Here is a 64503-nt window from a genome sequence, read left to right on the forward strand (position 1 = left end):
TCTCTGACTATGAGGGTTCCAACCGGCTCACCCCTCTATGTCCACTTCCACATCTCTAAAATGGGATTAAAAATAGTATCCAGGTGTTCCCATCGTGGCGCAGCAGAAACAAATCCGACTAGGAACCATGAGGTTGCGGGTTCGATCCCTGGCCTGGCTCAGTGGGTTAAGGATCTGGTATTGCCGTGAGCTGTGGTGTAGGTCGCAGACACGGCTCAGATCTGGCATTGCTATGGCTGTGGTGCACGCCGGCAACTGCAGCTCCGATTCGACCCCTAGCCTGGGAACATCCATATGCCATGGGTGTGGCCCTAAAAAGACCAAAAAAAAAAAAAATAGTATCTAACTCAGTTGTGTGAGGAAGAAACGAATTAATTCATGCATAGCACCTAGAACAGGGCAAGCACAAATTAGGTGCTCAGCAAACATTACCTTATGTATCTCAATATATGTAAAGAAAATCAAAGCCAACTCGTTCTCATTTTGGAATCTGTCATCTCCTGAAACTAGAGTGGCCACATAACCCCTTCCTGAAGATGCTTGTCCTGAATACAGAGGAGACAAAACAAAAAAAGACCCTGACCACTGATGTTCCACAAGGCAGCAGCCAAGCAGACAATGGTGATGAAAATCCTCTCACCCAGCGTTTGAAGGAAAGAAAACTCAGAAAAGGACTGAGGATTGAAAAAAAGAAAACCTAGAGAGGACAAAATAGATGATAAAGGAATACGGGGTTGGTTGGTTGGTTGGTTGAATACAGTGCAGCTCTTCCTTCCAGGAACTGGAGAACCTCAGGGCATTTTCAGGAAACCATAGTAGAGTGAGAAATAACTGGGAGAAAGACAACAGCTGTTTTTAAAAGAGATTGTTGATGTCATCTCATCACTGTTCAGCACAGCAAGCACTTATTTCCAAGTGCAAAGCTTCCGAGTTTTAATTTTCTAATTAAGAAGCAAAAATATTACTGCCACTATGCTTGGTATTTAAATTGGAAATGAATGTGCATAAAATTAATATTTTGAAGAATCACTTTGCTTCTCTGCTCTGGCTTTTCTAACTTTTCTATGCAGCTTTTAAACTCATTCAGAAAACAAAAGCACTTTAATTTTAAACAGCCCCATTGATTTATCAAATAGAATGGAATAAATCTAGAATTACTTAATAACTTAAACTGAAAGAACTAAAAATCAATTGGCTTTTTGGGGCTTTCCAATTTTTTACAAAAATATCTTGAAGAGATGGTACTCAAAGATATTAAGCAGTATAATAACATTCCCTGGAGTTCCCGTTGTGACTAAGAGGGAACAAATCTGACTAACATCCATGAGGACGCAGGTTCGATCCCTGGCCTCACTCGGTGGGTTAAGGATCCGGCATTGTTGTGAGCTGTGGTGTAGGCCACAGACGTGGCTTGGATTTGGCATTGCTATGGCTGTGGCGTAGGCCAGCAGCTATAGCTCTGATTAAGAACTCTAGCCTGGGGACCTCCATATGTGGAGGGTGCAGCCCTAAAAAGCAATAAATAAATAAATAAATAAATAAATAAATAAATAAATAAATAAATTCCCCAAGAGATCATGACAAATATGCTTTTATCCAGATGTTAAATTGTACCAAAATGCCCTAGCAGAGTTTTTAACTGAGGAAACGTTTCCTCGCGTACTCAGTACAAATAGGAGATGATAAATAGTCACAGGAGTGAAAGCGCTTATTAACTCAGGTCCCTTTTAAACCTTTTTCAATTGCTACTACATTTAATTCCCAACAACCAAAATAATCCTTAGGGACACATTTTCATTTATAAAACATTTACAAAACAAAGTCCTCCATAATCATAAAATCACTTGGTCTTTTGGAGTTTGCAAAAAGCAATTTGATTTCCATTTATTACGTAAAAATAGTAAGTTTTAAAAGAGCGCATCTATAATAGGATTTTGGTTCCATAAGCAAATATGAAAAAAAGTCCATTAAGTGAAACGTGGACTATTAACATTACATAAACAGGAATGATTTCATTAATGCAATGATCTTTGTATCTTATGTTTTGGGAGACATTTATTACTAAAGGAAATGTTTTTTAAATTTTTTATTAAAGTATAGTTGATTTACAATGGGCCTTCAATTTCTACTGAACAGCCAAGTGACTCAGTCATACATGCACATTCTTTTTTTTCTTTTTTCCAAACTATCTTCCATCAGGTTCCACCCCAAGAGACTGGATATCCTTCCCTGTGCTGCACAGTAGGAGCCCATTGCTTATCCGTTCTAAATGGAATAGTCTTCAAACACCAATCCCAAACTGTAAAATAAACTTTTACTGTAGATTAGGGTTAGACGTAGAAAAAGTTGTGAAAATGGTAGTTTTCATATAACTGACAACCCAGTTTCCACTATTATATTGTATTATGTACTGTCTTATATAAAACATGTACTACGTTGTAGTCCATATCTTAATACGTTTCAGCTAATGAATCAATACTGACACATCATTATGCCCTGAAGTCCGCATTTTATTTGGACTTCGTTAGCGCTTAGCCATGGTCCTTTTTCTGTTCCAGGTCCCATCCAGGACACTGCATGAAGTTAGCTGGCATGTGCCCTTCGACTCCTCTTGGCTAGTACGAAAAAAGTTTCTCAGACTTTTTCTTGCTTTGGATGACCGTTACAGTTGGGGGGCTCATTGGTCAGGTATTTTGTACGACTTCCCTAAACACGGGTTTATCTGATGTTTTTCCGTAATTACACTGGGCTGTAGGTTTTGAGGAGGAGACCCACCGAGGGAGAGTGCCCCTCCCATCACATCACATCAAGGACACATATCACCAACATGATGTCACCTCCAGTGCTCGCTGTGGTCACCTGGCTGAGGTCACGTCTTCAGGTGCCTCCGCTGTGAAATTATTCTTTTCCCCTTTCCATGCTGTGTTCTGTGGAAAGAAGCCACTATGCCCAGTCCACACTTAAGGGACAGGAAGCCATGCTCCACCTCCTGGAAGGTGAAGCATCTACATAAATTACTTGAATTTTTCTACAGAAGAGACTTGTCTCTTCTCCCCATTTATCTATTTATTCAGTCCTTTCTTTATACCAGACTCATGGATTTATTTTCTTCTTTAGGTTGTATTGATTTTGTTGCTATAATGGCCCCGCTTTGGCCAACGTGGGCTCCTCCATGTTGCTCCTGTGTCCCTTTGGCATCATCAGGTTTTTTCAGATGCTTCCTCTTCTGGCACTACCAGGTGCTCCAGGCTCACCCTGTAGATTCCTTGCCCAGGAATAGAATCAACCCGTCCTCCAAACAGTCCTGGATCCTTTTATAGGAGAATGGGACTAAAAAGCAAGATCTGGGCACCAATGGCGCGCATTTCCCCTGGCATGTCCCTGCTTCTGAGCCTTCTCAGCACACAAAGCAATGTAATATGTGTGCGTCTGCTAACCTGTGTGCGTATGCATATCACTTCTATGTGTGTCGTCTATAGCAACATTAGCTAAACACGACTTCACACTGATGTCTCAGATTGTGATCTACTGCCACTTGGTTCATTACAGCCTTCTTCCTTGCTTATCTGTAAGCTCCCTCTGCAACAGTGAGACATCTGCTCCCACCAGACACATATCTCATTGTTCAGGACAGGACACATGGAGTGGTTTCAGAGCTGCACTGCATAAGGAACGACCCAAGGACAGTGCTGTGAACAGACTGTCTGCCTCTCGTCCTACCATCGCTATTTATTTCCACAGTTATCCAGGTCAGCACCTTATTCTCCCACCCCCTTAGTAAGGTTATTTTACACTTTTGTGAAGCCATCTTTCACAAGCGAATTCCACCTGGGGCTCCCCAAACTCCTAGATGATTTTTTGAAGTTGCAGATTTTAAAGGTTCACTCTTTGTGCTATAAAGTTCCATTTTAACAAGTGCAGTGTCATGGACCCACCATTAAAAAGTGCAGGGAGTTTCACCGCCAAAAAAAATCCCTTGTGCTTTACCCAGTCAACCTTCTAAGCCCATGAAAATCATCTGCCAAATGCAGATACCAATCTGTTTACCAGCTTTATACGTTTGCCTCTTCCAGAACACCACATAAATTGAATCATACAATATGTAGGCTTTTAAGACTGCCTTCTTCCACGTATCAGTATCCATCCAAGATTCATGCCGATCTTTGCACGGCTCAATAGCTCATTCCTTTCATCGCTAAACAACATCCCACCAAGTTAAGTTAGCACAGTATGTTTATCGATTCACCTCCTGAAGCATATCTTGATTGCTTCCACTTGGGGTGATCATGACTAAAATTGCTACAGATATTTGCATGCAGCTTTTTTTGTGGATACAATTTTTCAAATCAGTTGAAAAAATACTCAGAAGCACAATTTTTGGATCATGTGATAAGACTATGTTTAGCATTATAAGAAGCTGCCAAACTCTCTGCCAAAGTGGCTGTACCATTTTGCAACTCCATCGACAATGAGAGTTCCTATTGTTCTGCATTCTCACCAGAAACTGGCATAATCTTTTTTTTATTCTTTAATTTTAGAATTCTAAGAAGTTTTTGTCACGTTGCATTGTCATGGCATGTCGCTAACAATAACTGATGTTGAGAATCTTCATAGGCTCAGTTACTACCTGTATGTCATTTTTGGAGAAGTATCCTGTTCAGATCTTTTGCCTGTTTTATAATAGAGTCTCTTGAGTTTTAAGAGTTCTATGTATATACTGGACACAAGTCCTTTATCAGGAAGGTGGCTTGCAAATATTTTTCTCCCAGTCTATGGCTTGTTCTTTCATTACAAAGCAAAAGTCTTTCAAAGGGCAAACATTTTTAATTTTAAGGAAGTGCAATTATTAATTTTTTTCTTTCATGGATTGTGCTAAGTATTGTATCTATAAAATCGTTACCAAGCCTGAAGTCATCCAAATTTTAACATGTTTTCTTCCAGAAGTTTTATGACTTTGCACATTTATATCTACTTTGAGTTCATTTTTGTGTAAGATGTGGAGGTCTGTTTCTAGGCTCCCTCTTTTTTTTTTTTTTTTTTTTTTTTTTTGCACATAAAAGTCCACCATTTGTTGAAAAGATTATCCTTTCTCCTTTGAAATGCTTTTATGTCTTTATTAAAAATTAGTGCGCTATAATTGTGCCAGACAACTTCTAAGTTCTCTATTCTCTTCCTTTGATAAATGTGTCCACTCTTTCGCTGGCTTTCTTTTCCTATTTTTAAAGTTTCATTGAAGTAGAGTTGATTTACAAGGCTGTGATCATTTCTGCTGTACTACCAAGTGATTCAGTTATACATGTACCCACATCCACTCTTTTTCAGGTTTTTTCCCATATAAAGGATCACAGAATATTGGGTAGAGCTCTCTGTGCTATACAGCAGGTCCCTGTTGGCCAATCACTCCATATATGATTGTTGTCTTAATTATTGTTGCTTCATATTCCTTCATTCCTTATATTGACAGTTTGGATTGTCTCTCTTTTTTCTTGGTTAGCTTGGCTAGAGACTTGTCAGATTCCCTGATATTTTCAAAGAACCAGGATTTGGTTTTGTTGATTTCATCTTTTGTTTATTTACCTGTATTAAATTTTGTTGATTTCTGCTCTAATTTGTATGATTTTCTTTCTTCTGCCTGCTTTAGCTCTAAATTGCTCTTCTTATTCTGGTTTCCCAAGGTGAAAATTTAGATTATTTATTTTAGACCCTTTTTTTTTTTTTTTTTTTGTCTTTTTATGGCTGCACCTGAGGCATATGGAGGTTCCCAGGTTAGGGGTTGAATCAGAGCTGCAGCTGCCGGCCTCCACCACAGCCACAGCAACACCAGATCCGAATCATCTGTGCAACCTACACCACAGCTCACAGCAACGTCAGATTTTTAACCCACTGAGTGAGGTCAGGGATTGAACCTGCGTCCTCATGGATACAAGTCAGATTCGTTTCTGCTGAGCCATGACAGAAATCTCAGCCCTTCTTATTTTCTAATATTTGTATTTTAATGCTATAGATTTCCCTCTACCAATTTATTTAGCCATAGACATGGCTCAGATTTGGCGTCGCTGTGGCTGTGGCCTAGGCCAGCAGCTGTAGCTCCTATTAGACCCCTAGCTTGGGAACCTCCATATGCCACGAGTGCAGCCCTAAAAGCAAAAAACAAACAAACAAACAAGCATATTTTATGGCCCAGAATGGGATTTACCTTGGTGGATGTTCCATATGAGCTTGAGATGAATCCGCATTCTTCTGCAGGTATCACCTACATCCAGCTGATGGATGGCGCTATCGAGTTCCCGAGGCCCTTAGCGAGTTTCTGAGAGCTTGGTCTGTCGAATCACTGACAGAGGAGTGTTGAAGTTGCAGCCATGACAGTGGGCTTGTCTGTTCTCCTTTTAGTTCTACCACTTTTATCCGATGTGTTCGGATGCTCTGTTGTCAGGTGCATGCACATTTAGGATTATTATGCGCTCTTGGAGAATCTTCCCCTCATCATTGTATAATGTCATTTTTCATCCTTGTGGCGTTTCTTGTTCTGTAGTATATGCTTTGTCTGAAATTAATACAGACGATCATCGCTGTGTGGATTATTTTAGCTGGTATAACTAGCTGACTCTCAATATTTAAAGTGGGTTTCTTGGAGAGAATATGTAGTTATGTCTTATATTTTTATCCAATCTGACAAAATCTGTCTTCTAACTGGTGTATTTATACTAATCTCACTTCAAATGATTATTGGTATAAATGAACCAAGTCTTTGTAATGGCTTTTTTATTTGATTCATTTTTTTCCTTCTCTTTTCTTTCTTCTTTTTCTCTTCTCTTGTTTTAGTGGAACATTCTATACTATTTCGTTTTTTATCTCCGCTCTTGGTATATCACTTAACCTTCCATTTTAAACTTTTTAGTGGTTGTTCTAAGGTTTACAATATGCTTCTTTTTTTTTTTTTTTTTTTTGTCTCTTTTTAGGGCCGCACCCGCAGCATATGGATGTTCCCAGGACAGGGTTAAATTGGAGCCGTAGCTGCTGGCCTCCACCACAGCCACAGCAACACAGAATCCAAGCTTCATCTGTGCCCTACACCACAGCTTATAGCAACAGTGGATCCTTAACCCACTGAGCAAGGCCAGGGATCAAATCCACATCCTTGTGGATACTGGTCAGGTTCTTAACCTGCTGCACCACAGCGGGAACTCCTATAATATGCATTTTTAAGTAATCTACTTCCACCTTCAAATAACATCATTCCATTGCACATGTAGTGCTGTGTTAAATTTAAATACATAATGAAGACCAGACTTGAGAATTTCCTGAGCAGACAAAATCACTGAAGCCACATAAGCAAAACTAAATCTAGCTTATCTCACAAACGTAAGCAAAATTTAACTTTTTCTTGTAAATGTCTCTGATAATCATAAAATACACAAGACATCTTTCTAAACATGGTATAAGAGAATCACTTTTAATCAATCTTCTGGAAACCCCATTGTAATAATCAATCGTCGTAAATGTTGAACTTTCTCATTTGCATATTCATAAGCCATCCTGTAAGCTCATGACCCTGAGCTTCATATCAGTTTTGAATTTGAAAGTTCCTAATTTGCAAACTGTTCCTTTATGCACAATAAACTCTCAAAAATACTGTTTTGCTGATCTGGTGGTTTTAATTTTGCTGTTTCTGGATTTTTTTTTTTTTTTTTTTGTCTTTTTGTCTTTTCTAGGGCCGTTCCCACAGCATATGGAGGTTCCCAGGCTAGGGATCAAATCCAAGCTGTAGCCACCAGCCTACACCAGAGCCACAGCAACTCCGGGATCCAAGCCTCGTCTGCAACCTACACCACAGCTCACGGCAACACCAGATCCTTAACCCACTGAGCAAGGGCAGGGATCGAACCTGCAACCTCATGGTTCCTAGTCGGATTCGTTAACCACTGTGCCACCAAGGGAACTCCTGCTGTTTCTGGATTTTTGACAGCAGGTATCTTAAAACAGAGCATCCCAGCACCACTTTCTGCGTTTTATGGTAGTGCATTCACTCATTTAACTTATCCATGTGCTGTACTCACCCATTAGATTTTAATATTATGGGTATCTATATCTGTCAAAACACATCCACAGCATACCGTAGGTAGATAATTTATTTATATAAATCATACTACAATCAAGCTAACTAAGTAAAACAAAATAATTCACCAATTTAACAAAATAAAGAAGAAACATCATATATTCTCTGAGGCAATAAATGCCCCCCCCAAAAAAACCCCAAAAGTTTTAATAAAATTCAATACCAGAATATAAGGTCAATATGCAAAAATCAATTCTCTATCTATATATCAGCAAAAATAACTGGAAAGTAAAGTCCACAGAAGCAAAACCAGGTGCAGTAGCATCGAATCTCACACAAACACACCCACACACACACACACAAATAATCACAAATAAATTTCATGAAATATGTGCAAGAGCTCAACAGCAAAAACTACAAAATATTGCTGAGTAAAATCCATGAAGGGAAATTTAACTGAAATATATGTCAATTTTGAAAAAGAAACTGATTTTGGAAGGTTTGTACCCCTAGATTTCAAGACATCACTACAGCGCCAGGAATCAAGATGCTGGGTTGGCACAGGTATAACCAGATCAGAGAGAAGGAAGAGTGTCCTAAAGTGGCCTCACATGTAATGGATCGGATGGTTTTCAATCTACGCTCCAAGAATTTATAGGAAAACAGACATCTTTGCAAGAAGGGATGCACCAATGTTTGCACGGCCACATGAGAACTGGAAACTTGACTTCTACCTCATGCCACGCCAGGATCAATATAAGATGTATCCCAGACCCAAATGTGGAAGCTAAAACCAAGAAGCTTCTAGAAGAATACACAAGAACAATGACACCAGTACAACACCATAAATCAACTATACCCTAATGAAATTTTTTTAAAAAAAGAATACAGAAGAATAACTTCATGGCCTCCAAGCGGGCAAAGATTTCTTATAAAAGACTCAAAACTCACGAATCATAAAAGAAAAGTGATACAGTGGACTTCATCAAAATTAAAAAATGTCTCCTTGTCAAAAGGCATCATGAAAGTGGAAAAGTTCTGGCTGAAACCACATACCAGACCCTAAGTCCTTGTGTTTTGAAATGAAAGTCTTTTCCTTTAGCCTCCCAGGCCTTGCCTCTGTCTCAAAAGGCTGACTCGAGCGTTAATGCTTAGGAAATACTGTGACAGCAGAAAACTAGTTAAAACAGTTTCCGTGATGTTATGCCTCGGCCCTCGAACTTCCTCTAAGTGGCTTTTCACAAATGATCTCTTCCTTGCTTCATTGCTTTCTTTTACTGATGTTTACTTTCTAGCTAGAGTCCGATTGCACCTAGTGCTTTCTCTGGTAATTGGAACACCCCCCGAACACCCCTCCCCCGTAAGCAATCTTCTTTCCAGAGAGAAGATGGAGGAATGATATAACCCCGAAGACTAACCGAAAACCATCACCAGACCGACTGACGCCAGACGTGACGACTCTGAAATAACAGATGGAGGGAGAATAATAGAGACACCTTAATCAGTAGCCCTGTCTTCCGAGCTAAACCTCTAAGACCCCTTGCTGTCCCTTCTCAAGACAAGGACACAGTTTTTAGGCATGAGTCTGCTGTGGCCTCCTTTGCCTGGCAAAGCAGTAAAGCTGTTCTTTCGGCTTCACCCAAAACTGTCTCCGAGACTTCATTGGTGCCGGTGTACAGAGGCTGAGTTCCGGCTACATGGACATGTATTTCTTCTCCTTTCAGACAAGGCAGCATGGTGACAGCCAGGAGGGATCAGGGCTGGTGGATCCGGCCGACGCTGGGCCTGGCTCCCAGCCCCGTATCCGTCCTGCCGCGTATCAGCCCGGTAGCCGAGCAAGTTACTTCCCTCCCTGCGTGTCAACGTCTCCATCTACAAAGTGAGTGACGTGCTTGTCATGAGGACAGCCCAGGGCTTAGACACTCTCCAGACACGTAACAAATGCCACATCCACCTTGGCTGAAATTGCCTGCATCATGTCGTGTCATTTGTGGGTGGCTTGGCACCGCCCTGAGATGCTGCGGGTTGATTCTACAATTTGGGTTTGAGGCAACCTTACCTCCTTCCATACCTTATTGGTGGCGCTGGTCAATAGCAACCTCCTTTGTCATTGTACAACTATAAATGCAATAAATTCATTGAGTAATTTAAAAAAATAGCAACCTCCTTTGCTACTTTTAGTCTATTACTGAAAATGTTGCTTTGATGTTTCCATTTTTTTTTTTTTTTTTTTTGTCTTTTTGCCATTTCTTGGGCCGCTCCCAAGACATATGGAGGTTCCCAGGCTAGGGGTCCAATTGGAGCTGCAGCTGCCAGCCTACACCAGAGCCACAGCAACACAGGATCCAAGCCACATCTGCAACCTACACCACAGCTCCCGGCAACGCCAGATCCCCAACCCACTGAGCAAGACCACAGATCGAACCCGAAACCTCATGGTTTCTAGTTGGATTCGTTAACCACTGAGCCACGACAGGAACTCCTCCATTTTTTTTTTTTTTTTGTCTTTTTGCCTTTTCTTGGGCCGCTCCCGCGGCATATGGAGGTTCCCAGGCTAGGGGTCTAATCGGAGCTGTAGCTGCCGGCCTATGTCAGAGCCACAGCAACGCGGGATCTGAGCCGCGTTTGCAACCTACACCACAGCTCATGGCAACGCCGGATCCTTAACCCACTGAGCCAGGGCAGGGACCCGAACCCGCAACCTCATGGTCCCCAGTCGGATTCGTGAACCACTGCGCCACGACGGGAACTCCTCCATTTTTAATTCTTGCCTTGAATCATCTGGATGTTGCTAATTCCTTCCCCTCCCAAAGATCATTTCTAGGGATGACTCCCTGAAAATCCTCCCTGGAAGTGGAGAACTTGCCCATGGGCCACCATTTCACAGGGACTCCCAGGCCCCAGGGCAGGGGAGCTGGTGCTTCTCTTTGTGTCTGTGGTGCGTCTCCTGGTGCCAGCTGGGCATCTCCCCTCCTGGTCTAGATGCCCCACATGGAAGGCAATTTCCAACAAGGACATGGTAACTCCTTGAAGCCTGGAGATATTTATGCATTTCTTCCTTCATTCATTCATTCATCTACTCAATAAATCTTACAAATCCTAGGAGTAAAAACTCTGTCATTTGCCAGCCGACGTTTCTGTGCGCTTTGTGCATGAGGCGAGCCCAGCACCGCGTGGGCTCCCTTCTCTAGGGGCGGGGGGATAAGGACATTAAACCCATAAACAATCAAACACATGCAGAACGTTGTAAGATAAACAGGTGCCACAAACGAAACCCTCTCGGGAGTGGTTTGGGACTGGACGGGCAGGCAGGCTGGTCTGCGGAAACATCATTGAAGCTGAAACCTAAAGATCAGCAAGAAGCCACCGTCAGGAAAGAGTTTGTCCGTCGCCCACTCATTTATTCACGACCCCAGGGGCACACTACGCCTTCTGCAATCTGGATGCTGATACTCTTTTAATCCCCCTCAGGTTCCAACCCACTGTATTTCCGAGTGAGAGCAATGAATTTATCAGGAATCTCTGAGAAATGATAGAGATGGGACAAAAGAGAAAGGCGGATTTTCAAAAAGCATAACAAAGTAAGACACTGTGATATTGCCAGTAGTAATGAGAAACACATACCAATTGTCTCTCAGGATCTTGGGGGATTGGTCCCGGGATCCCCCATAGATACCAAAGTCCACGGGTGCTCCAGTCCCTTGCATGAAATGCCCTAGTATCTGCATATAGCCTGCATACACTTTTATTGTTGGTATTGTTGTTGCTTTCTAGGACCGGACCGTGGCATGTGGAGGTTCCCAGGCTCGGGGTCAAGTCAGAGCCATAGCTGCCAGCCTACAGCCACAGCAACACCAGATCCAAGCCACATCTGCGACCTACACCACAGGTCACGGCAACGCCGGATCTGTAACCCACTCAGCCAGACCAGGGATTGAACCCGAAACCTCATGGTTCCTAGTTGATTCGTTTCTGCTGCACCTCGACAGGAACTCCCTCCTGTACACTTTAAATCATCTCTAGATGAGTTATAATACCTGATACAATGTAAATGCTTTGTGAACAGTTGTCAACATGCAGCAGATGTAAGTTTTGCTTTCTGGAACTTTCCAAATTTTTTTTCATATATTTGTGATCCATCCGTGATTGGTGGAATCCACGGATGCAGAAGCCAGGTAGGGAGGGCTTACTTTTGTCTTCGTCCTGTTTCCGGCACAGAGCTCCTAAAAGCCTTGGAATTTCCTAAAGGAAGAGAGTGATAAAGTTTCTTTTGTTATATTAAGGAGGTGATTGTGGAAAGCCCCTGGGGATGAAAGCCGACCGCCAGGAGAATCAGCCACAGGATTAGATGTTTGGAAAGTTCAGTCCCACCCTCCCCCTGGGACTCTGAGGCAAGGTGAAGGGCTGGAGGTTGAATCATGGACTCCTTCATGCCTGTGCAATGAAGCCTCCAAAAAAACCCAGAAGGAGTTTCCAGGTTGGGGGACATGCAGAGATTCGGGGAGAATTGTGCTCCTGGAGAGAGCCTGGAAGCCCTGAGACTTTTCCCCATGGGCCTTGCCCTGTGCATCAATTCCATTCGTCTGTTCATCTGTATACTTCATCGTATCATTTAATTAACTGCTAATCTTGTTTCCCTGTGTTCTGTGAGTCACTCCAGCAAATAAGTCAAATCCAAGGGCAGAGTCATTGGAACCTCCAATCTATAGCTGGTGTGTTTGAAGCACAAGTGACAACCTGGACTGGGGAGTAGCATCTAAACTTGGCAGGGAAGGGAAGAGGGACGCAATCTTGCAGGATTGGGCTCTTCACCCACGGGATCAGATGCTCTTTCCAGGAAGGTAGTGTCAGAATTCGGTTGAACTGTAGTATTGTAGAGAATTCCTTGGTGAGGGAGGAACCCCCCCACCCCGCGCATGCGCCACACACACACACAGTAGAACTTGTACCAAACCCATTTTTAGTGGTGATCAGAGGTGGGGTTGGTATCAGAATTAGAATCACTGTTAGATAAATTCTGATACCTCAGACTCTGGAGCTCTACGCTGGTCCCAGACAAGGCTGTAGTGTAGAGTCAGGGACAGGAGCTGAGGCTCAGGCACATCTAGGCAGGGCCGCAGTGATGTCTCTACACCGACAGGGTTCCAGAGACCAGGTGGTGAAGGATGCTGCCTTTTCCATAAGGTCCATCTGAGAAGGAGGTCCAGGACACGAAGTCTAAGAAATAAATGCACCTGGGAGCAGACGAGTCTTTTGACAAGATCTGTCATGGCCTTTCTCTGGCCACAATGAAGAAGCTTAACAATATAATATGAGCTCTAAAGACAAGGTGCAGGTGTATCACTAAATAATTGAAAGGGAACAAAACACTTTATTTCAGTTTGCTGAAGCACAGTGCATAAAAATGGAGGGCTAAAAATAAGGAAGAAAAGAAAGGCCACCGGCTTTACCCTCATACATCCAAAAGCAGATTATTAAATACAGTTTCAATAACATTCCAAATGAATAATCACAGCTCATTCAGTCCCGTCTAATTAATTCTTGCTCCGTGGGATTCGGGGGTAACATTCTATTTTCAAGACGTAGTTCTCGCCTCTGCTGGAAATCTCCTTTTAATTGGCATCGTTTTTTTTAATTGGGGAAACTATATATAACAGAAAATGTACCATTTTGGCCATTTTAAAATGTTATTTTTTGTGGTAAAGACGTAGCATGAGATCTCCTCTCTCGGAGGATTTTTAGGTGCTCAATTCGATGCCGTAACGTGTAGGCACAGCATCGTGCCGTGACTCTCTGGAAGGCGTTCATCTTGCATCACTGAAACTTCACATCCGTTGGTTAGCAACCCCTCCTTCCTCTTCCCCCTGCCCCTAGCAACCACGCGTCTCTTCCTTGCTTCTATGAGTTTGACGCTTTTGGATGCGTCCTATAAATGGAAACCCACTCATTGTCCTCCTGTGACTAGTTTGCTTCCCTTAAGGTCATATCCTCAAGGTTCCTCCGGGTTGCCACACATTGCAGCCTTCCTTCTTTTTAAGGCTGAGCAATATTCCTGTGTACCTACAGGCCACATCTTGGTTCTCTCTTCATCTGTTTGGGTTGTTTAGATGGTAACCACAGCTTGGCTATTGTGGATAAGGGCCCAATGAATACAGAAGTGCTCACAACGCTTGAAGTTCCCGACTTCATTCCTTTTCCGTAAATACCCAGAAGTGGGGCGACTGGATCATAGGATAGTTCTATTGTTAATTTTTTAGGAACCTCTATACTGTTCCCACCACTCCCCGCGGCTGCACCAATTTCCATTCTCACCAGTGGTGCAAGAGGGTTCCCTTTCCACCGCACTCTCACCAACACACTGTCTCTCGTCTTTTTGGCAACGGCCATTCTAACAAGTGTAAAGTGACATCTCATTGTGATTTGCTTTTCCCGATGAGGAATGGGATTGAGTATCTTTTCATATACATGTTGGCCATTTGTATGGCTTCTTTGGAAAATGTCCATTCGGCTCCTCTGTTCCTCTTTAAATTGGGTTATTAGGGTTTGGAGAGGGTTTTGCCTTTTTTTTTTTTTTTTTTTAAGGGCTGCACCTGTAGCATATGGCGGTTCCCAGGCTAGGGGTCGAATCGGAGCTGTGGTCACTTGCCTACGCCACAGCCACAGGAACTTGGGAACCGAGCCATGTCTGCAACCTACACCACAGCTCACGGCAATGCTGGATCCTTAGCCCACTGAGCGAGGCCAGGAATCGAACCTGCATCCTCATGGATCCTAGTCAGATTATTCTCCACTGAGCCACGACGGGAACTCCATGGACAGAATTTTTGTAGTAGGAGTTGTTAACAGAACCTAGTGCAGCCCTTTCTGTACTAGATTTTGATCTTAACCTTCTTTGTTGAAGACCTAACTTCTCAACCTGTAAGTTAGAGCAGAACTTTGGGGCAAGAGGAAAGCAGAAACCAGCTGTTGATGACAAGCTCTGGTTATTTTATCACAGTCACCAACCACAGGAAAATGGAGGGGGCACAATGCAGAGTTACTTCACATGGATTTAATCAGTGTTTCCCCTGCAGTTAAACACATACACGGAGAGTGAAGTCAAGGACTTCTCTCCAAAGCCTTCCTATAAAGTATACAATCTCTAAAACAGTTATGTTAATATTTTACCTGAAACCTTGGCAGAGCTGTGTTGACTTTTATTTATTTATTTATTTATTTATTTATTTATTTATTTATTGTCTTTCTAAGGCCACACACACTGCATATGGAGGTTCCCAGGTTAGGGGTCAAATTGGAGCTGTAGCCATCGGCCTACACCACAGCCACAGCAACTCAGGATCTGAGCCATATCTGTGACCTACACCGCAGCAACTCCGGATCCTTAACCCACTGAGTGAGGCCAGGGACTGAAGCTGAGTCCTCATGGATGCTAGTCAGGTTCATTAACTGCTGAGCCACAACGGGAACTCCAGAGCTGTGTTGATCTGACGGATATACCCATAGAGTTTTTACAAGCGTGTTGAACTAATTAAGCACCATGGACCGTACCAAAAAAACTCATCATTTCTACTATATCTCATTTTATAATATAAAAGAACAAATCTTTGTGCCTTTCTGGCAGTTTCCTAGGAGATCACAAGGATGGTTTTAAGCGTTTTTTTAAAATGCAGAATATATTATTTTCCTGAATTTATTATTTTTTTCAGTGAGAAAAAAATTAAAAGAACTATTATATGAGATTGGGTCACTTAATTAAGATAGAATGATAGGTGCCTAACAAAAATGGTTTGGCTACTGTTTAAATAAAATAACATACATTGGGGGTCTTTTTTAGAACTTTGTGTGTGTGTGTGTGTGTGTGTGTGTGTGTGTTTAGGGCTACACCCAAGGCATAGAGAAGTTCCCAGGCTAAGGGTCCAATTGGAGCTGCAGCTGCTGGCCTACACCACAGCCAGAGCAATGAGAGATTTGAGCCCCCTGTCTGCGACCTACACCACAGCTCACAGCAAAGCCAGATCCTTAACCCACTAAGCGGGGCCAGGGATCCAACCTGCATCTTGGTGGATACTAGTCGGGGTTGTTACTGCTGAGACACAATGGGAACGCCAACATACATTGTTTTAAATAAAAGTAGACGGTGATAACGTGACAGAAGGGACCTGAATTCAGAGTTCCCGTCGTGGCTCAGTGGTTAACGAATCCGACTAGGAAAAATGAGGTTGCGGGTTCAATCTCTGGCCTTGCTCAGTGGGTTAGGGATCCAGTGTTGCCGTGAGCTGTGGTGTGGGTCGCAGATGCAGCTTGGATCCCGTGTTGCTGTGGCCCTGGCGTAGGCTGGCAGCTACAGCTCCGATTGGACCCCTAGCCTGGGAACCTCCATATGCCGTGGGAGTGGCCCAAGAAATGGCAAAAAGACAAAAAAAAAAAAAAAAAAGGAGGCTGAATTCCTACAGAAGCAAAGAATTTCCTCCAATGTCCTATTTTTAGTGAAGCACATAACCAAGTCACCAAGAGTGCAGAGGTGACCTGGTAGGGTCAGGAGTTGCTACCATCTGGGCCAATTACAGAAAGTAAAAGACTTTCTATTTCCTTAGGTTAGAAGCAGACTAAACACAAAACTAATCATTTTAACAGATAGAAAATGCAATTGCTAGTTTTTCAATAGCATAATATACAGCAGTAAATGCTCTACAAGCTCCTTTTTCTTTTTTTTCTCTGGCATTGCCTATAATATGTGGAAATGCCCAGGCCAAGGATCCAACCTGTGCCACAGCAGTGACAACACCAGGTCCTTAACCTACTGAGCCACCAGGGAACTCTACAAGTTCCTTTTTCCGATGTCATCTTATAGATAATCAAGGAGGAGATGCAAGGTTGAACCATGCAGTAATGGACGAACGTTGGAGACATCACTATGAACTTATATATTTTTTTTTTTTTGGTCTTTTTGTCTCTTTTTTTGTTGTTGTTGTTGCTATTTCTTGGGCCGCTCCCACGGCATATGGAGGTTCCCAGGCTAGGGGTCTAATCGGAGCTGTAACCACCGGCCTACGCCAGAGCCACAGCAACGCGGGATCCGAGCCGCGTCTGCAACCTACACCACAGCTCACGGCAACGCCGGATCGTTAACCCACTGAGCAAGGCCAGGGACCGAACCCGCAACCTCATGGTTCCTAGTCGGATTCGTTAACCACTGCGCCACGACGGGAACTCCCTGAACTTATATTTAACCTAATATACAGATAAGTGGACATAGATGTATACGGCCAAATATATATATTTATAGAGATGTGTATACCCACAGGTCAGTGCACACACAAGTTTCTGTAGATAAGGAAATCTTTTCCCCTCTTCCCTGCTGTTTTTGGCTGGTGTAATAACTAAACTGACATAAGAGATGAACAGGAGTTCCCATCGTGGCGCAGCAGTTAACGAATTTGACTAGGAACCATGAGGTTGCGGGTTCGATCCCTGCCCTTGCTCAGTGGGTTAAGGATCCTGAGCTGTGGTGTAGGTCGCAGACGCGGCTCAGATCCCGAGTTGCTGTGGCTCTGGCGTAGGCCAGTGGCTAGAGCACCGATTGGACCCCTAGCCTGGGAACCTCCACATGCCTCGGGAGCAGCCCAAGAAATTTAAAAAAAAAAAAAAAAAAAAAAGACAAGAGATAAACAAAACATAAATTTAATTTCATGTGTACAGGGGTCTATTAAAATATGAGGTTCAAAGAAGTAACAAAAGCAGGCATTTTTATACCTTTTAGACAAAGAAACAATACATTTGTGAAGAATTGACAAGCCAAAAACTTTAGACTTGAGGTAGGAAATTAGTAAAGTGAGAAGTTCTGTCTGTACATCCTTGTTGGCTTTAAATTCCTTCTCTCTGGTGATAAGCCTGTTGCTTTCTCGCCTGGTACAGGGAGACTACTTATCACAAGAGAGATTTATTTCCTGCTTTCAGGGTGATACGAAGAATTAAAGAATGGCCTTTGGAGTTCTCTTGTGGCACAGCAGGTCAAGGACTCAGCATTGTCACAGCTGTGGCTCAAGTTCAATCCCTGGCCTGGAAACTTCCACATGCTACAGGCTCCGTCAAAAAATAAAAGATGAAAAATAAAGTATGGGCTTTTGATTAATAATGATGTATCAAAACTGGTCCGTTGGTTGATACAAATTTACTGCAATAACATACAATGTTAACACCAGAGGAAATTAGGGGCAGGCCATGGGGGCCTCTGCATTACCTTCACGACCTTTCAGTAAATCAAAAATTTAAAGTTTATTTTCAAAATTATCTTATAAAATAAATAATATTCCCTTAGGAACAGCTCATCCATACTGAATGATCTTAGCCGAAACTTTAATATATTTCGTGGCTTCTTTTAGACGCTTTATTTGCATTTATTTGAAGACAAAGCTCCCCTTTATCACATTTGGGTTTTGTTTTTCACTAAACCGCTCCTTATTCTGGAACAATTTGCCCGACGGCCTGTCTATGAACATCCAGAAGAAGGAGAGATTATCACCTGGACAAGGAAAAGGTTCCTGTACTGATACTGAATTTTACCTGCGCAACATCTGTGTGTCAGGACCTGTTCTACGCACCTCACATGTGACAATTCCTTGGACACCTCAGAGCCACCCGTTAAGACAAATATGAGCATCCTATACTGTTGCATAAATGGAGACACAGTTTCTATAAGGAGGCAAAAATCTTGAAAAGAGTGATGAAGATGAAACAAGATAACGCATGGAGAGTGTTTAGCACAGCGCCTGGGGTGTCCCATGTGCTAAAGGAAAAGCAACTCTTCCTCGTTTTTTGTCCTTATTATTTTATTTTGGAAACTCTGGTTTTATCATAAGCACGTAGAGTTCCTCCAAATGTCTTTATGGATTTGAAGAAGCCACTCAGGTTTTGCATCTCTTTCCTTAAACCTGGAGATAATGCGCAGGTTAAGAAGCAAGAAATAACGCAGACAGACAGATCCCACTTACTTAGCAGCCAGTTTCTTCCAATGGAATTATCTCGCAAAGCCACAGTGCAATCCCACCAGCAGGATATTGACAATGACAAAGTCCACCAATCTTACTCAGAACTCCCCAGTTTGACTTGTGCTCCTGTGTGCATTTATTTTATACAACTTGTCACAGGTATGGGTTCCTGTACTGACGGCCATGGTGGTTCAGATTATCCATCTGTTGCCCTTTCATTCGCCACACATACCTCCCAGCACCAGCTACTCCATCCCTAACCATGACAACCAATAATCTCCATTTCTAAGAGTCTATCCTTTTGAGAATGTTACATAAATGGAGTTACTGGGCGTAACTCTTTGGAACTTCTTCCAGTTGTGTGTATCGATGGTGTATTCATTGTTCTGGCTGAGCTGTTTCATGATGTGGATACATCCTACCTTGCTTAAGCATTCTCCCACTGAAAGACACCTGGGCTATGTCCAGTGTGTAATTATTATAAAGAAAACGTCTTTGGATATTCATTTTTGGTTTTGGGTGAATATAACTTTATTTCTCTGGGATAAATGTCCAGAGATGTAGTTACGAGATCGTATGGTAGTTGCACGCTTGGTTTTTAAAGAAACTGACAAAATGTTTTCCAGTGTGGCTGTTTCATTTTACATGCTCAGCAGCAGCACGTGGGTAATCCAGTTCCTCCTCACCAGCATTTGGTGTTATCACTATTTTTTACTTTGGAGTTCCCCTTGTGGCTCAGTGGTAATGAACCCGACTAGTACCCATAGGATGTGGGTTCGATCCCTGGCCTCGCTCAGTGGGTTAAGGATCCGGCATTGCCATGAGTTGCTCTGTAGGTCGCAGATGCGGCTCAGATCTGGCCTTGCCGTGGCTATGGTGTAGACCAGCAGCTATAACTCCAATTCCACCCCTAGCCTGGGAACTTGCATATGCTGTGGGTATGGCCCTGAAAAGAAAAAAAAATATATATATATATATATATATATTTTTTTTTTTTAACCATTCTAGTAGGTATGTGGTGATGCCTCATTGTGGTTTTAGTTAGTATTTTCCGGAAAGCCAGTGATTTGAACATCAGCTCTTGTGTCTATTTGCCATCTGTACAGCCTCCTCAGTAAATCGTCCATGCCCTTTGTCCATTTTGTCATTAGATCATCGGTTTCTTTACTAAGTTTTGAGAGTTTACGTATTCTAGACACTCGTCCTCTTTTGAGCTTTTGCACATATTTCTCCCAGGCAGCAGCTGGTCTTTTTCATCCTCTTCCCAGAGTTTTTCACAGGGGAAGTTTTTCATCTTGGTGGCGTACAATTAATCCATTTTCCTTTTACGGATCATGATTTTCATGTCACGTCTAAGAACACTTTGCCTGGCCCTAGATTCTGATTAGTTTCTTTTTTTTCTAAAAGCGTAGTTTTGTATTTTATGCTTAAGTCCGTGCCCCCATTTAGAGTTAATTTGCACACAAGATGTAAAGTTCAGGTCAAGGTTCGTGTGTGTGTGTGTGTGTGTGTGGTGTGTGCACGTGCCTGTGGATGCCCAGTCGCTCCAGCACCATTTGCTGCAAAGACTCCCTTCCTCGTTGAGTTGCTTTTGCATCTTTGTTAAAAATCAGTTGGGCTCATGTCTCTGGGTCTGTTTCTGGGTTCTTTATTTTGTTCATTGATCTGTGTCTATCATCCCCCAGTACCACACTGTCTTGGTTACTGCAATTATATACTCAAGGCTTATTGAGGCTTACTGAATACCACAGTGTATACAGCTAGAGATGCTGCCTGTCCCGTGTCTCTGAGCAGGAGACAGGAGTCTAGGTTCTGCAGCAACTAAGGGACTTCCTGGGCCAGGCCACCTGTGACAGGATGCTTTCCTCCACTGCCAGCCAGCTGCTCAGTGTTTCTTAGTGGGAGGGGAGACTTGGGTCCAAAAGGCAGGAGAAGCTTCCTTACTGGCTACTTATTGCTGGAGGGGTCCCCCAGATTGAAAAGAAATCTCATAGGTGTCCCACTCACCTGCTTTGATGGGAAGGGTTTCTTTTCAGTCTGAGGGTGAAATGTGCCCACCTAGGCTACCTCCTATTACTAGGTTTCGGGTCTGGATTCCCATCTTCTGCTGAGTGGGAAGGTGGGAGACCCCGCTGCTGAACTGCTCTTCAGTCCTTGGGTCCCCCATCCATCCATCTCCCTCCTTTCACCTTCCAAAGTTCTCCTCTAGCTGCCCCTACTTTATATCCAGGGCAGGGAGGAGCAGCAAGAAACAGGTCTGGGCCATCTTGCCCAGGTGGGAAATCTCACTCATTTTTTTTTTTTAAATGTAGCAAGACTACGGCTTAAATGCAGATATTTTAACCTATTTCTCCCTCTGCATCTTTTGTACTATTATGAATTTTAAAGACAAGTTGTGAAGCAAAATAACAGCTTGATAATTCAGATTGTTAAGGAATTCCAACATCATTAGCCCCTGGTGTTATTTCAGAGCTTCTAAACAGTGATACACAAATGTGCTCCTTTCAATTGTCCATGTGGGCCAGCCCACCTCGTTATGAGATTCAAAAAACTCTGAAAATCTGTCTTCTTTCAAGAAGAGATGGAAGTCTCTAAAAGCTGTGACTTGAAACCCTTGACAAATGTTCATTATGTAAATCTATTGTCACATCAAGTGTAAAAATTTTGAAAAAAAACAACTCAAGTAAATCCCACATCGACTAGAATTGTAAGCATGACTCCAGGGCTCCAGGCTCCCCCGGAGAACACTATAATTAGTTTTTCCATCGTCCTACACTCCCACAACCAAATGTTCCATTTTCACGGTGTTGTTAGTAGAAGCAGTACTTCATGGAGGTGGTACAAGGCTTATGGGGCTGAGCTGCAGCACAGTATTAACCCACTAATGATGTGTGAACACATCATCCTCAAGCCACAGTTTTTTGCTTCTGGACACATTCCCCGAAGAACTGATGGCATATTCTGCATCTCACTTTCCTTCTAGCCTCCAGAAACAGAATTTCTGGTGAATTCCTCAACTTCTTTCATGCCTCGATACTTCAGTTTAGTAGGATTTGAAGTCAAGGATGCAGCAGAAATGGTAACTACATGAGAAATAAGGAAATTTAAAAATTAACCAAAACATCTTAAAAGATAATTGAATGTTTAAGGCAATAATAATAACAGAATTTGGTGGAATTTATAACATGGGCTGAAGAAAAACGTGTTACAATAATAGCACAAAGAACAGAAAAAGTGATATGGGAGTACACTATTGCAAATTCCTTTTACCACACAAGAAGTGGTATGATATTGATCAAAGGCAGGCTGTGATTCGTAAAAGACATATATCATAAATTCCAAAGAAATCACTAAAATGTCACAACATAAATAAATGATGTGGCATTATATTAAAAATTCAATAGATACAAGAGAAGATAGAGAAAGAAGAAAAGAGAACAAAGAACAAATAGGACAAAGAGAAGAGACAAATAGCAATACAATAGATTTAAACCTAATCGTTTCAATAATCACATTATATGTAAATGGACCAAAAACCCACTTAAAAATCAGAGATTGTCAGAATGAAAAATTAAGGCCCAAGTGTACATTGCTTCCTGGAAATCTACTTTAAACATAGAGACACAAATAAGTTAAATGTAAAATATGTAAAAAGGTATACCATGCCAACACTAGTTTAAAGAAAGCAATAATAGCGTGTTGATATCTGATTAAATTGATTTCAGAACAAAGACTATTACAAGGGATAAAGAGAATCTTGTCATAATCGTGCAGGTGTCAACTAATAAAGAGGATATAACATAATCCTAAATGCTCATACTTACTAATATAACTTCAAAATACACGAAGTAAAAATTATATAGACAAGAAGATATAACAAATCCATAGGTAGAGTCACGGATTTTGACGTAACTCTCTTAATAAACTGATAGCACATATAGTAGACAGATCATCAGTAAGGATATTGAGGACAGGAACAGCACTATCAATTAACTTGACCTAAATTACATTTTTTGAACACAACACTCAATGACAGCAGAATATATATTCTTTTCAGATGCCTATGCAACACTTACCAAAGTGAACCATATTTATGGGCCATGAGAAAAATCTTATCAAATTTAAAAGAATTCCAGTCATAAAAAATTATTCTTTGATCACAAAATGAAATTAAATTAGAAATCAATAATAGAACCCTATCTGGAAAGTCCTGAAACTTGTAACAATTGAAGAAAATGTTTTTAAACTAAGCATTTACTAAAGAAACATTTTAAGAAATTAGAAAGTGTTTTTTGTTGGCTGCACCCACGGCAGATAGAAATTCCCTGTCCAGGGATCAAACCCATGCCACAGCAGTGACCCAAGCTGCTGCAGTGGCAAAGCTGGATCCTTAATCCACTGCACCACAAGAGAACTTCTTAGAAAGCATTTTTAACTGAGTGAAAATCAATATGCAGCATATCTACACTTGGGATGCAGCTGAAGCAGTGTTTAGAGGGAAATTTACAGCACTGAACCTCCACATTAGAAAAGAATTGGGGTTTGGGGGGTTTTTTTAAGAAAAGAACTTTTTTTTTAGGGCCACATCTGTGGCATATGGAAGATCCCTGGCTAGGGGTCGAATTGGAGCTGTAGCTGCCAGCCTACACTACAGCCACAGCAACCTCAGATCCAAGCCTCTGTGCAGCTCAAGGCCACGCCAGATCCTTAACCCACTGAGTGGGTCCAGGAACCAAACCCACATCTTCATGGATATTAGTCAGGTTTGTTATCACTGAGCCAAGGTGGAACTCAAAAGAATTTTTTTTTTCCTTAGGGCTGCACCCTCAGCATATGGAGGTTTCCAGGCTAGGGGTCGAACTGGAGCTGCGCTGCTGACCACAGCCACAGCCACAGCCACAGCAGCTTGGATCCGAGCCGAGTCTGCAACCTTCACCACAGCTCATGGCAATGCTGGATCCTTAACCCACGGAACAAGTCAGGGATCGAACTTGCACCCTCATGGATTCTAGTCATATTCATTAACCGCTGAGCCATGATGGGAACTCCTGAAAAGAATTATTTTTAATCAATGATTTTAATCAATGATTTCAGCTTCCATTTTAAGAAACTGGAAAAAAAGAAGAGTAAATAAAAACCAAAGTGAGTACAAGGAAAAAATCATACAGATCAGCGTGAAAATTAGTGAAATAGAAAACAAAATAACACAGAAAAATCTATGAAGCCAAAAGCTGCTTCTTTGAGAAAATCAATATGATTAGTGCCTCCAACCAGACTGATCAGAAAAAGAGAGAGGGAAGAAACAAGACACTGACATTAGAAATTAGAGGGCGTTCCCGTTGTGGCTCAGTGGTTAACGAATCCAACTAGGAACCATGAGGTTGCAGGTTCGATCCGTGGCCTTGCTCAGTGGGTTGAGGATCCGGCGTTGCCGTGAGCTGTGGTGTAGGTTGCAGACGAAGCTCAGATCCCATGTTGCTGTGGCTGTGGTGTAGGCTGGCGGCTGCGGCTCCAATTGGACCCCTACCTTGGGAACTTCCATATGCCGCAGGAGCGGCCCTAGAAAAGGCGAAAAGGCAAAAAGCCAAAAAAAAAAAAAAAAAAAGACATTAGAAATTAGAAAGGTGACATCACTTCCGGTAATATAGATATTGAATATAATCAGGGAATGTTATGAACAAATTTATGGCAATAATTTTAACAGTTTAGACAAACTGGACAAATTCATGGATGACACAAACTACCAAAGCCCACTCAAGAAAAAATAAACAGCACTATATCTATTAAAAAATTGAATTTGTAGTTAAAAACAAACCTACAAAGAAATCTCTAGGCCCAGACAGCTTCACTGGGAAATGCTACCAAATTTTTTTAAAAGAAATCAAACCAACTCTACACAAACTATATCAAGAGTGAAAAGGAGAGAATACTTCCCGAGTCATTACGAGAAGCCAGAAGTACTGTGATTTATCAAAACCAGATGAAGATATTCCAAAAAAAATATAGTATCTTTCATAAACATAAGTGTAAAAATTCTTTACAAAATGTTAGCACCTAGAAACTAATACTAGAGTTCCCATCGCGGCTCAGCAGGTTAAGAACCTGACATAGTCTCCATGAGGATGCAGATTCGATCCCTGGCCTCGTCCCATGGGTTAAGGATCTGGCATTGCCACAAGCTGTGCTGTAGGTCACAGATGTGGCTTGGATCCCGAGTTGCTGTGGCTGTGGTGCAGGCCAGCAGCTGCAGCTCCGATTCAAACCCTGCAGCCCTAAAAAAAAAAAAGAAGAAAAGAAAAAGAAACAAACAAACAGAGCTGGCCAACTCCTGTCTCCCACCAAAAGAGGAACCTGTGAACAAACCCCAGCAGAGACCCTCAACCCGCGCCCCTCGACCACACGCCTATGAGAACACACGTCTTTTAAGGCGTATTCCCGCCTGCCAGGCTCTGGGGAAGCCTCTCTGAGAGCAGTCACTGAATTAATTCTCCTAAAACTGGATGAAAATGGTATTGGTACTATTTGCATTTTTCCGAGGAGCCAAGAGAATGCTGGTCAGCCTCCCGGGTAGTGAAAGAGGCATCACGGTGACCTTCAGGGGTGAGGTTCCCCGGAACAACCCTGTTCACCCCAGGCACAGTTCCTCCGGATCCCGACTTCCAACCCCGATGTGCCCACCCTGCAGGCCGGGCCATGGCCAGCACCGAGGCAGCCAGCCGGAGCCCTCCCCACTGCACCCGGCACAAAGGCCTTCTCCAGGGCGATGGGTGAGAATCCTGGAGGGGGTTCCACCGCCCGGCCGCCAGCCAGCACGCAGGCACCCTGGAGGAGGCATCTGCATGGCACACTCTTTCCCTTTGTGTTCTCATCTCCTTCATGTCCCGTGGGCCTCCTGAAATGCCCTCCCCAGGTTCCCCTGAGCCCAGTCGCCTGCCTTCTTCAGCCTTCGCTTGAAAGCGTCTCCCCGACACCCCCACCACTTCCCTGTTTGTTTTCCCTACAAGGTCTCACCAACTAGCATGTGCTGCACGTCTGCCTATTTCTCGTGTTTACCGCCCCCTCCCCGCTGCTCCCGGGAAGTAAACCCCACGGGAAAAGATGTGTGTCTGCTGTGTTTGCTGACTTAGCTTCTCTACAACCAAACAGAATCTTCGAGACCTAGCACTACGCAAAAAGTTCTTCCATGCAAAACTAACACCTGATTCATGAACGAAATTTTTTTTCTTTTTAGGGCTGAACCTGTGGCATATGGAAGTTCCCAGGCAAAGGGTCTCAAACTGGAGCTACAGCAACTTGGGATCTGAGCCGCTCCTGTAACCTACACCACAGCTCAAGGCAACACCAGATCCTTAACTCACTGAGCAAGACCAGGGATGGAACCCACATTCTCATGGATACTAGTCGGGTTCGTTTCTGCTGCACCACAATGGGAACTCTGAAACAGAAACTGAATAAATTGGATTTAATCAAGTTTAAAACTTTTGCTCTGTAAAAGTCCATTAAGTCTGTTAAGATGATAAAAAAAATGAACTACTGATTGGAAGAAAATGTTTGCAAGCACATTTTCAGGACATGTATTTAGAATATATTTTAAACTCACATGTAAAGAATATATGAGGATGGGAGAGGAATGGACCAGGAGTCTGGGGTTCGTAGGTGCAAACTATTACATTTAGAATGAAAAGCAATGAAGTCCTGCTGCATAGCACAGGGAACTCTATCCAGTCTCTTGAGATAAACCATGATGGAAGATATTTTAAAAAGAATATATGTATGACTGGGTCATTTTGCTGTATGGCAAAAATTGGCACAATATTTTAAATCAACTATAATAAAAAAAATTTTTAAGACTATACGAGGCATTCCCTTGGTGGCACAAAGGTTAAGGATCCGGCATTGTCACTGCAGTGGCTCAGGTCACTGCTATGCCATGGGTTCTGTCCCTGGCCTGATGAATTCCGCATGCTTCAGGTGTGGCCAAAAAAAAAGAATATATGAGAACTCTCAAAACTAAAAGGTAAAACAAACAATCTAATTAGAAAGCAAGCAAGAGATGGGGTGTTCCTGTCGTGGCGCAGCGGAAACAAATCCGACTAGGAACCTTGAGGTTGCAGGTTCTATCCCTGGACTCACTCAGTGGGTTAAGGATCTGGCATTGTCATGAGCTGTGATGTAGGTCGAAGACATGGCTCAGATCCTGCATTGCTGTGGCTGTGGCGTAGGTCAGCAGCTGTAGCTCTGATTTGACCCCTAACCTGGGAACCTCTGTATGCCACAGATGCGGCCCTAAGAAGCAAAAAAAAAGGCAAGCAGAAGATATTTCAACCCCAGTTTGCAAACTTCATGAAAAACAAAGTTATTCTTTTGCTTTAAGCTAATCTTGACTCTTTTTCTGGGATTTTCTTTCTTTTTTTATTTTATTTTCCCACTGTTCAGCAAGGGGATCAAGTTATCCTTACATGTATACATTACAATTACATTTTTTCCCCACCCTTTGTTCTGTTGCAACATGAGTATCTAGACATAGTTCTCAATGCTACTCAGAGGATCTCCTTGTACATCTATTCCAAGTTGTGTCTGATGAGCCCAAGCTCCCGATCCCTCCCACTCCCTCCCTCTCCCTTCAGGCAGCCACAAGTCTTTTCTCCAAGTCCATGATTTTCTTTTCTGAGGAGATGTTCATTTGTGCTGGATATTAGATTCCAGTTATAAGTGATATCATGTGGTATTTGTCTTTGTCTTTCTGGCTCATGTCACTCAGGATGAGATTCTCTAGTTCCATCCATGTTGCTGCAAATGGCATTATGTCATTCTTTTTTATGGCTGAGTAGTATTCCATTGTGTATATACACGACGTCTTCCGAATCCAGTCATCTGTTGATGGACATTTGGGTTGTTTCCATGTCCTGGCTATTGTGAATAGTGCTGCAATGAACATGCGGGTGCATGTGTCTCTTTTAAGGAGAGTGTTGTCCGGATAGATGCCCAAGAGTGGGATGGTGGGGTCATATGGAAGTTCTATGTATAGATTTCTAAGGTATCTCCAAACTGTTCTCCATAGTGGCTGTACCAGCTTACATTCCCACCAGCAGTGCAGGAGGGTTCCCTTTTCTCCACAGCCCCTCCAGCCCTTGTTATTTGTGGACTTATTAATGAGGGCCATTCTGACTGGTGTGAGGTGGTATCTCATGGTAGTTTTGATTTGCATTTCTCTTATGATCAGCGATGTTGAGCATTTTCTCATGTGTTTGCTGGCCATCTGTATATCTTCCTTGGAGAACAGTCTATTCAGGTCTTTTGCCCATTTTTCCATTGATTGATTGGCTTTTTTACTGTTGGGTTGTATAAGTTGCTTATATATTCTAGAGATTAAGCCCTTGTCGGTTGCATCATTTGAAACTATTTTCTCCCATTCTGTAAGTTGTCTTTTTGTTTTCTTTTGGGTTTGGGATTTCCTTTCTAATTTAGGATGACAAATGAAACTAGAAAAAAATTTTTTTAAAGCTATAATATCGGTTAAGGGGCAATGCAAGGAAAACGGTACCCAAACCCAGCAAAACAGAAAATTAGGCTGAGGGATGTAGACATATTCTCCCACAAAAGCCCACGTTCTCCAGCCATGGGCCCCTCCCCAGGATTTCCAAGGGGAGACTCAGACACTGGGGTTATTGGAGGAGCCTGGGTTAAAATGCCTGAGGCGAAATTCCCACGCCTGGCTCTGCCCCTGGCTATCCGAAGTGCACTTCCCTCTCTGGGAGCCTCGCCCTTCATCTGCAAAGCCTGTGAGGGTGGGGGCTTGGGCCCACACATCCTCGAGCCCCCTCCAGCTCTAGTCTCTGTAATGAGGTGTTTCACCGAGACTCTTAGGAGGGAGGGGCACTCAGATGTTTGGGAGCAAACAAATGTAGGCAGATCTGGAGAAAATATGCTCCATCTTAACAGGAAAGACACTTTTTTTTTTCTACACAGTTAAAGAGGACAGGCTGTGTGTCACTGATGAGACTGCCCTTGGGGGCTTGAAAGGCAGCAGAGAGGGGTATGGCGTTTCCATTCTCCAGGAACAGGTGAGAAAGGAGCTCAGTCACCACAGAGCAGTGTGTCACCAGCAGGGGGCAGCAGAGGCCAGGGCACAATGCATGGCCCCAGGCTGTGTCCAAGAGGCTCCCTCCAGAATGCTCCATCCAGGATGCAGAGGTGGGGGTGCTGGGTCCGGGGTGTGTCCAGGATGCTCACAGCAAATCTCCCTCTGCAGACCCTCCCTCCTAGCCTGGTTTGATTGCTCAAGCATGCACTTGCCCACCAATACCCCTCTGCTCTCCGTACCCTGCGTGGCCACAGCCAGTGCCTGGGAGGCAGGAGAGGCTGTGCTTTGTTTGTTGAACAGATGAATGAACGTACAAAGGAAGAGCTGAAGACCAGGACACAATCTGGTGCAGAGTCAGTCTGATGTGATGGAGGGAGTTCAAGCCGCGGGTTCCCTTCTGCTCACCTCAGAATGATGCTTGCAACTCAGAGGGCATGAATGTAAGGCTACTGTATGTCACTGGGTTTGTCACTAAATGCCTTGGGGCCACAGCTGAAGTCCTCACCTCCGTCACAGCTGAGTCCCATGTGTGATGTTGTGGGAAACACAATACCTTGTTGGGAAAACAAGAGCATTGGTCTCAGAAAGACTCTCATGAACTGACCCCCTCCTGGTAGCAAATTGAGGGCACCAGTTAGCGTATCCTTTTCCCTTGAGTCACTGTAAGTGGTAGTCAGATCCCCGTCATGTGCAGCCACACTCAGGGATGTCTTAGTGTGTTTCTACTAGAGACGTGGTACCCAGCTGATGATGTTATTTACAAAATGAGGAATCCTTGTCGTGGCTCAGTGAGTTACAAACCCAACTAGTATCCATGAGGATGCGGGTTCAACCCTTGGCCGCTCTCAGTTTACAAGGTATGGTCATTTCTGCTGTGCAACAAAGTGAGTCAGTTAGACACACACACACGCTTCCACTCTCTTTCAGATTCTTTTCCCACACAGATGATCACGGACTGTTGGGTGGAGTTCTCTGTGCTACACAGCAGGTGCCCATTGGCCAGTCCTTCCGTATACCTCAGTGTACACATGCCAGTCCCAAACCCCCAGTCCCTCCCTCCCACAACCTGTCCCCTTTGTTAACCAGAAGTTTGTTTTCAAAGTCTGTGGGTCTGTTTCCACTCTGTAAATAACTTCATTTATATCCTTTTTCTAATTTCTTGTCTTTTTAGGGCCACACTCGAAGCATATGGAAGTTCCCAGGCTAGAGATCGAATTGGAACTTCAGCTGGAGCCAAGGCCACAGCCACAGTGACATGGGATTCAAGCCACATCTTTGACCTACAGCACAGCTCATGGCAACGCCAGATCCTTAAGCCACTGAGCGAGGCCAGGGATCAAACCCTCGTGCTCATGGATGCTAGTTGGGTTCGTTAACTGCTGAGCCACGACAGGAACACACTATATCCTTTTTTAGAGTTCACTTATAAGTGATGTCACACTTTAATTTTAAAATACTTTGTTGCTTTAAAATGCTAACCATCATCCGAGCTTCCAGTGAATCATAATCTTTTTGCAGTAGGAACACCAGCCACAGATCACCATAACAAACATCATAACAATGAAAAAGTTTGACCAAAATGTGGTCACAGACACATGAAGTCAAAAAATGCTGTTGGGGAGTTCCCGTCGTGGCGCAGTGGTTAACGAACCCAACTAGGAACCATGAGGTTACAGATTCGATCCCTGGCCTTGCTCAGTGGGTTAAGGATCCGGCGTGGCCGTGGGCTGTGGTGTGGGTCACAGATGTGGCTCAGATCTGGCGTTGCTGTGGCTGTGGTGTAGGCCGACGGCTACAGCTCCAATTAGACCCCTAGCCTGGGAGTCTCCATATGCCGCAGGAGCGGCCCTAGAAAAGGAAAAAAAAAAAAATGCTGTTGGAAAAATGGCACCAATAGACTTGCTCAACACAGGGCTGCCTCAAACCTTCAATTTGTAAAAATCGCAGTATCTGAAAAGCATGATAAAGCAAAGTGTAATAAAATGGTGTATGCCTGTATATACAACACAAAGGCAAAATGCATTGTGAGTCCATACTTCTATTTTAAAATCAAATGTAGAGCTCCAGAGTTTTTGTACCCCTTAATCGGTCTTGTATTTGTATCTCCTTTGTCTGTTTTTTGTTTTTGTTTTTGTCTTTTAATGCAGGTTCAGAGTTCCCACCATGGCGCAGTGGGTTAAGAATCCAACTGCAGCATCTCAGTCACTGTGGGGGTGAGGGTTTGATCCCCAGCCCAGGACAGCAGGTTAAGGATCCAGCCTTGCCAAAGTCATGGCTGTGGCTTGGATTCAAACCATGGCCCAGGAACTGCAGCCATATGCCTTGGGTATGGCCATAAGATTTTTTTTTTTAATGCAGTACCTATTACTTTACCCAACATTCCATGGACCAGGTTAAATTTGGACTCCAATGTGTACAGACACATAAATATATAAACAAATAATATATTAGACAAAATGTAAAATAGAACCCATAATATATACTGTTTAATATTTCCTACGTAATATTTAGCCTCTAATAAACAAGCACAATGCATAAAACATGGTATATAAAGACATGAGGAAAACACTGCAAACTATGAAGAATGATTGTCTCCGGGATGGTAACATATAAGCAATTTTTATTTTCTTTTTTGCACATTTCTAAAATTCCCAATAAAGCAATATTTAATCTGCAAAGTTTGGTAGGCCCTGTATCAATGCTCTCCCAAATTTTAACTTGTATGCAGGAAATAATACTGCAAAAGGAATATAAAAGCCACCCATTATGATTTTGTAATCTTATTAATTCTAGAAGTGTTTTGTTTTTAGTTAAATGTGTGGTGTGTGTAACTTGAGCCTAACACTCGGGATGTCCCAGTGGGTGTCTCTAAATATCAGGATACCCTGCCTAGAAGTTGCTCCTGCCCCGCTCACCCCAAAATGCTGAAAGAGCCCAAGGGCTCCTGGTTATTGTCCCGTGGCTGACCCTGCGTCTGTCCCCTCCCTTCCTATCCACAAAACAGCCCCAGGATTGGGGATGAAAGGGCCCCCAGTCCACGCCCATGAACAGGCTGCGCCTTCCTGCAACACTTTATGGAGCAGCCTAAGCTGCAGTAAACAGGTTTCCTAACCACAGACCATCAATCTCCTTGTCTCATCTTCCCGGAACACCCCTCCCTACCTCCGGTGCATCCCGCAAGATCCAGCACACATACCCGGCTCTCGTGGCCAGCTCACAGTTCTCTCCACCACACATTCCACTTCTGTGACCTTCCCACCTCGAGGTCCAGTCATTCCTTCTGCATCTGGATATCTGTGATGCGTCCAAGTCAGGCTGTGGCTCATTCATCTCTGCATCTCTCCGCACTAAAGATATCATGGGCACTGAACACATTGCTATGAAAGAAATGGAAGGCATCCTTTAGAAAAAGCACACAGAGCTGTCCAGTGCTGAAACGGGAGAGCTCACGGGTAGAGAGCTCATCGCGCTCCGTGAATGTCAGGAAGTGTCCCTCCTTTGGAGAGAGCTGTGTAAAAGGGTGAACAAGCCCCTCCTCACCAAGCTTAGGGTCCAGGCCCGTGCAAGGAGCTTTGCAGACCCCATCCCAGGAGGATTGGGTTTTATTAACTATGTTTTATTGGAAAGTAACATGTAGGGGGGGGGCACTGCACAGCTCCCCAGCATACGGCTTGCTGGATTTCCACAACATGTGCACACACAGTGTGTCCAAGACCTGCCTGTGGAGCCCCCTGGCTGCCTAGAACTCCTCCTGGGCACTGCCCCACTTCAAAGTGAGGCCAGGCCCAGACAGATCCTTGAGTCCCCTGATCAGCCTGCTACTTTTGAAACTGGTCTCATGTCATGATGAAAGATAACGTAAGAAAGGGCATGAATATATGTGTATGACTGGGTCACTTTGCTGTACAGCAGAAATTGGCACAACATTATAAATCACCTATATTTAATTTTTAGAAGTTTTTTAACGTTTTAAAAAAGAAGTTGGGGAGTTCCCGTCATGACGCAGTGGTTAATGAATCCGACTAGGAACCATGAGGTTGCGGGTTCGATCCCTGCCCTTGCTCAGTGGGTTGGGGATCCGGCGTTGCCGTGAGCTGTGGTGTGAGTCACAGACACGGCTCAGATCCCGCGTTGCTGTGGCTCTGGCGTAGGCCAGTGGCTACAGCTCCGATTAGACCCCTAGCCTGGGAACCTCCATATGCCGCGGGAGCAGCCCTAGAAAAGGCAAAAAGAAAAAAAAAAAAAAGAAGAAGTTGGTGTTGTGGAAATATGATACGTACTCTTTTTCTGGATGTGGATTTTTTTTTTCACTTAACACAATATTCAAGGAACATCTTTTAAATTTAAGTTAAAAAGCAAACTTTAAATAGGAGTTCCTGTTGTGGCTCAGTGGTAACAAACCCTACTAGTATCCATGAGGATGTGAGTTCCATCCCTGGCCTTGCTCATTGGTTAAAGATCCAGCTTTGCTGAGAGCTGTGGTATATGGTCCTGCGTCAGATCCTGCATTACTGTGGCTGTGGGCATAGGCTGGCAGCTGCAGCTCCGATTTGACCCCTAGCCTGGGAACCTCCGTATGCCGAGGGTTGCCAGTTTATTCAGCATCTTCTCAAGGCGAACAGGCTTCTGTTACGTATCATGTGTATATGCATCCAGGTGTATTCTTTCTTAAATTCCTTTAAGACAGCGGCACCATATGTTGCATGCAGAAAAGACCTCTTCACAAGGTCACCTCCTGGGAATCTCCCCAGTTAGCTTGCCTTCTCTCCCTGCCTATCGCCACCACGCTGCCCGCCTTTGAAGACTACACCCAGTTACTTAGTAGAAGTCATTCAGTTTGGCATTGCCTGGTGTTTCCTCATGATTTGATTAGGTCTATGCTCCTAGGGCAGTAAGACCCCAGAAGCGATGCTGTGCCCCCAGCACTTCCTGCCAGGAGACATCATATGTCCATGTGCCCCTTTTCAGAAGCACAAACTTTGATCACTCAGTGAAGGACGGGTCTCCGTGTTTGTCTATTTTAAAATCACTGAAATCAGTTTGTGATGAGTTAAGTAAAACTTGCAGGGCCTTCTTTGAGACAATGCACGTCTCCTTGGTCATCAAATGTCCACTCAAAGCATTGATGGAGAAAATTTGTGGGCACATGTGCTGCAGCCACACCTATAGATTCCTGGACCCCTTCCCACCCTGACAGCCGTCTGTCACGTCCTCCACACCAGTTTCAAGTACACAGAGCAGACATTTACCCTGAAGGATCCCCAGGGGCCAAAAGGAAAGAGAGAGGAAGGTTCCTGACCTCCTTCCAGAAGGAAGGGCCTGGTGGACCCTGACCTCTGGGGTACCACCTGCCCCCGGCAAGTCAGGCAGCTCAAGGCCTGGAGGCTCGCCGTGCCCATCCCAGGTCCTCAGTCTCCTGGTTCACAGGTCCTGGAGAGAAGGAGGCCTTCCGTGCACCCTCTGGCCATCCCCAAAGCTTGGGGCCTGCAGTGCCCAAGAGCAGTCCTGCCTCTGCCTCCAGGAGCTCCTCCAAAAGTGCTGTTGCTTCTCTGTGACTCTCTGGAGCCTCTGTCCTCAGAAGTTTCCAGAGTGGACAAGAAGAGAGCACTGCAGAGACTCCAAGTCCCGCCCCCTCGTCCCCTAAACAAAAGCTCTTATTTCAATCTCAAAGTATGCCTGTGATGGCCCATTTTGTGTGTCAACTTGGCCAGACCATCATACTCAGTTTTTGGTCAGACCCCAGTCTAGAGCTTGCTGGGGAAGTATTTTTAAGATACGATTAACATTTTAATCCGCAGACTTTGATTAAAGTAGATCTCCCTGCATAGTGTGGGTGAGCCTCGTCTAATCGGGTGAAGCCCATAAGAGACAAAAGATTGAGGTTTCCTGAGACAGAGGGATTTTTGCCTCCCCACACCCCTCGAGAGTCAAGATACAGCATCAGCTCCTCCCTGGGACTCCAGCCTGCCTCCTGCCCTGCAGATTTCAGGCTTGCCAGCCCCACGATTGCATGAGCCAACCCCTTAAAATAGATGGGGATTGGGGGAGGAAAGAGAGATAGAGATTAAAAGGCAGAAAGATATGGAACAACAAAAGACCCAGAATCACCAAAGCAATCCTGAGAAACAAAAACCAAGCAGGAGGCATGACTCTCCCAGACTTCAAGAAATACTACAAAGCCACAGTCATCAAAACAGTGTGGTACTGGTATCAAAACAGACAGATCAATGGAACAGAATAGAGAACCCAGGAATAAACCCTGACACCTATGGTCAATTAATCTTTGACAAGGGAGGCAAGAACATAAAATGGGAAAAGGAAAGTCTATTCAGCAAGCATTGCTGGGAAACCTGGACAGCTGCATGCAAAGCAATGAAACTAGAACACACCCTCACACCATGCACAAAAATAAACTCAAAATGGCTGAAAGACTTAAATATACGACAGGACACCATCAAACTCCTAGAAGAAAACATAGGCAAAACACTCTCTGACATCAACCTCATGAATATTTTCTCAGGTCAGTCTCCCAAAGCAACAGAAATAAGAGCAAAAATAAACCCATGGGACCTAATCAAATGGAAAAGCTTTTGCACAGCATAGGAAACCCAAAAGAAAACAAAAAGACAACTTTCAGAATGGGAGAAAATAGTTTCAAATGATGCAACCGACAAGGGCTTAATCTCTAGAATATATAAGCAACTTATACAACCCAACAGCAAAAAAGCCAATCAATCAATGGAAAAATGGGCAAAAGACCTGAATAGACTGTTCTCCAAGGAAGATATACAGATGGCCAGCAAACACATGAGAAAATGCTCAACATCGCTGATCATAAGAGAAATGCAAATCAAAACTACCATGAGATACCACCTCACACCAGTCAGAATGGCCATCATTAATAAGTCCACAAATAACAAGGGCTGGAGGGGCTGTGGAGAAAAGGGAACCCTCCTGCACTGCTGGTGGGAATGAAAGCTGGTACAGCCACTATGGAGAACAGTTTGGAGAGACCTTAGAAATCTATACATAGAACTTCCATAGGACCCCGCAATCCCACTCTTGGGCATCTATCCGGACAAAACTCTCCTTAAAAGAGACACATGCACCCGCATGTTCATTGCAGCACTATTCACAATAGCCAGGACATGGAAACAACCCAAATGTCCATCAACAGATGACTGGATTCGGAAGACGTCGTGTATATACACAATGGAATACTACTCAGCCATAAAAAAGAATGACATAATGCCATTTGCAGCAACATGGATGGAACTAGAGAATCTCATCCTGAGTGAAATGAGCCAGAAAGACAAAGACAAATACCACATGATATCACTTATAACTGGAATCTAATATCCAGCACAAATGAACATCTCCACAGAAAAGAAAATCATGGACTTGGAGAAGAGACTTGTGGCTGCCTGATGGGAGGGGGAGGGAGTGGGAGGGATGGGGAGCTTGGGCTCATCAGACACAACTTGGAATAGATTTACAAGGAGATCCTGCTGAATAGCATTGAGAACCATGTCTAGATACTCATGTTGCAACAGAACAAAGGGTGGGGAAAAAATGTAATTGTAATGTATACATGTAAGGATAACTTGATCCCCTTGCTGTACAGTGGGAAAATAAAATAAAATAAAAAAATAAAAAATAAAAATAAATAAAAGGCAGAAAGAGTCAGAGAGACTGGAAGAGGCAGAACAAGGCAGAGAAAATGCAAAGCACAGAGTCCTTGGAAATCAGGGGGCAAAATGCAAAGGAAAAGGAAGGAACAAGAAGGTTGGGCCCACCAGGGCCTCTGTGTCCCTCTTGCCTTGAAGGCAAATAGAAAGCCCTCTGGCCAGACCTGCAGAGCAGCTCCTGGGCACCTGGGCCCACCCGGAGCCGGGAAGACAAGACTAAGGTCCACCTGCTATTTGGCTGGGGGAGGGGCAGGGGGAGGGAGTCGGGGAACAGAGGGTGGGGCACTTCTGCAGCCCTTACCCAGAGGTGGGACTGAGTGACCAGTCATGAAACTGGGATGAGAGAATCAACTTCTCTCTCTCTCACACACACACACACACTCACACATAGAATTTGTTGCTACTGTTTTATTTTTGTTCAAGTTCTCATTGCTGCTTCTTGATTTTGTGAATTTCCTGGATTAATTCTGTAGATTCTGTATCCCCTGCAATATGTGGGGATATCTCTCTGCTAGCATTTTTTCTTTTTAGTTCTTTATGTTGTTGTTTTTTTTCCATTTTTTGGCCATCCTATAGCATATGAAGTGCCCGGGCCAGGAATCAGACCCAAGCCACAGTCAGGACCTAAGCCACAGCTGCAGCAATGCCAGATCCTTAACCCACTGTACCAGGCCAGGGATCGACCCTGCGTCCCAGCGCTCCCAAGATACCACCAATCCCTTTGCACCATAGCAGGAACTCCTCTTATTTTTATTTTTAAGCCTCGCTTCCTATGAGTCACCCTGGGTCAGTATCATTTAGCAGTCAGCCAATTATCAATCCTAAGATGTTCTTCAATGCCTTGAACCACCCTTGGCCAAGGGCATCTGTTTCTAAAGGCACATCTTGGAACTTCAGGCAGTTCACAAGACAGGTGTAGCGTTCATTTCCTGCTTGCATGGGGTCTCGAGGTCAGCCAGACCTCATTGCCCAGGTCCTTCCTGGGCATGGACGCAGCACTGTGCATGCCCAGGAATGTGCCAACGCTTTTTGAACTTCCCTATGGTCATGCGGTTCTCCAAGTCTTCCTCTTCAATTTTTAGCCAAGCTTTTTTCACCTCAGCTGAAATTATAGCCAGTGTAGCCACAATATTACCAGCAGATTGCTATTGTTTTCTGTAATAAGATATGGTTTGGTTTTGGTTTTTTTTCCAGAGCTGAACTCTGAGTCAAATCAAGCAGAGATTGTCCCATGGAGATGAAGTTTCTTCCAGGTCACTTCCAGTTAAGTTGGACTATTGACTCTGTGCTAAGGGGGCTTTTAGTGGAGCTCTCAATATGGTCATTCCGAGGTTGGCTGATCTGGGGAGGAAGGACAGATGTAATAGCCTTTTTTGGCCATGCCCACCGCATGCAGAAATTCCTGAGCCAGGGAATGAACCCAAGCCACAGCAGTGACCTGAGCCACTCCAGTGACGACCTGCTGAGCCGCACGGGAACCCCTCAGAATGGAGCCGTGGGAATACTGCCACACACCCCGCTGTTCTTGTGAAAATTCAGAAGATTTTTTTTTCCTTGAATGTATGCTTTGTCGTTTGTTCTGTGTCTTTGATTCATTTCTAGAGTTCTAAAATTGTTGGGTTTTGGAGTTTCCAAAGTGGCCCAGTGTGTTAAGGACCCAACATTGTCTCCATGAGGATGCAGGTTCGATCCCTGGTCTTGCTCAGTGGGTTAAAGCATCCCTCATTGCTGCAAGCTGCGACGTAGGTCCCAGATACAGCTTGGATCTGGTGTTGCTGTAGCTGTGGTGTAGACCTCAGCTGCAGCTCTGAATCAACCCCTAGCTTGGGAATTCCCATATGCCACGCACATGGCCATAAAAAAAAAATGTAAAATGGTTGGTTCTTATTGATTTGTCATCTTTGTTGCTTTTCCAGGAAAGCGGTTTCCTAAGATCCACTCTTTCAACAGCCTCTATTTTTAAGCTGTCTTGAAACTCTTTAGGAAACAGGTCCGGTATAAAGCATGACGTGATTATATCAGTTAACCAAAACCATAAGATTTTTATAAAACCATCCTTCAAAAACATAAGTCACTCTTGGAATATTCAAGAGAATTTCCAAAGCATTAAGAATAGAGCCTTACACACTGTATCTTTAGCCCGCACTATTCTGTTTTAAGTTGTCCTAGTTTTTCCATAGAACCCAACATACCCTTCAAGATAAAATACACTTGCAGACAAGAGATTCTGTCTGTGAACCTGACACAAAAGGGGCCCTTAAAGACCCATCAAGAAGCTTTTGTCTTAGGACTTCCTCAGTTCGTCAAGAGCAAATGCTTATAAACAAAGAAATCTGCCACCCAATGCAGCAGTAATTGTGAACCATTGGTAAATACCATGTCTGATTAAAGCAACAGGATGGAAAATCTTAGCACCCCTGTATCAGGCAGCCACCCTGACCAAAATGTTTAATGAACCCCCTGGTGGAGCAAAATCTGTACTTCCTTTTAGAGACTTTTAAAAATAGAAACGAAAGTCTGGAAACAGCTGATAACTGCTCCCGCCGCTCAAATATCTCAGTCATTATGATTGTTGATTCTGAATATACCCAAGACGATGGATGCCTGCAGTACCCACAAAGCTCGCGTATTGCTTTTGAGGCTGTATAAGGGGTGACAGCCCAGTCAAGGAATTCACACACCTCTGGGACCAAGATCCACCAGCCATTGACCCCTTGCTGCTATACACCAGTGACTGCTCACAGAAACTCAGATGAAGAGGAACGGCAACCTGAAAGGTACCCAGCCAAGGAGAAATTAGAGTCAGACCCAACCAGGGTTTATTAAACATGCTCTCATCTGTGCAACTACACGAATTCCAAGGCTTAGGGCAGGTAAGCCCCAGGACGCAATGCATTCTCAGCCCAGCCCGCCTGTTTCCCACGAGAGCTGCTGACTGTCTGCATTTCTGATTACAGCTGCCTTTCCAACCAGGAAGAATAGGCCCTATGTTCCCAAAGGCCTCTGCTCCTCATAGGCAGGACCCCCTGCTTCCTGGATGCTTTTTTCCCCCCTGACTCCTGTGTTCTTACACTTTAGTTCTGCTCTCTGTTCCTCAAGCCCTAGTCACTCATCTGGTCCTACGAGCATTTACCATTTTCTATGTGTATCACGCACCAGAGCTACAACAAGAACAGACCAAAGGCAGTGCACCAGGTGTCACAGAAAATGTGAACTGGGGGGTTTATTCAAAAAAACATGGAAGGTTTCACCCTTGACCAAATTCCCAAGTTGTGAAAGCTCCATTCAGCCAGCATCTTCTCATCCCTGCCCCACCAATAGCATCGCTCGGCCTTGACCTTCAGACCAGAGCTGGGGGGAGGGGAGGTCATTCCAGGGCACAGGTTTACTGCAAGGATAATGTACTTACTTGGCACACACACACTAACCCACAGGCAGATACACACAGACACACAGACACACTCACCCACACAGATGCACACACCCACAGATACACACGTGCACACTCACACACAGACACACCTGCACACACACACACATGAATATGCATGCACAGCCCTATACACATGTACACACCCAAAGACACATGCCCACACATGCAGGCACATGCTGATACACACATGAACACACGCACGCTCACACAGGCCCACAAGTGTGCATAACGCACACAGGTGCACACACTCAGCCATACACGGATCCACACAGAGACATACTCGCATGCACACTGACATACACACACACACACACACACACACACACACACACACACACAGTATCTTGGAAGCCTCCCTGCAAGGCCAAGGAAAGCGTACGGACAGCACATAGACATGCTTCCTAGAAGGCTCTGGATCCAAGCACTTAGCTGGGCCCTCCTGAGCCTGGGTTACCGGGCGGGCGGAGGCCCCTGGCCCGGGCTCACGCGTAAAAGGCATAGAATCAAGCAAGACAGGTGGTCCCTCGCTCCCTCCCCAGCTTCTGCGAGCTTTAGAGTAAAGAGGTGGGGAGTAAACCGTGCCCCAGATTAGAGCAGAGCAGTGGGCACCGCCCCCTCAGGCCCCGGGGTCTGGGGCACCGGCCCTGTCCTCAGCCCGCGGCCCTGTGCAGCGGGGCCCTGGCCCCCTCTTGGGACTCATCCGGGTTCCCGAATTCCAGAGGCCTGCGCACGGTGACCCGCCAGCTCCCGGGGTCTGCCCCAGGCTGCGCCCCTCCCGCGCGTCCGCCCCCTCGCCGGGCGGAGGTCTTTGTGTCAGCGTCACGCTCGGGATAGAATCCTGGACACGTGGGGTATCCCGCGGGGAACACTACGGTGGCTCGGGCCCCCCCAAAGAATGCCCTTTGTTTTATTTTGCAAGCAGTCAACCGAGCGAGCGGCCCGGCGGGTCGCAGCGTCGCCTCCCGCCGAGCCGGGCAGGGGGCGGGCCCGGGCCCCTGGGCTTTGCGGCGCATGCGCAGCTCGGGGATGCAGCCGGCACCTGCCGGGCTGGCGGCAGAAGGAGGGGACCCGCCCGTCGGGGCGTCCCCTGGCCCTGCAGCGACTCCTTCTCCTGGTCTCCCTGAGCAGAAGGGCCGAGTTCTCTCGGAGCTGCGGTTGTCTACACCAGGCTGCTGAGAAGCTCCGTAACACTGTCCAAAGAGCGAGAAGAAAGAAAAGGAAACCCTCCACCTTTCGGGCTTCCTCTGCCCAGGAGGACGGGGTTTTTGTTGGGATTCGGGCCTCCCTTGCTGCCCCCTCCCATTTCGGCAGCTGAGGCCTGTCTTTAGGTAAAAACTGTGAGAGAAAAGAGAAAAGCTAGGAAGTAACCCCCCTCCCCTCCCGCCCCCACCTCCTGAGGGGTGCTTCTCCGATTTTGACTTCACAGTTTACAGCCTTTGTGACTCTTCTGAGTCCTCAGGCGACTGTATTTTGTTTTGCCCGGTGGTTTCTGTTGCACTCTGCGGGAGAGGCTGCGGCAGACTCCCGCCAGCCTGGTCGGAACCGGAGCTCCAGGGAGCCGTTCACTTCCGTCTCCATGGTGACTCGAGGCCTCTCAATGGACAGGGAGGTTTCCAGGTCTTTCCACCATCCCTGCTCATCCCCAAACCCCCGCCCCCCACCCTCCCCACCCCAGTTTGCAGGGACCTCCACGCCTGGTTCCCTCGAACCTCCAGGCATCTCAGGGTCTCCCATCACCTGCTGATATTTTCTGAAGACCCCCAATTCCTTCCCACCCTCTCCTGTCTTCCAGCAGCTTCTTCCGTTTCTCCAAAGGCTTGGCCACTGGTCACCCACGACCAGAGGTCACCAGGACCCATCTGTGTCCCTTATAACCATCTCCCTCACAAGGACCAAGAAAGTAAAATTCTTTCCATGTCACTGGAGTACAACCAGAGACAGGAAATCCTGCTCCCTCAATGAGGTGACAGTGGCCAGGAGCAACAGAGAAGGCACAGAGGCCAAGGGTGGCCTTTAGAAACAAAACGGCGGGGACGCTGGGAAGCAGAGGGAAGAAGGGTGTTCCTGGGGGAGGAAGGATCTGAGAAACCAGGCAGAGGACAAGGCGCAGAGCACGTGTAGTGCAGGTCTTCCTCCAGCCACAGGGAGAAGCCCCCACAGGGGCCTGAGCAGGAAACCCCAAGGAAGAATTAGCTGAAATTTAGCTGTGTATATTCTACTTCCTAGTTTTTTTTGTTGTTATATAAAACATGATATTACGTGCTCTAAAGTTTCCCTTTCATCTTGCTCTACCAGACTTTATTGGATTTTCTAAATTCTGCTGTCTTTCCTGAGATTGCACTAAATGTCACGCTTTTACTCGGGGGAGCATGTGTACCCTCAGCAGGGCACTTGTTTGGGCATTTCCTTTAACTCAGCATGGAATTCTCGAAAATGTCAGACCCTGGTAATCATTCCTGCCTCTGCTGAGATCTTGCTATTCCACAGCGGTAGGTAAGCGTTCCCAAGCTTGAGGGCTTCTTGAAACTTCTCTCCAGGCTGTACACCCACCCTCTGTCCACGTCTCCCCAAATTAGGGAATTTATTTGAAAACTATCAGAATTGTGTTTTCTCTCCTTTTCCCAGTATAGTCTCTGGGGCGTTGTGGAGGCCTGAGATGCAGCACGAGAATCTTCTCCTGTTTTCCTTGACTCCTATTTTCAAATGCTGCAGCACAAATTTGTACCATTTTCTCTCTTAGATAGTGAGATTTTTTTTTTTTTTTGCCAATTTTCTGTTTATTAATCTCATCAGGAATTGGGGAAGGGAGAGTCTCAGATCTGGGTTCATTGTACCATGTTTTACCAGGAAGTCTTTCCAGTTGGTTTTCTCAATAAACAATAGATTTGTTCTCAGAGGAAATTCTCAGAATATGGGAGTGGCAGCTATGAACCCACTAGACACTGTGACTCCTTCTCTTCCTTTCTGCGCTGGTGGAGGAAACAAGAACATAAGTGAACAAATGATGTTTATAGAAGTAAATGAATGATACTGTCAAGATGAAAAGGACTGTGCAAAATTCTCATTCCGCAGCTCTGCGGTGTGAGCTGCCAAGGAGCCTCAGCAGTGGGGCCTCAGGCAACAAACCGTGGGTGTTTATCTGGGGCCCCGGGATGGTGGCATCCGTTCCCAAGCCATTGTTTGGTTAAGAACCAAAGTAAATGTTTGAAAATGGTGCAGCACAGACACGTTTCAAACGTGCACACTCTGGGAGTTCCCACTGTGGCTCAGCCAGTTAAGGACACAGCCTCGATCCCTGGCCTTGCTCAGTGGGTTAAGGATCTGGCTTTGCCATGAGCTATAGTGTAGGTCATAGACACGGCTCACATCTGCCACTGCTGTGGCTGTGGTGTAGGCCAGCAGCTGCAGCTCCAGTTCAACCCCTAGCCTGGGAATTGCCATAAGCCACAGGTGTGGCCCTAAAAAAAAAAAAAATGGGGGGGAGGGGGGAGAAAAGTGTGTCCCTTAGGTCCCTGCCCTTGGCTGTTAGCCAGTCTTGGGAACATAGGAGAAAATCGATTAAAGGATGTGTCCCCTGCCCAAGAGAATCAACGAACCTCACGTTTTGAAAGCCAATCTGTTTGTATTGGTTAATAGATCCTGATGGGCTCTTACAGAAGGCCTCGAAGAAGGAAATTAAAACCTTGTAGTGCTTTGGGTTCACATATGCTGACTCTTTAAGGAAAATCCCACGGACTCTGGAAGGCGGGACTCCATCTCAGAGGGGCAACCGGAACTGAAGCCTCCACCAACCCTGACTTGAGATGCTGTTGCTTAGCTACAGGACGAGGAGCAAAGAAATGCGATTAGTTAAGGATGAAAAGGAAAAATCTCCAAAACCCCTAAAATATCAAGATGTTTGAACAAGATCTTTTTTTTTAATTCAAGTCCTTATTTTATTTCCACATTAGTTTTTCTTGATTTAAACAAGATTTTTTAAATGTCAGCGTGCTCTGAAAATATTGAGGAATTATACAAGGATTTTTTGGGGGGCGATTACCAAAAAAATAATAATTCATTTAATGTTCCATGTCTCCGTTCATCCTGATACAAATTTAGCGGGGCCAGTAATTTGATATAAAATATTGCCGTTGACCTTCTTGTAACACAGCGGTGAAGCAAGTTGTGTTTATTTCCTCTTAATAAATCAAATTAATTTGAACATCTTAAATTTCCTATCCTGGTTTTATGCGTCACTATCATTTCCACTAAACGTTTAGTGCTGTGAGAATGTAATCATGTGTTCAACCAAATTGAATTATCATAACTAATGGCTTTACTTTTTAAAAAAATCGGTTTGTACTGTCAAACCAGGCTGCAAGCAGTATAGTCACACCGACAGATCTGCGGCGTCTGCAGTAAGCCTGTGGCTATAGTCGGCTGAAATGTAATTTCCAAGGCGCCTGATGGGTCCTTGATTAGTAAATGATCTTTGATTATTTGGAATTTTTCGATCAAATTAAAGTTCCATACAGCAGAAATTGGCACAACGTGGTAAATCAACTCTGAGTTTTAAAAGACCTATAGTTGGACCTGAAATATATGAATTAATTAATTTCCATAAAGACAGCGAGAGGGAAAATCCTGGGAACTGAGTCGTCACTGATACACACTCCTCTACCCAAACGCAGATCTGCTCTTGATTTCGAGTTTCTATTGTGACAGTAACAGTACATAGAAATCGTCATGGGCAGATGAGCTTAAGAATATGGAGCTGCCAGAGTTCCCACTGTGGCGCAACGCGATCAGCGGCTCCTCTGGAGCACCGGGACACGGGTTTGATCCCTGCCCCAGCCCAGTGGATTAAAGGATCTGGCATTGCCACAGCTTCAATATGGGTCACAAAGGGTCTCAATTGCAGCTCGGACCTTACCGCTGGGAACTCCATGTGCTGTCCAGTGGCCAAAAATGAAGGGAAAAAAGAAAAAGAGAGAATGAACAAACACGGAGTTCCCGTTGTGGTTCAGTGGGTTAAGAATCCCACATAGTCTCTGTGAGGATGCAGGTGTGATCCCTGGCCTCCCTCAGCCAGTTAAGTATCCCACGTGGTCACAGGCTGCAGCCTATGTCTCAGATGTGGCTCGGATGAGTGTTGTGGTGCCTGGGCTGTAGGCTGGCAGCTGTAGCTCCAACTCAGCCTATAACCCAGAACCTCCATAGGCCACAGGTACATTAAAGAAAAAAAATAAAAATTATAAAGCTAAACAGATGTTGCCTTAGTTTGCTAGGACTTCCATAACAAAGCACCAACAAAGCCACCAGGTGGCTTGAACAACAGAGATTTAGCCTCTCCCAGACTGGAAGGCCAAGATCAAGGTGTTGGCAGGGCTGGTTCTTTCTGAGGCTGTGGGGGAGAATCTGATCCCCGCTGTCCCCCAGCTGGTGCTGGCTGGCCGTCCTGGCACGCGTCATCTTGTAAAAGCATCACCAGGGGTCTGCCCAGATGTAGCCTCTCCCTGGGTGTCTCTGTATCCAAATTTCCCGCTGAAGGACAGCAGCCATTGGCTTAGGAGCCAGGGGGACCTCATATTGCCTGCATTTACAAGGACCCCGTCTCCAAGTGAGGTCACACGCTGAGGTGCTGGGCTTTAGGGCTTCAAACATAAGACTTGGGAGGACACAATCCAGCCCTTATTACCCAGTGTTCAGAAATGGGGCTGGGCTCCCGGTGGCATCCAGGCCCCCAAAGTCTCTGGAGGCCAATGGCCCGTGTTCCGAGGCTTTGGGGCCGTCATCACAGGAGGCAGGGATGGTCCCTCTCTGCAGACAGAGACAGGCCCCACCCCTTCGCAGATCTGGGGACCAACAGGTAGAGACAAATAATCTGGACGTGGTGAAGGGGAGTTAATCCGTTAAAATGAAAACAAGTTTTCTGGGTCCTTGAGGAACCTCCAGATGGGAATTTGTACAACTTTAAGAGGTTGACTGACCAAAGGGCAAGGCAGACTGTGAATCAGCTCCCGCCCGCCGCCCAAGGAGATCCCAGGGCCCAGATGGGCCCAGATCACAGTTGCTGTGAAAGGCCCAGGTAAAGAGTGACCAGGGCAGGAGTTCCGGTCGTGGCGCAATGGTTAACGAATCCGACTAGGAACCATGAGGTTGCGGGTTCGATCCCTGGCCTTGCTCAGTGGCTTAAGGATCTGGAGTTGCTGTGAGCTGTGGTGTAGGCCAGTGGCTACAGCTCCGATTCGATCCCTAGCCTGGGAATCTTCATATGCCGAGGGAGCGGCCCTAGAAAAGGCAAAAAGACAAAACAAAAAAACAAACAAAAAAAATGGGCCAGGGCAGTGTTGGGAAATCTTCCTTGGAGAAGGAAAGCAGCGTGGAGGATTCAAATCAGTGTGCAGATGATCGTGACAGAGAATGTGCGGCCCAAGTTAAACCCGTGTCTAATTTCCATTGTAGAAAGTGATTGACTAAGAGACACATTCCAGGGAGTTTCCTTTGTGGCTCGGCAATAACGAACCTGACTTGTATCCATGAGGACTCAGGTTCGATCCCCGGCCTCGCACAGTGGGTTAAGGATCTGGTGTTGCCATGAGCTGTGGTGTAGGACACAAACAAAGCTCAGATCCCACATTGCGGTGGCTGTGGTATAGGCCGGCAGCTGCAGCTCCGATTCGATTCGACTCCTAGCCCGGGAACCTCCACAGGCTGAGGGAAAGAAAGACAGGTAGGGTGGGAGGGGGTGGGGGGTGGGGGTGCCATCCAGGTGCACCTGCTGCAGGGCCATGGCCCTCGGGTGCTTGCTGAGTGATGGGAGTTTTCTGAGTGGCAAATGACCACCTGGTCCTCTGAGCTGAGGATTAGGCAGCCAGTGGGGCCCTCAACCCTGTCCTGGAAAAACCGGCTGGACTTCAGCACCAGGCCCTGCCAGATGCCTTTGCTCTCCCCCTCAAGGGGAAGGGGAGTGGGTGGGGTCGGTTGGCGGACCCTGCCCAGGGGGAGGCGGCCCAGAGGGACTGGTGTCCCATCCCCCACTTCCCCAGGGAGTCTGGGGTTTGTTCCCATCTAAGAGCAGACGCGCAGAGGGGCTGGCAGGGGGGCTAAGGTTTCCATGCACACCCAGAGAGCACCGAGCAAACACCAGAGTGGCCACATCACCACCTCCCTGTCCCCACTTTCCCAGAACCCCTCCCAACAGCCCACCCGAACGCCAGGTACCAGCTGGAACCAGCCTGGTTTAGGGTGGATCCCACCTTGCGCCTCTAAACAAGCTCAGAGGATGGCAGCAGTGTTGGCGAACAGGAGGGGAGGAAAGGGGGTGCCCAGGAGGGGAGGAGCGGGCACCCAGGGTGACTCAGGGCCTTGGTGTCAAGTGATGCCTGTTCTGGGGCCCAGGGGATTTCCTGAGGCCAAAGAGCCAGAGGGCAGCCTGAGAACACAGGGGACTTTTCCAGGAAACCAGACATTTCCTGGCAGTGCTTAGGCGGCCCCCAAGTCATGACCCTCCTGCAGCCCCCAGAGAGGCCAGAGCCTTGGCCCTTAACTCAAGAGGGACCAAAACAGGCCAGCCGGGGAACCGGACAGTCCAGCGCGAGGGTGACCTTGGTGTGTGTGGGTTTGGTGTGACCCCTGGTGTGGGTGTGACCTGGATGTGTAGGCTTGATCCTGGGTGTCACCTTCTTGTCATGGGGACAACCTTGCCCCTGAGGCACTGAGCCAAGGCCACCTGCCTTGAGGCCTTGAAGAGGAGACAGCCCTGCGTCTGCGTGGCCTTGCTGTGCGTCCTGTGAATCCAGAAAGTTCAGCATCCTCCCTTTGTCCAGCTCTGTCCCCTTCCATCCAGGCAGCACTGCTTCCCCTCCATCATTTCATGATCTCTTTACCAAGTGATAATCCAGCCACATTCTGAGGGTCTCTCCAGAACATTCTTTCTCACTTTTTGCAATACGAGTAGGCTGAGAATTTTCCAAATCTTCAAGTCCTCATTTATTTTTTGCCGAATAATTCCTTCTTCAGGAGTTCCCGTCGTTGGCTCAGTGGTTAACGAATCCAACTAAGAACCATGAGGTTGCGGGTTCAATCCCTGGCCTTGCTCAGTGGGTCAGAGATCTGGCGTTGCCATGAGCTGTGGTGTAGGTCGCAGACGCGGCTCAGATGTGGTGTTGCTGTGGCTCTGGTGTAGGCCGGCAGCTGTCAATCTGATTGGACCCCTAGCCTGGGAACCTCCACATGCCCTGGGAGTGGCCCTAGAAATGGCCAGAAAAAAAGACAAAAAATAATAATAATTCCTTCTTCATTCGTCTTCCTCCTCTAGCTTTTTACTAGAAGCAGTGAGGAGAGAGCCGGCCACACCTTCACATGCACACCTGGCTTAGAATTCTCTTCAGCTCAACATCCAGCTCCATCACGCCAAAGTTCTACTTTCCCACAGCGCGCTCGTTGGCCATTCTGCCAAGGTCTTGGCCGCCGTGTATCAGGGACCACCTCCCTCCGGTTTCCAACAACCCACATTCTTCGTTTGCATCGGAGGCCTCACAGTCCGTCTTCCACCCGCCTGTGCTCCGGATTGTTGGCATCTATTCTCTTAGAAGACAGAGGTTTTTCTCTCCATCCTCTTTTCTCTAGGAGCCCGACTAGAATCACCACTAACATCCATATTTCAGAGTTCCCGTCTGGTTCATCCGCTTAAGAACCGGACGAGTATCTGTGAGGATATGGGTTTGATCCCTGGCCTCGCTCAGTGGGTTAAGGATGTGGTGTCACCGTGAGCTGTGGTGTAGGTCACAGACACGGCTCGGATCGCAAGTTGCTGTGGCAGCGGCAGCTCCCCTTAGCTTGGGAGCTTCCATATGCCACAAATGCAGTCCTAAAAATCCAAAAAAAAAAAAAAAAAAAAACCCACATACACACACACACACAAAAACAGTATGTGTGAAGCAGGGTTTGGGTTTCCTGGAAAGATGACCCAAACTTGTGTCAAATAAACACAGCGCATTTGTCCACAAGCTCTGTCCGCACAGCACCCTACTCTGGGACTCACTGGATCTCTGATCCACCTGGAACTGGAAGAGCATCCTGCTTCTGGGCCTATCACAACCCCCGCTCCCGCGACCGTAGATCCCACATCCCTCCGCCTCGGGAACTGGTGGCCTGGGCTATTTCCAGAACACTCCTCTCTGCCAGCTTTTCTAGAGATCCTGGCCAGGCTCTGCACCTCCCCCCACCCCAAGTCTCAGCATGCAGCTCCCCTCCCGCCACCCCCACTCTCAGAAGAGTTATTTTAGAGCTCCGGCCCATGTCGTCCTGCTGCCATCACCCAGTCACTGTCACCTCCCCCAGGTCACTACCCTGAGCACATCTGTGCCCAGCCTTTTCTGGTCACTCTCAGATGACAAAATCACTTGGTCCACGGGTGGCAGTTAAACCAGCCAACCCCCCACACAAAACAGAGCTCACCCTATGCGGCCCTGTCTGGGGAAGGCCTTACTCTCCCCACTTCCTGCGCCCACCTCAGGCTCCTCCAGGCCACAGGGTGGAAGGTGCAGGAGCGTCCCCTGGCATTGCCCTCCCCTGGCTGGGCCAGGGCTCCAGGGTGCCCAGGCCCTCCCCCCACAGCCTCTCCACCTCCAAATAGCAGGAGACACACCATCAGACCCTCTGAGAGGCCTCCTGTGAAGCTCCTGCCGGCAGACTCAAGGTCAGGAGAGAAGAAGCCTGTCTCTCAAGAAGCCTCTCTTGGGAGTTCCCATTGTGGCTCAGTGGTAACAAGCCCAACTAGTACCCATGGGGACTCAGGTTCGATCCCTGGCCTTGCTCAGTGGGTTAGGAATCCGACATCGCTGTGAGCTGTGCTGTAGGTCACAGATGAGGCTCAGACCTGGTGTTGCCCTGGCTGTGGTGTAGGCTGGCAGCTGCAGCTGCAATTCAACCCCTAGCCTGGGAACCTCCATATGCCATAGGTGCAGCCCTAAAAGGCAAAAAAAATTAAAAGAAAAAGAAGAAGAAGAAGAAGCCTCCTTCTACCTGCCAGGGCCCTGCTGCCCTAAGTCCCAGCCTCTCACCTCCCCAGGCAAGGGAGGCAGTGGACCCTGTGGTCCTGGGGCCTTGGCCCAAGCAGACCGGGAACCCTTACTCTCCCTGTACCGTGTGCTGTAGGATGGGGCTAAGGACTGAACCGTGTCTCCCAAAATTCATGTGTCGAAGCTGAAACCCCAATTGCCTATATTTAGATATGCGGCTTTTAGGAAGGTGATTGAGGTTAAATAAGGTCGTAAGCCTGAGGCCCTAATCTCAAGGGACTGGCGGCCTTATTAAAAAAAGAGACGCCAGAACTCTGTCTCTCTCCGCCTCTCTCGGTCTCTCCCTGTCTGACATGTGAGGACACAGCAGGAAGGTGGCTGTCGACCCTCACCAGAACCCACCCCTGCTGGCACCCCGATTGCAGATTTCCAGCCTCCAGAACTGTGAGAAATCAATGTGGTTTGAGCAGGATGTTGTCATGGCAACAGAGCTAAGACAGATGGCAGAACACATGAAGTGTGCCCAAGTGACCTGCCATCAGATTCCCATCAGCCCTCCGGTGATCGTTTTTTAGGTAGAATTCGCCTCACCTTTTACCTTCACGGCAGCTTCAGTAATAACACGCTCATAGCTGGGCACACGTGGTGCTTCGTTTGTGTCAGGGTTCACTTGGGTCCTCGAAGGGATCCTGGACTGGAGCCATCGCTCATGATACGGGCAGGAAGCCAACCCCCACCTGCCCAAGGGAAGGGGGGACAGACGTGAACCCCGTGCGGGTACTGGCCTGTGCTTGGTACCCCGCAGCGTGCTGCCTCCAGGCTTGCAGAGTACTTTCACAGGCACCGTTACCTAACATAACCATTCAAGTGATTCACCCACGAAGGCGCTAGTGAGCCCTTCTGCAGCCCATGCAGTGTGCATGAGTCCTGGACGGCCAAGGACACAGGAGGCAGACACACCACTGGCTCCCCGGGGCCCCGTAGAGAAAGCGAGAAGCCGTCGAACTATTCCTGCACAAGCACAGGTAAAGCTGCAGGTGTACAAACTACACATTCACTGCCATCTCATTCAAAACTCCAGCTGGAAAGACGCTAACAAGCACGTTCTAGAATTCGTACAGGACAGGAGAGATCTGCAGATAGCTCTGTGCATTTTGGAAAAAAAGGAGCAGACAGAGGACTCCGTTTCCCAAGCACTCAGACCTGCTTCAGAGCCTCAGCGACAGCAGCCAACCCTGCTCCAGAACCGACAGACAAAGGGCCCCTGTAGGGGATTCAATAGGAGAGGCAGCGCCACCAGAAAGCAGAGGAGACAGGAAATACAGCTTCATGGGCAGTATTGTTCCTAATATGGGGACACAAAAAGCCAGACCCCAAGTCACACCATCTACAAAGGTGGACGTCACGCAGATTAAAGTCTTAAATGGGGAGTTCCCACTGTGGCTCAGTAGGTTAAGGATTTGGCGCTGCTGTAGCTGCAGAGTAGGTCATAGCTGTGGCTTAGATTCAATCCCTGGCCCAGGAACTTCCATACGCCACAAGTGTGGCCCACCCAAAAAAAAAACTTCGATGGGAAAAAGGTATAATTATAAACCTGTGAGAAGAGAACAGAGAACGTTGTCATGACTGGGGTGAAGAAAGTCTCCTTAAATAACAGGAAAACAATAGGCGTTCCCGACGTGGCGCAGTGCAGACGAATCCAACTAGGAACCGTGAGGTTGCGTCACTCAGTAGGTTAAGGATCCGGCATTGCTGTGAGCTGTGGTGTAGGTCGCAGCTGTAGCTCCGATTAGACCCCTAGCCTGGGAACCTCCATATGCCATGGGTGTGGCCCTAAAAAGACAAAAAAATAAAAATTAAAAATTAAATTAAAATTAAAACAATAAGTAAAGTCTTTTTTAATTTTTGTTACTCAATGAATTTATTACATTTATGGTTGTACAATGATCATCACAATCCAATTTTATAGGATTTCCATCCCACAACCCCAGCGCATCCCCCCCCCCAACTGTCTCCTTTGGAAACCATAAGTTTTTCAAAGTCTGTGAGTTAGTATCTGTTCTGCAAAGCAGTTCCGTCTGTCCTTTTTTCAGATTCCACATGTTGGTGAAAGCATTTGATGTTGGTGTCTCATTGTATGGCTGACTTCACTTAGCATGAGAGTTTCTAGGAAAATGCCGGTATTTCGTTCCCTTTAGTGGCTGAGTCGTATTCCATTGTGTATATGGACCACATCTTCTTGATCCACTCCTCTGTCGATGGACATTTAGGTTGTTTCCAGGTCTTGGCTATTGCAAATAGTGCTGCAGTGAACATCAGAATACATGTGTCTCTGCGAGTCATGGTTTTCTCTGGATAGATGCCCAGGAGTGGGATTGCTGGATCAAACGGTAATTCTATTTTCAGTTTTTAGTTTACAGTAAGTAAAGTCTTCTTAAATAAAAGCACAAACCACAAGGTGAAGACATGTTAGATTTGATGATAAAAATATTAAGGACCCTGTTCAGCGACAGATACCACCTGCACATGAAGTGATGAAGCCACACCTAAAACTCTAAAGAGAGTGCGGGGAATTCCAAGGAACGACTGATGCAAGTCGGAAACCCTCACAGACAGACGCGGATGAATGGGAATTGTAGGAAAGGAAGCCCAGCTGGCGAGTGAGTCTATGAGACATGCTCGCCCTCACTGGTAACAGGATAAAGCACAGCTTTTAAAGGAGAGCCCGCGTTGAACCCAATAGAGTCACACACACACATTAGAAAGGGGTATGATGCCCAGTGCTCGCTAAGATGTGAAGAAAAGAGACCCCTCCTGCTCCACCAGGAGGAGAATAAACTGGATTCAGCCATCGGGGAAAGCAATCTGGCGCACTCATGAAATGAGGCAGGTACCCGCCAACCATCCAGGAACTCTGCTCCAGGGAAGGCATCCCGGAGACCCTCCTGGGGCTCCAAAAAGAGGGTGCCCATCACGGGATCCGGGGTGGCAGACAAGCCGGGCGTCCTCGGGAGGAGAATGGCCAGGTCAATGTGCCAGGTGCCTGGCTGACCCAACACTCAGTCCCCACCCCTTATCTACCTCCACTTTGCAGCGCGGAGAACAGAAATATTATGCGTTCCAGAGGCCCACGCCGACGGAGGTGGTTGGCAGTGAGAGAGAAGCGAGAGTCCGCTGAGGATGTGTTCAGCACGCCAGGAAGAGCAGAGACAGAGCAGCAGGCGACACAGCAGGTGCAGGGGCAGCCGCCAGAGCCGTGAACAGGGGCGCTTCCCCCCCACCCTCCCACTGGATGCCTTGTTTGTGTCTCTCATCTCTCTTGCCTTCTGAACTGGCCTTCGAAGGCAGCCAGTAGCGTGGACGCAAGGCCCCCTGGCTCTCTGAACACAGGAATTCTAGGGCTGGTGCTGTCTGTGTCCTGCCCCACCCTTCCCGCTGTCTCAAGGTCCTCCAGGTCGTTGGTTTACTTTGTTCCCGTCTCTTCCGTTCAGAGGCTAAAATTCCCATCCCCAGCTTCCAGGGCGTGTGTCAGGTTTAGGGGTGGGGACCCAGGCACCCCTTCAGATAACCCTCTGACACCAGCTGGGGGTCCTACACTTCCACCCAACTCTGACACTCTCTCCTGGAGACAGAGGCAGATGCCACGAGACTGACTCTCTTCACGACACTCTTTCAGATGCCAGTTGAAAGCCAGGCTGTCACCTGGGCTCTGACCAGCTGGCTCTAAATTGGAGGTTCTGTGATGCCCTGCTTCCTTGGGTTTGACATCAACTTGCTAGAGCGGCTCCCAGAACTTAGGAAACCCATTTACTTAATAAATTACTGGATGGAGCTCCCGTTGTGGCAGTGCCACCTGCAGTGGACACAGTCGCAGATGCGGCTCGGATCTGGCGCATTGCCGTGGCTGTGGCGTAGGTCGGCAGCTGCAGCTCCAATTCAACTCCTAGGCTGGGAACTTCCATAGGTTGTGGATGCAGCCCTAGAAAGACAAAAAAAAGTAATTAACTACTTAATTAATTAAATAGATCCCTGACTTATTATTACTGGATATAACTCTGGAACTTCCAGATGAAAGAGACGCACGGGCCCGGGTATGGGGACGGACACGGAGCTTGCGTGCCTCTCCCAGAGCACCATTCTCCCCGGGTCTCCCCTCGTTCACCAGCCTGGAAGGCCTCCAAACCCTGTCCTTGGCGGCCTTGGTAGAGGCTTCACTATACAGACATGATTGATTAGATCATTGGCCACTAGAGACAGATTCAGCCTCTAACCCCTCTCCCATTCCCAGAGGTTGAGCCGTTTGGGGGACACGGGGACCGAGAGTTCCAACCCGCTAACCACTCAGTTGCAAGGCTGAGTCTCCTGGCGAACAGCCCCCATCTGTAGATGCTTTTCCAAATTTACTTTGTTATTATAGCAAGAGACACATCTATCACACTTGTCACTTAAGAAATTCCAAGGGTTTTAGGAGCTCTGTGCCATAAACAGGATGAAGACATATATACGTATATATTTTTTTAGGGCCACACCCATGGCATATGGAGGTTCCCAGGCTGGGGGTCGAATCGGAGCTGTGGCCACCGGCCTACGCCAGAGCCACGGCAATGCAGGATCTGAGCCACGTCTGCGACCCACACCACAGCTCACAGCAACGCTGGATCCTTAACCCACTGGTCGAGGCCAAGGATCGAACCCACAGCCTCATGGATGTTAGTCGGATTCGTTAACCGCTTAGCCACAATGGGAATTCCCAAAGACCTATATAGATATAATATAATATATTATTTATTTATTTATTTATTTATTTATTTATTTAGGGCTGCACCCGCAGCATATGGAAGTTTCCAGGCTAGGAGACCTGAATTGGAGCTGCAACCTCCAGCCTACACCATAGCCACAGCAACATGGGATCTGAACCACGTCTGGAACTTACACCACAGCTCATGGCAATGCTGGATCCTCCCTGAGTGAGGCCAGGGATTGAAGCTGCATCCTCCTAGTCAGGCTCTTAACCTGCTGAGCCACAGTGGGAACTCCTAAATATATATTTCTTATTATAAATCACAATATCACAGAGGATCTCTGGGAAAGTCAGCTGACCCTGGACCACATGTGACTCCTTAAAAGGAGAACATTAAAACACTGGCTGGAGGCTCCGGCAAGAAGGCAGAGTCTGGCTCTACAGATGTGGCTCAAGTAGGGTGACCCCCCGCCCCCCGCCGTGGCCCCATAGCCTCGCTAGGGGAGCCCCAGAGGTCAGCATCCATTGCTCCTGCCTCCTAGCTTGGCAGCTTCCTCAGGGGGGATTGTCCGGCCTCCTGCAGGAGGGAACACTCCAGGAAGGGGCAGGGAAAGTGGCCGGGCCTCACCTCCCCACATGGGTCACCCTTCAGCCTCTCCAGAGTCACCCGGGTCTCCTTTGGGGGGAGAGGGGGCCAGGCGGTCTAGAGGTCCCCCCTGACCCCCCCGCTCCCCTCATGGGCGTGGCCAGTCCACAGCCCACCTGCTGAGCCCTGGCGCCCTGGCTCCCTGGGGTCCTTGTCTCCTGTCAGCCTGGCCCCCCAGGTGCCCCTGAGGTCTCTCCTTCTCCACTTTGCAAAGTGCACCTGCTTCCGGCTTCAGTAGGTGCCTCTGAGTGTCTTCAGACGTGTTTCCTGTTTCCTCCTTGTCCTGCAGCTCCCTCTGTGTGGGTTTAGGGGGTTCAGGGAAGTGAGCATTACTCCGCCGCATTTAACCCAAAGTCCTGTCCCCAAGTTTTCAGCCCCACCCAGGATTCTCTCCGGACCGAGGAAGGAACAGAGAAGGCCTGTGTTCCCTCCGGACGATCCCCCGAGGGCCGGTCTGCCTCCTCGCCCTCGAGTTCCTCTTCCCACCCCTTTGCTGGGAGCAGCGCTCTTACGGGAGCACCTGCGTCCCAGGAAGCGGAGTCTGCCTGAGCGGGGAGGTGTGGCGCTTAGACGTCCCTTCTCTGGCACCGTGGAGCCCTGCGTTCCAGACTGTGGCCTCGGCAGAACTCCAAGTCAGTCTTGAAACCCAAAACCAGGTAGCGACTGTCTTGTCCCACGCATTGTCTGAGTGGAATTGTATCAGTGCGAGGGAGCCCACGGGAGCAGCTGAGTTATGGGGATATAGAAATACCTTGGTTTGATGTTTGAACAGGCACCACAATCCTTCACGGTCCAATGGGCATGCGTAACCGGGGACTCCGACCCCTTCTTGTCTTCTGGGGAGGTGAGGGGCTCAGACTGAAGAACAGCAGGTGTTAATAGAGCCGAGGGGAACAGATGTGCCAGTGGCCCCGCTGCACCAGCCCTTTCCTTACTGCCTTCTGTTCTGATGTTTCAGATTCAGGGCTTCTGCTCGTGGGGAGGGTGGAAATTCTGGCCCCTCGGCCAGGGGCCAATAGGCTTCCAGGACAAACCTGCAGATTTCCTGTTTTGAAGTCCATGCTCAGAGTGGCTCCGTCCCGACCCTCAGGACCTTCGGCCCCCAGCCGCACCAGGCCTTCTTCCCACATCCAGGCTGGGAAACGTCAGAGCCTTGCCGTACCGAGCAAAGGCACTGGGGTCAGACCCATCACCTCACTTTTTCCTCCAGGCTGGCGCCCACACTGACCTCAGGGAGCATCACGCAGCCATTGTGTCAGGAATGGATGTGTTTTTCAGGTGGAAGCTCTCATGGGTGTCTCAGGAGGCGAGGGAAGTGCCTTCCGTCTGCCAAGTCCTGCCCAGTGCTGGGCCTGGGAGGGGCTTTCTGGATGACGCCTAACTTCAGGGAAACTACATGTCTGTGGTCCCATGGGCAGGCAGAGGAAATCCTGCTAGATGCAGTTCACCCTGTTTTTACAGCTCCTGCAGTTATTTGGAAGTTCTATGAAATTGGAGGCTGGGAGGAGCGGCGCTTGACAACCGATTCCATTCCAGAAGCAGCAGTTCCGAGTCTCAGTCCTAGACAAAAATCCTAGCATTTCTGGTCCCCACTAGTCCACTCATGGCCCAAGAACACAGCCACGGGAGCTCCTAATGACTCCCAAACCTTCATCTTTAGTTAAATCCCTCCCAAGCTCCAGATTCAGACATGGACCCCAGCCACCAAAATCGGCATGTGTCTAGAACTGAACTCATACCAGGAGGAGATCGGGGTGGGTGAGAAGGCCTTTAAATTGGGCCTCATAGGAGAGCCAGAGGCAGACATGGGAAAGGGATGGATGGAAATGAAAACAGATGTGAGAAAACTATACCGAGTAGAAGCAACAGGGCCAGGAATTTGAACAGATACAGCAGGGCAGTTCAGGTATAGAGAGGAATTCAGGCATATCCAGTAACACATGTTTAAATATTATTTCTGGAAATGATAATACTTGTACAGGTTCAATATTTTAAAGCTACAAAAAGGTACATAATGAAAAGTCAGTCTCAGAGTTCCCATCGTGGCTGTTAATAAACCCGGCTGGCATCCATGAGAACGTGGGTTCAATCCCTGGCCTTGCTCGTTGGGTTAAGGATCTGGTGTTGCCTTGAGCTGTGGTGTAGGTCGCAGACACAGCTCGGATCCCTCGTTGCTGTGGCTGCGGCGTAGGCCAATGGCTGCAACTCCGATTCGACCCCGAGCCTGGGAACCTCCATAGGCCGCCGGTGCACCCCTAAAAAGACAGGAAAAAAAAAAGTCCATCTGTCTTTCTCACGTCCATCCTGGACTGGGCCCACCAGAGGCCATGAAATACACAGTGCTCTGAACCTGACAACACACCATGGGGCTCACCTGCCTCAACACACATCAAAGGTGCCGCCTTGCATTTAATGAGTGTTCTGCTCCTGAGCATTCAAGCTGGTCCCAAAATTCTGCTGCCGTGAGTGTCTTTATGAGGCAGAATACGACCTCCAGGGGTCCGTGGAGAAGCCTGGGCTTCGATGCATGCTCTGATACGGCTACTGATGGACACGTGTGGCTTAAGGGCTCCAGAGAGTCATTCCCCACAGGCCTTGTTTTACTATAGGAAGTGTGCCTCCCCTACAGGCTTTGTTTACTATACGAAATGTGCCTTTCCTGCCCCCCCCACCTTAATCTCTAGCCCACTCCTCAACTGAGAGAAAAGGAATGAGAGGAAAGGTGACTCAGTCTAAGGAAAGAGAAGGACAAAGAAACCATAAAACTTATGGGGCACGTCCACCCCTAAAAGCCTATTGGACAAGCACTGATATAGGAAACTGGGCAAGGCCAACGGGAGGAAAACATCTTTCTGGACCCCACGTTGGTACCCCCCATCTTTAAGGGAGAAAAACCCCCACAGGACAATAGAGATCGGGGGTGGGAGGGGCTCTTCTCCCCGCTCCCAGCAGCCCTGGGAGGTATTTGCTTTCCTGTAATAAACACTTTGCTTGCTTGCTGCCTGTGTGTTCTCGAAGGTCATTCTTCAACTGCGTGATCAAGAACCCGGATACCGGTAACATCTTTCTGGCATCACTTATAACCTGTGCAAGTATGTTAGTAAGATGAATATTTGGTGAGGTGAAATTGTAGGTCAAAGGCAAACCCATTTCCATTTGGAAATGCAGACATCGCGGAAGCACACCCACAATGACTGTGCCAGTTCACGCCCCCACCAGCAACAAGTGAGAGCTTTGCCCTCACTTCCTCTCCTGCGCAGTGCAATGTCAACTTTGGATTTGTTGATCAGTGAGGAATGATGGCACTTTTGTGTGTGTGTGTGTGTGTGTGTGTGTGTGTTTAGTTATTTATTTATTTTGTCTTTTGTCTTTTGTCTTGTTAGGGCTGCACCCACAGCCTATGGAGCTTCCCAGGCTAGGGGTCGAATTGGAGCTACAGCTGCCAGCCTACACCACAGCCATAGCAATGCAGGATCCGAGCCGGGTCTGCAACCTACACCACAGCTCACGGCAACACCAGATCTCTGACCCACTGAGCAAGGCCAGGGACCAAAGCCTAGTCCTCATGGGTGCTAGTTGGATTCGTTTCCACTGTGCCGCAACAGGAACTCCTGGGAAGCTGATTGTTTAAAGCAATCATTTAAAGCTTCTAGAATTATCCTAAGAGCGTAAAGCATATGGAAAAATATTTACTCAAGAAAATCTACTAGGAGTTCCCGTCGTGGCACAGTAGAAACAAATCCAACTAGGAACCATAAGGTTTCGGGTTCGATCCCTGGCCTCACTCAATGGGTTAAGGATCTGGTATTGCCGTGAGCTGTGCTGTAGGTCACAGACTTGACTTGGATCTGGCGTTGCTGTGGCTCTGGCGTAGGCCAGCAGCAACAGCTCCGATTAGACCCCTAGCCTGGGAACCTCCACATGCTGCTGGTGCGGCCCTAAAAAAAAGGACAAAAGACAAAAAAGGAAAACCTACTAAATCTCAGGAGGAGCAGTGAGACACTATGGCATCTGAGTACTTACCTATTCCTTTCCCCAGAGCTTGGTGAGATGGAATCTATATTCTGGACAGGCGCAGTCATGAAGACGGGGCTCCTTTTCTCCCCACTTCCCAATTTATGACAACAGTCATTCCCCAGGAGGGGCAGGCCCCAGCTTTTCTCACCTCGCCTGCTCTGTGCTGCAGAAGCTCTCGTCCAGACACGTGTAACTGAAAAATTCTTTTTCCACCCAACCCATACTTATAGGGCCGTAGCTCTACCCAGGGGCAGTAGGCTGAGAATATTGGACCCACTGTCCTAAGCTCACTCGTAGGGCAGGGTTCAATGTCAAGAGAGGTAAGCCGCAAAGACCAGAGGCTACTGCACATGTCCATCACCCTGCGTGCAGAACAGACGCATCACTCAGAGAGAAGAAAGCCACTGTCCTGATCCCCAGCCTCAAAACAGTGGCGTGGAGGTTCTCCGATAAAAGACAAGCAGTGAGAACGGACAGCTCCGTGGCCCTCACTGAGGGAACTGACTTCATTTAGAACAAAATTCAGGGACTTTCAAGCCTAAGGGCACCTAAGGGTACCATCGAAGACAATGGAGATTTTGGTGAAGAGCAGTTAAGAGGATGGCAGCTCCATCCATGAGAGCAGCAACTGAAATGGAACAGCGAGAAATTTAACAGAGAAAATCAGGAAACGAGACAGCTGAGAGGAGCCCTCCTGAGGTTGGAGCAAGCCTCAAAGACTGGCGTCAAAGAAAGCCAGCTAGGAGTTCCCAGGTGGCTCAGCAGGTTAAGCATTCAGCATCGTCATTGCTATAGCTCAGGTTCGATCTGGGAAATTCAGCATGCTCTGCTATGGCGAAAGAAAGAGAAAGAAAGAAAAGAAGGAAGGAGGGCTGGATGGAAGAGAGGCAGGGATGAAGGGAAGAAGGAAGGAAGGAGAAAGAAAGATAGAAAGAAAGAGAGGAAAAGAACTCCCTGCTTAGCATGGAGATATTAATTGGATCAGACTGTGGAGATGTATTTCGGGGCTTGTCAATTAAAAAAAAAAAATCATGGGAATTCTCTGATGGCCTAGCAGGTTGAGGTTCCTACATTCTCACCCTCACCGCTGTGGCTCTGGTTGCTGCTGTGTGGCATAGGTTCAATCCCTGGCCCAGGAATTCCAACACACTGCCTATGTGGCAAAAAAAAGAAAAAAAAAAAAAAAAAAACACCGAGAGGACCTGAAATAAACATTGCAACTCTCATTTAAAAAAAAAAAAAAAAAAAGCAATCGGCTTGCAGTTATCGAAGAATAATACCTGGGTGTGATACCTCTATAGGCAGACTGCCCCGAATTTCAACAGCGATACCAGGGAAATGGTCAAAGGAAACCCCAGTGAAGACGCTTGCCAGCCCTCGGGGAGGAGAGGTCAGGGCGATGCCCAAGGCTAGGTCTTCTGAAGCCTAAAATCAGAGGCTTCGTGCTCCAGGGGATACAGATTTCATCAAAGCAGTCGATCCAAGTCACTAAACAAATGAGCAAGCAGACAAGAAAACCAGCCAAAAACTCCTGAGGAGAGGCAATCAATATCCAAAATTGCTACAACATATTATCTAAAAAGTCTAATTTTTCCCCAAAGAAACATGAGACATGCAAAGAAACAGCAAAGCGTGATGCATATTCACTTTGATTTTTTTTTTAAGTGGGCAAAAGGAATTGCCTTTATCTTTGAGCCTCCCAGATATTGGAGTTAACAGACTAAGACTTCAAAGTAGCTATGATAAATGTGCTCAAAAACCAGAAGTAATCATGTGCAAAGAATTAGATGATATGGTTAAAAAAATGCCTCATCAAATAGAAAATATTAATGAAAAGATAGAAATTATGAAAAGAGCCAAATAGAAATTCTGGTGTTGTCAAGTACAACAGCCAAAAGGAAAAATTCAATAGAGCAACTCATCAGTATGAACTGACAAAGAAAAAAGATCAGTGATTTTGAAAGTAGATTAATACAATTTAGGCAATCCGAAGAACAGAAAGAAAAAGAATGAAGAAAAATGAACAGAACCTCAGCGAAATGTGAGACACCATTAAGCACACCGACAAACATGAAATTGGACTTCCAGAAAGAGAGGACAGGGTTACAGGTGCAGAAAAATTTTTGGAACAACTAGTAACCGAAAACTTCCAGAATGTGATGAAAAAAATTGTACACAGGTAAGAAGTTCAATGTACTCCAAGCAAGATAAAAACTAAGAGACACACACTCAGACACCTCATAGGCAAAATACTGAAAGACAAAGAGAAAATTCTAAAAACAAAATTATGCAAGAGAAAAATGACTTGTCACATACAAGAGATCTCCAATAATATCGATAGCTGACTTCACATCAGAAACAAGGAAGGTCAGAAGGCAGTGAGAATGTCACATTGAAAGTACGGTGAGGGAGTTCCCATGGTGGCGCAGTGGTTAACAAATCTGACTAGGAACCATGAGGTTGCAGGTTCGATCCCTGGCCTTGCTCAGTGGGTTGAGGATCTGACATTGTCATGAGCTGTGGTGTAGGTCGCAGACTCGGCTTGGACCCGAGTTGCTGTGGCTCTGGCGTAGGCCGGTGGCTACAGCTCCAATTTGACCCGTAGCCTGGGAACCTCTGTATGTCGCGGGAGCGGCCCTAGAAAAGGCAAAAAGACAAAAGAAAAAAGAGAAAGAAAAGAAAGTACTGCGGGAAAAGCACTGTTAACCAAGAATCTTAGATCAAACAAAACCATCTTTCCAAAATGAAGGTGAAATAAAGACCTTCTGAGAAAAAAAAAGCTGAGGGAATTCATTGCTAGCAGACGTGTCTTACAAGAAACTTCATCACAGGAAAAGAAAGTGACACCAAAAAATAATTTGAATCCACTTGAAAAATTAAAGAGCTCCAGTTAAAATCTCCCATGTGGCGCAGTAGGTTAAGGATCCAGCATTGCCACAGCTGTAGCACAAGCTGCAAATGTGGCACGGGCCCGATCCCCAGCCCAGGAACTTCCACAGGCCACAGGTGCAGCCAAAAATAAGAGCTCCAGTGAAGACAACGATGTACTTCACATGCCAAAGAGTTCATCTCTTCTCTTGGCTAAAGCAAAAGGAAATTGCATAAAACAATATCTATGAAATTGTATTGTTGGAACTGTAGCAAAAAAATATATAATATTTTTGACAACAGCAATACAAAGGAAGTGGGAATGAAACTACAGTGGTGTCAGGAAGTGAAGATAGAGAATAATTTGACTCCACAGGAGGAAATGGGAAGAGTCAGAAATGGTAAACACAAATGTTACTATTTTTAAAACTCTAAATACATTTGTTTTCTCCTTTTGTTTCTTAGCGCCTTTAAAAGACAGGATTGTATAAAGCTATAATTGCGCCAGTGTACTGAGTTTGTAACATATATGGATGTGACATGTATAACAATAATAGCATAAAAACAAGGACAGGGGAGGGAGCTCACAGGCGTAAATTTATATATCTTACTGGAATTAAGCTGGTATAAATCTGAACTAGATCTGCTATGTTAAGGTGTCTTAACGATCCGGCGTTGCCGTGAGCTGTGGTGTAGGTTGCAGACGCGGCTCGGATCCCGAGTTGCTGTGGCTCTGGCGTAGGCCGGCGGCTACAGCTCTGAGTGGACCCCTAGCCTGGGAACCTCCATATGCCACGGGAGCGGCCCAAAGAAATAGCAAAAAAGACAAAAAAAAAAAAAAATTTCTCTTTCTCATACTATCTTCCATTGCGTTCTATTCCAAAAGATAGGGTGTAGTTGCCTGTGCTGTACAGTAGGATCTCATTGCTTATCCATTCTAAATGTAGCAGTTTGCATCTATTAATCCTAAACTCCCCATCCCCCTCCCTCCCCACCTCCTTGGCAACCACAAGTCTGTTCTCTACATCTGTGCATCTGTTTCTGTTTTGTAGGTAGGTTCATTTGTGCTGTATTGTATTGTATTGCATTGTATTTTAATTTACATACTTTTTTGTTTTTGGTCTCACCCTTGGCATAGGGTGTTCCGGGGCCAGGGATCAAATCCGAGCTGCAGCTGTGCCCTACGCCACAGCTGTGGCAACATCAGATCCTTAACCCACTTCACTGGGCTGGGGATAGAACTGGCAACACCAGATCATTCACCTACTGCGCCACATTGGGAACTCCCTTTCAATCGTTTTATCAAGTATATCTTTGAGCTGTTTTCTTGGTGGTTTCTCTAGGGCTTTTGTTGTTGTTGTTGTTGCTATTTCTTGGGCCGCTCCCTCGGCATGTGGAGGTTCCCAGGCTAGAGGTCTAATCAGAGCTGTTGCTGCCAGCCTACAACCACAGCCACAGCAACGCCAGATCCGAGCCGAGTCTGCAACCTACACCACAGCTCACGGCAACGCCGGATCGTTAACCCACTGAGCAAGGGCAGGGACCGAACCTGCAACCTCATGGTTCCTAGTCGGATTCGTTAACCACTGCGCCATGACGGGAACTCCGAGAAAGAGAATATTTATATATGTAGGGCTGGGTCATTTTGCTGTATAGCAGAAACTGGCACAAAAATAAATCAACTATACTTTTTTTTTTTGTCTTTTGTCCTTTTTTAGGGCCACACCCTCGGCATGTGGAGGTTCCCAGGCTAGAGGTCTAATCAGAGCTGTTGCTGCCAGCCTACAACCACAGCCACAGCAACGCCAGATCCGAGCCGCATCTGCAACCTACACCAACAGCTCACTGCAATGCTGGGTCCTTAACCCACTGAGCGAGGCCAGGGATCAAACCTGCAACCTCATGGTTCCTAGTCGGATTTGTTTCCACTGCACCATGACGGGAACTCCAACTATACTTTAATCTTTAAAAAGAAAGA

The 64503-nt window shown here is 46.4% G+C and overlaps 1 long non-coding RNA gene across 1 annotated transcript; it reads right to left on the reverse strand.

Annotated features, from left to right (window-relative positions):
• On the reverse strand, positions 54005–56988 carry LOC110257536. Its single transcript, XR_002340287.1, has 2 exons — positions 56392–56988; positions 54005–55935 (listed from the first exon to the last, which is right to left on the reverse strand). It is a non-coding gene; the product is annotated as an uncharacterized LOC110257536 (long non-coding RNA).

The sequence above is a fragment of the Sus scrofa genome, chromosome 18, assembly GCF_000003025.6.
Source record: "Sus scrofa isolate TJ Tabasco breed Duroc chromosome 18, Sscrofa11.1, whole genome shotgun sequence".
NCBI lineage: Eukaryota > Metazoa > Chordata > Mammalia > Artiodactyla > Suidae > Sus > Sus scrofa.